Raw genomic sequence first — 70,265 nt, 5'->3', positions numbered from 1 at the left:
GAGAGGGGTCTTCCTCCTCTGTTCAAAAGATCTTTGGTCCCAAGAAGGTAGGGCGAGCCTCATGTCTTTTTTCTCCCTATCACCCTGCCACTAGCCCCACAGAGAGGGTAACTCAAGTCCCCATTTTCCCACTGGAGAACAAAAACCCCCAGGGAATCAAAAAGCAGGAAAAGAGGAGTTCCCGTCGTGGCTCAGTGGAAAGGAACCCGACTAGTATCCATGAGGATACAGGTTCGATTCCTGGCCCCACTCAGTGGGTTAAGGATCCGGCATTGCCGTGAGCTGTGGTGTAGGCCAGCAGCTACCGCTCTAATTGGACCCCTAGCCTGGGAACCTCCATGTGCCGCAGGTGCAGCCCTAAAAAGCAAAAAATAAAATAAAAAAATAAAGTGTTCAAAGGGGTAGGGGCAAATACCCTTTACAGTAATGAAAGGGGAGAAAGTCTCAGATATTAAATAAAGGATTATTAAAAAGAAACAGTTGGGAAGTTCCTGCTGTGGGACAATGAGATTGGCAGCATCTTGGGAGCACTGGGTTGCAGGTTCAATCCCTGGTCCAGCAGGTGGGTTAAGGATCTGGCATTGCCACAGCTATGGCTTAGGTCGAAACTACAGCTTGGATCTGATCTCTGGCTCAGGAATTCCATATGTCTCGGGGTGGCCAACAATGAAAAAAAGAAAAAAAAAGGAAAGAAATGGAAATTTTAGAACTGAAAAGAGAAAATAACCAAAATGAAAATTCACTAGCTGGGCTCAAATAGCAGAATGGCGATAACAGAGGAAATAATCAGTGAACTTGAAGCTAGATCAGTAGGGATTACCCAGTATAAAGTCACGGAGAAAAAAATACTGAAGAAAAAAAAAAAAACGAACAGGGGCCTCAGGGATATGAAAAGATACCGAATGGTTTAAGAGTCGTGACATCAGAGTTCAGGATGGAAAGGAGAAAGGGTACAGTACAGAAAAAAACATATTTGAAGAAATAACAGCTGAAAATATCCCAACTTTGGCAAAAAGGCATCAATTTACAGTTTCAAAAATCTCAGCAAACCAGACAGGACACACTATGATCATGATCATGCTGCTGGAAAGCAACAACCAAAAAACCTAGGATGGGAGTTCCCGTCGTGGCGCAGTGGTTAACGAATCCGACTAGGAACCATGAGGTTGCGGGTTCGGTCCCTGCCCTTGCTCAGTGGGTTAACGATCCGGCCTTGCCACGAGCTGTGGTGTAGGTTGCAGACGCGGCTCAGATCCCGCGTTGCTGTGGCTCTGGCATAGGCCGGTGGCTACAGCTCCGATTCGACCCCTAGCCTGGGAACCTCCATATGCCGCGGGAGCGGCCCAAGAAATAGCAAAAAGGAAAAAAAAAAATACCAGTCAATGCAGATGCCTCTACCAGCGAAAATATCCCTCAAGTATGAAAGTGAAATAAAGAAATTCTCTGAGTTCCTGTCGAGGCGCAGTGGAAACGAATCCAACTAGGAACCATGAGGTTGCTGGTTCGATCCCTGGCCTTGCTCAGTGGGTTAAGGATCCGCCATTGCCGTGAGCTGTGGTGTAGGTTGCAGATGCAGCTCAGATCTGGTGTTGCTGTGGCTCTGGGCTAGGCCGGCAGCAACAGCTCCGATTAGACCCCTAGCCTGGGAACCTCCATATGTTGCAGGTGCGGCGCTAAAAAGACAGAAAAGAGAAAAAAAAAAAAGAAAAAAAGAAATTCTCCAAGTTCCCTGGTGTTGCCTGGGCTAAAGATCTGGTGCTGTCACCAAAGTGGCTCAGGTCGCTCTGTGGCACAGGTTCAATCCCTGGCCTGGGAACTCCCCCAAGCAGTGGGTGCCACCAAAAAAAGGGGGGATTCTCAGTGAGGGAAAACTATGAGGATTTGTTGCCAGCAGATCTGCACTAAGAAAATTGTTAAAGGAAGCTCTTCAGACAAATGTCTGGAGATGTTGCAGTTTCTTCTTCTTTTTGGGGGGTGGGCCTGCTTAGAGCTTCGCTGCAGCACATGGAATTTCCCAGGCTAGGGGACAAATCGGAGCTACAGCTGCCAGCCTACACCACAGCCACAGCAACCCAGGACCCAAACTGCATCTGCAACCTACACCACAGCTCACGGCAATGGCGGATCCTTAACCCACTGATCGAGGCCAGGGATCGAACCTGCATCCCCATGGATACCACCTGGGTTCATTACTGCTGAGCTACAACAGGAACTCCACAGTTTCTCCTGAAGTTAAACGTACAATTGTGTGGGACCCAGAAATCCTAGAGAAATGAATACGCATATCCACTCAAAAACCCTATACACCAATGTTTACAGCAGCTCTATTGGTAATTGCCCCAAACTAGAACCACCTCCAGCACCCTTCAGTGGAAGACTGAGTAAACGATGGTATATCTGTAAATGGAGATATTTACTACTTGGTAATTAAAAGGAATGGACTATTGATACATGGAACAAATTGGACTAATGTCAAAGGCATTAGACTCAGTGAACAAAGCCAGTCTCCAAAGGTTACATACTGGGAGTTCCTGTTGTGGCCGAGTGGTTACCCAACCCAACTGGTATCCATGAGGACGCAGGTTCAATCCCTGGCCTCAGCGGGTTAAGGATCTGGCATTGCCATGAGCTGTGGTGTAGGTCGAAGGCACGGCTCAGATCTGGCGTTGCTGTGGCTGTTGTGTAGGCCGGCGGCTGCAGGTCCGATTCGACCCTTAGCCTGGGAACTTCCATATGCTGTGGGTGCGGCCCTAAAAAAATAAATTAAAAATAAAAGCAAAGATTACATACTATATACTTCCATTTCTGTGACATCCTTAAAAAGATAAAACTATGCCCGTTGTGGCAAAGTGCCCTTTGTGGCAAAGTGGAAAAGAATCTGACTTGAACCATGAGGTTGCAAGTTCGATCCCTGGCCTCGCTCAGTGGGTTAAGGTTCTGGCATTGCTGTGAGCTGTGGTGTAGGCCAGCAGCTATAGCTCCGATTCAACCGCTAGCCTGGGAACCTCCATATGGTGCATGTGCGGCCCTAAAAAGCAAAATAAGTAAATAAATAAAACCATGGCGATGGTGAGCAGATCAGTGGCTGCCAAAATTAGAGCTCAGAGGAGTGACTCCAAATGGAGAGCCTTAGGGAGTCCTTCGGAGTCATGTAACTCTCCTGCATCCTGATTCCAGGAATCCACACACGAGAGAAAACTCAGAACCGTATACCAATCCACAAAGTCAATTTTACTGGATGTTAATTTTTAAATCTTTTTTTTAAAGTTACTATCTCTAAAGTGCTTAAAACAGAGCCTGGCAAATAGTAAGCTTTCAAAAAGTGTTTGTTGCTTCCAAAGAAAACAAATTCCGTCCTACTGTACAGCACAGGGAACTATATCCAATCTCTTGTGATAGAACATGATGGAAGATAATAGGAGAAAAAGGATGCATGTGTGTATATATGCACATAAGTGGGTCACTTTGCTGTAAAACAGAAATTGACACAACATTGTAAATCAACTATACTTTAGCAAAAAAAAAAAAATTTTAAGAAGGAAAATAAATTCCTGGCTTTTCCAAGCCGAGGTACCCGCCTGTACAAGGAACATGTGAGAACCGCTCCCTGGGGGCTGCTTCAAGACCAGGAGAATGCCCAGCTTTACTGAGTCTGTGTCTTGTGCAGGGCCACATCCTAAGTGGCGTCCTCTGAGGACACTGCAGGTGTAAGCTAAAGGGAACCAACAGGAAGATTCATATCATCATCCTGCACAAGCAGCCCCCTGAGGGGGCGAGGTGGGAGGGGCAGACTGCTGGGGGATGGAGGGGGGTCCTGGTGCGTGTTTGGAGGGAGTGGAGCGTGGGGTCCCATAGAAGCTTAGAGTTCGGCTCCAGGGTCTGACAAATCCTGGTTCCAACTCTGCTCCAGCCATTCCCCAGCCTCTGTGGCCAGAGTAAGTTATTTCATCTCTGAGCCTCGGCTTTGTCATCTGTGCAAAGCAGCTCATAAAAGTGCCCGAAAAAGGTTATGAGGACTTAATGATAGACAGGAGCCCTTAAGATCCTCCATATGGTTGTCAACCTTTTGTAAGTGCCAATAAAATGTGACATTTTATGGCTGTTATTTGCATAGAGACTGGCAGGATGCCCCCTAAATGTGAAGGGCGGAGGATAAGCCTTTGTTGTGGGTTTTTGACCCCCTACATTCTATTCGGAAAACTTTCGCAGTTACAGCAGGTTGAAATGACTGTTCACTGACTGCATTCAGTGGGAGCCAGGGTGCTTTTCCTTTCTTTTTGCTCACCTGTAGCTTATATTTTTCTAGAGTAGACATAAATTACTTAGATTACATACATGCATACATACATACAGGAAAGAGGGAAAGGAAAAAAAGCATTAAGCAGGACAGGACCAAGGACAGAGCCCCACAGTCCAAAGTCACCACCTTCCACTGATAGAACTCAGCTCTGCTGGCAACTGTCTTTTGAATCAGCCCACGTCTAATTACAGCTTTTTCCAGCCATTGATCGATTTCGCCCACACGTCACCCTTGTGTCCACAGGATGTCAGGAGAGATGCTGCCGGACGCCTTGCTGAAGTCCAGACACCTAGAGCCCACAGCGCCCACACCCCCAAGTAATTCCATCAGTGGAGCAAATCAGATCAAGCTGGAGTAACCTGTTCCTGGGGGTGTCCGATGGTGTCTTTCCCTTCCACGCCCTTGGCCATCAGGGGTAGTGGAAAGGGCCTGGACTTTGGGGTCAGATGGCTCTGGACTTAAATCTCACTGGTGATTCTCAACTGTGTGACTTTGGGGAAGTCGCCTGACCTCTCTGAGCCTCACTGTAAGACGGGAATAATAATAAAGCCAGTGTCACAGGCTTTTTGACAACTAAAATAATGAATGTATCTGTCTCCCTTCCCATCCCAAGTGTGGTCTCCTCAAGGCCAAGGCCCAGGCCTTCCCATCTTTGCTCCCTAGTGCCTGGCAGGAAGGGGGACTCCATCTACCTGGCATATCCCTTCCACAGCCCCCTGTGCATCCCTGCCCCCTGCCTCTCCCCATCTGGCCCCACAATTCTCACCAACTCCCTTTTTGCGTATCTTCCTCTCCTCCTTCACCCAGCGCCCCCCGCTTCTCTCCCCTTCCTATACCAGCGCCACCTTCTTGTCTGGCCCAAGTGACAGCTTTCACCTCCCACCCCATGCCACGTTCCCAGTGTACTGTGCAGCCTGTGGCCTGCTCCACGGCCCCCGGTGGGAAGGGCTGCAGGGTGGAGGGATGATAAAGCGACAGCGACTCATTTACCCAGTCACTTGTGAGCAGCTTCATTCGTTCTGAGGGCTCCATGGAAAGCCATTAGTTGTGACTCAGTCTGGGCCATCCGTCAACAGGGCTGGGGGTGGGGGGTGACAGCAGAGAGGAAAAAAAGAAAACAGCCACCACCTGCCCTCCCAGTGCCTCCCAGGAAGTTGGAGACCCGGACAGCTGCATGAAAACTAGGGTTCTGGGGGCCTCTCCTTAACACCCCCTCGGCCAGGACTTTTCACTTCTCTTGTAGGATGCAGAGGGATACCGCCCCAGCCAGAGGGCAATTCTGATGCCCACGTCCCTGCAGCACATGCCCATGTCCTCTGCTTCTGTCCTCCTCCATCCTCTGTCCACTTTCTCCCGCTCCCCTCCGCCCAACTCTGGGAGCCCTTGAAAGTGCCGTCGAGTCTCCGAGCCACCTGTGCCACTGCCGCAGATATCTTCCTGCTTAAAGTCTCAGATCTACAACTGGAGATGTTTGGGAAAACCTCTTGAAGCTGCTGTCTCTGAGCCTGGGGCTCCTAAAAACCACCACTACAATTTTTAAAAAGTCAAAAAAAAAAAAAAAGCAAACCACCACTAGCCAAGATGGAGAGATTTTTTTCCTCTACGACTGGAGCTCTTGAATGCGGTCCTTCATTGAGCTTCAGGGCTCTGTGGCTATCTTTGTGTGTGATGTGTGGTTAAGGACCTCTTTGTGGGGAAGGGCATACGTGATTTCCACCAATACTTCCACCACCCGTTCTCCAGATCACCTCTCCTGAGGGCGAGGCTTGGCAGCGCCTGGGAATCACATCCCATATGCCCAGTTTGGGTCTGTGCCTCAGAGAGAAAAGCAACAAATGTCTCCATGGTACTTTGTTCTTTGTACGTCACCTCACGTCCAGTATTTTTATTTGATCCTCCAACATTTAAGGTAGCAGGAAACGCGATTTGCAGGTGCCACCCCCCCCACCTCCCTGTGCCTCCCAAGTATTTGCTCATCTGCCCCCTTGACCGAGGGCATCTCACATACAATGCCCTTGACTCATTCCTCTCCAGCCTGGCCCCCAGCCCCGTGCCAGGCCAGGGAAGTGCCTCAATAAATGTGTGTCAGATGAAGGCATGAATGAGTCCCCACCTCACAGACAAAGCTATGAGCCACATGGGGGTAATGTGCCCTGCCTTACCTACCTGATCTTAACCTGCTGGGCCTGGGCCCCTGGCACAGGCTTGATTCCCAGGCTCTGGGCAGAGGGGGTAGGGTGTGTTCTCTGGCTCTTCCTGGCTGCCCTCTTCTTCATCAGTCAGAGAACTCCTGATTTTGCTGGCACCTGGCCATTCAGAATAAGAAAGCACAGACTCAGTTTCCCTTGCAATTAGTTTTGTACTGGTGACCGAGTTCTGGCTAATCAACTGAAAATGAAAGTGATGTTTATAATTTCCAGAAAGTGTCCTTAAAGGCACTTTAAGGCCCTGTAATGGTATGGAGGGTCTTTTCCTGCATCTTCCACCTTCCTGTTTGCTGGCGGAAGATCTAATGGCTGGAGCTCAAGCAGCCATATTGGACCATGAGGCAAGTGACACAGGAGGCAGCCAGAATGAAAAACTTGAAAGACCCTGGGTCCCTGACAATTCACTGCCACAGCAGCCCTGGGCTACCAAACTCTGGGCTTTTTTCTTTGTTGGCCATCCCCACCCCAGACACACACATACACACACACACACACACACACACACACACACACACACACACACACACCCCCATATGGAAGTTCCTTGCTGCCAAAAAAAAAAAAAAATACTACGCAGTCTCAAGCCCCATTCGAGACTTACTGAAACAGAATCTGGGGATGTGGGGCCCAGAAATCTGAGGCGGGGGAATTAAGTTCATGCTGTTTATTTTATTGCTATAGCAGTTTATTTATTTACTTTTGGCCGCCCACGCGCCCACTCCCCACCCCCTCACCCCACCCTGCGCCACTCTGGCCACTGTCTCACCGGCTCCGCCCGCCCAGGGGTCATGAGCGTCCGGAGCATGTTTGCGCAGCTAAGTGGCGTCTGTGTACCGAGCAGCGCGCTTATCTCCCGCAAACAGGGCGCCAGCCGCCCGCCTGCATTAGCCCCGGCCCGGAACCCCGGGCCCCGAGCGCTCATCCGGCATCGCTGATAAGGAGCGGAGGGAGAGGAGGGGACCGCCACTCCCCGGCACCCCACCCGCCTCCGATCGCCCTGCGGAGCCTGGAAAAGTGACGGGCTTGCTGTCTGGGTCGCTGTCAGTGTGGCTCCAACCCAGGGGAGGCTGGAGCCCCAACAGTCCCCTCCCTGCCTGCTGCCCACTCCTGCTGGGTCAGCCCTTCTTGCTTTCTCTCCCCAGCGCCCCGACTATGGCCACCAGCCTGATGTTCCAGGTACACCTGGCTGTGCCAGCCTCCTTTCCTTGGTGGCCAAGCACATGGCCAAGGGCCCACATCTTGACCTGGATTCCCGATGGATTCCATGGAAGGCTCCTCAGGAATCCCTAAATATTACCACTATCCCCACCAGCTGCTACTGCTAATAATCAAAATAATATCTAACTTGGGAGTTCCCGTCATGGCTCAGTGGTTAACGAATCCGATTAGGAACCATGAGGCTGCAGGTTCGATCCCTGGCCTCACTCAGTGGGTTAAGGATCTGGCATTGCCATGAGCTGTGGTATAGGTCACAGATGTGGCTCGGGTCTGATGTTGCTTTGGCTGTGGCATAGGCTGGTGGCTGCAGCTCCAGTTAGACCCCTAGCCTGGGAACCTCCATATGCCGTGGGTGTGGCCCTAAAAATACAAAAAAAAAAAAATCTAATTTGACTGAGCCTTACCTGGGGCACAGGGCTGCCTGAGAAGCATCACCATCATCCAAATGCTTTCCCAACAATTTCCCAACAATTGAGTGAGGGAGGCACTGGTATATGCCCCATTTATAGAGGTAGAAACTGCTGACTTAGAGAAGTTGAAAACCTGAGCGCATGGATTTGAACTTGCTGTTGCCAGAGCCCAGAGTGGGCAGTGGCCTTCTCCTAGGAGACCAGTCTGTAAGTCCAGCCTCCTCGGTTAACCAGTGGAGAAACTGAGACACAGCCGGGAAGGCAGTTCCCAGACAGGCCTGGCGCTGCCACGTCTGTGCCCTGCCCACTGCCTCCAGGGGTCAGGCACCCAGTCGGCTGTGACGTTAGTGACATTGATTATCTAAGTCTAGACCAGGACCTGGAGATCATTAAATCTCAATTTTGCTCTAATTAAATCCAGCCTGGTTACACGAGTCAGTGGTACAGGCATGACTTTCTCTTTCAAAGTTGTTTCAAGTTGTTATCTGACTTTTGTCATGAAAAAGAAAAGGCCCTTCTAAATACAAAAACAAATGTAAGAAACATAAATTTTTCTAAATCAGACTATGTTAACATTTTGTGCTTCTCTATAAAATAAAAAACTAAATTAAAAGGTGCACCTTAAAATTAAGAAAATAGGAGTTCCTATTGTGGCTCAATAGTAACAAACCTGACTAGTATCCACGAGGACACGGGTTCAATCCCTGGCCCCACTCAGTGGGTTAAGTATCCTGAGCTGTGGTGTAGGTTGCAGACTTGGCTCAGCTCTGGCAATGCTGTGGCTGTGGTGTAGGCTGGCAGCTGTAGCTCCAATTCGACCCCTAGCCTGGGAACTTCCATATGTCGCAGGTGCAGCCCTAAAAAGCAAAAAAAAAAAAAAAAAATTAAGAAAACATATTTACAACATATACAAAGAAGCATTAAGATCTGAACACAAGAAAAGTGCTGGGAGGCAGGTTACATCCCCGGCCTGGCACAGCAGGTTAAGGATCCGCATTGCCACAACTGGGGTGTAGGTGGTAACGGCAGCTCAGATCTGAACTCTGGCCCCTCCTCTGGGCAGCACCCCCCCCCCCCCGCAAAAACACTTATCCATCGGTAAGAAAATCACAGAGACCCTCTTTGTTTATCAGCCTCGCCTGCAGCATGCAGAAGCTCCAGGGATCAGGGATCAAACCTGCACCACAGCAGCAACCCCGGCCACAGCAGTGACAACACCAGATCCTTAACTACTAGGCTGCCAGGGAGCTCTGAGGCCCCTGTTTTAAGAACTGAGGAAGGACAACGCACAGATGACTTACAAGTATGAAAAATATGCCTTCAATCCCACCATGAATCAAAGAAACGTAAATTCAAACAAAGCGATCTTTTATTAAAAAATTTTTGGTGAAGCCTTTTTTTAAAATGATAATGCCCAGTGCTGCCCAGGCCTCCGAGAGCCCCTTGGCAAATACTAGAGATAAGACTTTGAGAGAACTCTCAGAAGGCTGGTTTACGGTAACGTGTGTACACCTGTTCATCCAGAATTTCCATCTCTGTGGATGTAACCAGTGGACACAGAGAGAGAGAAGCACCAGGGAGACTCAGCGCGGCCGCAGTTAACAAGAGCACACACACAACAAGGGAAATGACACAAACCCCCAAGAGGTCCAACAAGAGGTAAATCACAGTATGTGGGAAAGATGGATTATTATTTTTTTTGTCTTTTGTCTTTTTAGGGCTGCACCCACTACCTAGCCTGGGAGGTTCCCAGGCTAGGGGTCCAATCGGAGCTACAGCAGCCAGCCTACGCCACAGCCACAGCAACGCCAGATCCGAGCCACGTCTTTGACCAACACCACTGCTCACGGCAACACCGGATCCTCAACCCACTGAGAAAGGCCAGGGATCAAACCCAAAACCCCATGGTCCCTAGTTGGAGTCGTTTCTGCTGCGCCACGACAGGAACTCCAAGATGAACTATTTTAATGGAGCCACTATAAATCACATTTTAGAAAAATGTTAAATGATAAGGAAATGGTTATGAAATAGGCTTAAATAAGGGCAAAGCAGAATATAAGAAGAATTCATATAGAATGATTCCAAGTCCACAGACACACAGACACACACACATATATTTAAAGGAAGTATTTCCAGGAAGAAATCCAGTAGGGAAACTCTATACATAAAAGTGCTGAGTAGTTATCTCTTGGGATGGGATTACAGCTGATTTTTTCCTTTATACTTCTCTGTAATCTCTGTAATTCCTTTTTTTTTTTTTTTTTTTTTGTCTTTTAGGGCCAAACCTATGACATTTGGAATTTCCCAGGCTAGGGGTGGAATCAGAGCTGCAGCTACCAGCCTACACCACAGCCATAGCAACACCGGATCCTTAACCCAATGAGCAAGGCCAGGGATTAAACCCACATCCTTGTACTAGTCAGGTTCTTAACCCACTGAGCCACAATGGGAACTCCCACACACTCCTTTTTATTTGTTTACTTATTTATTTTTAGTAATTTTTTTCCCGTCTTTTTAAGGGCCACACCTGTGGCATATGGAGGTTCCCAGGCTAGGGGTCGAATCAGAGCTGTAGCTGCCGGCTTACACCACAGCCACAGCAACACCAGATCTGAGCTGCCTCTGTGACCTACACCACAGCTCACGGCAATGCCGGATCCTTTAACCCACTAATCGAGGCCAGGGATTGAACCTGCATCCTCATGGATGCTGGTCAGATTCATTTTCACTGAGCCACAAGGGGAACTCCTACACACTCCCTTTTAAATCCCAGCTCTCCATGGGTTTGCTGCAGGAGAGGTGCACTGCTAAGCATTTTACATTTAATCCCTGAGCAATCCTGTGAGGTCCATGTCATCAGCTCCATCCCACCTAAGAAAACTGAGGCTCCATGACCCACAGCAGATAAATGGCACTGCCAGGGCTGAAGCTCAGGCCTGAGCTCTTTCCTGTCTCAGGCTGCCTCATAGAGCCAGAGGCCAGCACATTTCTCGGGTCCCTGTGTGCCCTGCTCCTCTGGTGGTCAGCACAGATGAGGTGACCAAGGCCAGGAAGCCTTGTGTCTATTACAGAGAGTCCCAGACTGGGCAGAGCTGTCTCTGCCCTGATTAATTACCCCAGGAGGCTTCTGAGAAAATCAGGCCTTTCTCCCCGCCACCCCGGCTGCTCTCTGGCTTAATTACTTCTCCTCTTGGCTGTAATGAATGTCTCTGAGCCCCTGAGACAGGAACTGACACCAGGACTCAGGCCCGCCTCCCCCAGCCCGGAACCTTGGGGCCCAAACACAGGCCCAGCATCTACCCTTGTCTCTGACCCTTGCCCCCCACCCCCTTCAGCTACAAAGCATCTGTGGGAGGAAGACCCCAGCCCCTCAGCCTCCCTCTCCCCGATGGAACGCAGACTTGAAAACCAAATGCAGCAGGTAGGCCCCACAGTGGGGGCTCCAGATCCTCAGTGCCCCCTCCATCTGGAAACCTGTCCACGGGCTTTGGAGCAGAAGCTCAGAATAGCATCTCCTCCTTGCTTCCTACCTTCCCACACCTCTGCAGGTGCAACAAGAAGAGGCCATTCCAGAGTTCCCGTCGTGGTGCAGTGGTTGACGTATTCAACTGGGAACCATGAGGTTTCGGGTTCCATCCCTGGCCTTGCTCAGTGGGTTAAGGATCCCGCGTTGCCATGAGCTGTGGTGTAGGTCACAGATGTGGCTTGGATCCCGCGTTGCTGTGGCTCTGGCGTAGGCCAGTGGCTACAGCTCCGATTAGACCCCTAGCCTGGGAACCTCCATATGCTGTGGGAGCGGCTCAAGAAAAGGCAAAAGGACAAAAAAGAAAATAAGAGACCATTCTTTCCTTTCCTTCATTCACCTACTGTTTCCTGAACACCTACTCTGTGCCAGGCCCTGTTCTCAGCAGTGAGTCTACAACGGGGAGGCAGGCAGACCAAGCACGCATCCTCTAGGAGCTTAGGGTCCCTCAGGAACGCAGCCCCAAACAAGCAAACAAACAGATAAATAAAAATTTTTTTTCATCTTTTTAGGGCCGTGCTTACAACATATGGAGGTTCCCAGGCTAGGGGTCTAATTGGAGCTTCAGATGCCAGCCTACACCACAGCCACAGCAACACGGCATCTGAGCCGCATCTGTGACACACACCACAGCCCCCAATGCTGGATCCTTAACCCACTGAGCGAGGCCAGGGATCCAACCCGAAATCTCATGGTTCCTAGTGGGATTCAGTCCCACTGTGCCATGATGGGAACTCCCAAATAAAATTATTTATAAGGAGGTGGAGGGTGGGAGCAGAAAGAGAGTGATGGCCCGGGTATCCGGGGATGGGTGGGGAGAGACGGCACATCCATCCATCCCATCCCGTTGAATGCCTGTGCTGGAAGTCCTGCCACCAGTCTGCTCTCCATCCCTCAGGCCCGTGTGGTCTTACTGCATCATCACCACCAATGAGCAGGGCTTCGGTCACACGCCCACCCCAGCCATACCCCGAAACAACCACAGGGAGGAGAGGGGCTGAGCTCCGGGGACACCATGCCAGCAAGGATGACAGCGGAATGAAGACAGAGGTCCCTGCAGCCGCCCAACCTCCTCGACTGCCTCTTCGTGCTTCCACTAGGGCTCTCCACCCCCCCTCCAATCGCCCACATCATTTCAGGGCAGATCAAAGAGTTAAATGTGAAAATAGACTGAAGCATAGAAAACCAGGAAGAAAGAGACCCATCAGACCTCTTGAGGGAAGAGCTCTTTATGAGCATAAAAGCCCTGGAAGAAATGACAGAGAAAAGTCAACAACAGCCTTGCCCACGGAAGCATTAAGCGTGTGTGAGCGTCATGAAAGCAGAGCTGAAATCACGACTCGGACCCCCTCCCTCCGCCAGGCTACTTCCTAGTTTGTTCTAGATTCAGTTCCGTGCAGAACTCTCCGTCCTCCACCCCAGCCCTCATCCTCTCCGGCTCGGCTGTTACCCCTGACGTCTCTGCCCCCCGGCTGCTCAACCCCCTATCAAAGCGGAAATGAACTCGTGTTGGGGGCAAGTGGTTTCTACGTCCATCCTCGAGGTCCATGGGCACTTTGACATCTTGTTTTTGTAAACTCCATGCCCAGCGCACAGAAATATTCTACACGGAACAAAACCCAATAACTTTTTTTAGTGTTACATTTGGCTGCTTCGCTAAGGTTTTGAAAGTTGTAGTAAAATACACATAATGTAAAATTTTCCATCGTAACATTTCTTTTAGGAACTGCCATGCTGTCTCCATGGCAGCTCTATGCTTTCGTATTCCCATCGATAACACACAAGGATTCCAATTTCTCCACATCGTCACTCAGACTTGTTACTCTCGGGGTTTTGATAAGTGTGAGGCGGCATCTCACTGGCGTTCTGTTTTGCATTTCCCAGTAACTATTTTTTAAATGAAAGAGTCAACAGAATAAAAAAAATAATAATAATCCAGGAGTTCTTGTTGTTGCTTAGTGGGTTAAGACCCTGACCAGTATCCATGAGGATGCAGGTTCGATCTGACGTGGCTGTGCATGTAGCATAGGGCAGCAGGTGCAGCTCCAATTCAACCCCTAGCCTGGGAACTTCCATTTGCCTTGGATGTGGCTGTGAAAAGAAAAAATAATTATAACAAAATAATCCATGTGACAGTTATTATAAAGGGTTAATATCTTTTATATGTAAAATCAATATACACATGTCTAAGTAAAACAGTAGAATTCCCCCAAAGATAAATGGACATGAACAGACAACTCCAAAAGAGGAAAAACAAAATAAGAACAAATAGTTAGCATCACTGGTAACCAAGAAAGACAAAACAGGATACCATGTTTCACCTGGTAAGATTTCAAAACTTAAAAAAAAAAGATAAAACTCACAGCTGGCAAGAGTGATGGCAAATGGGAGTTTCCTGGTGGCTCAGCAGGTTAAGGATCGGGCACTGTAACTGCTATGGCTCTGGTCCCTGTGGCATGGGTTGAGTCCCTGGCCCAGAAACTTCCACACACCCCAGGCATAGCCCCCCCTCCCAAAAAAAGGAGTGCTGGCAAATAGACACTCATTCATGGTCGATGAGAGTGTATATTTCCAAAAGCAGCTTCTAAGGACTCTGGAGTATTAAAATTACTTATGTGCTTTAACACAGAAATTCAGTTTCTGGGTACTTAACTGAAACAAACTCAATTTAGAAACCTGAGCACAAAAATGTGTACCACAGTTTATTTATTTTGTCTTTTTAGAGCTGCACCCTAGGCATATGGAGGTTCCCAGGCTCGGGGTCAAATCAGAGCTGCAGTTACTGGCCTTCGCCACAGCCACAGCAATACTAGATCTGAGCTGAGCTGTGACCTACACCACAGCTGACAGCAACTTCAAATCCTTAACCCATCGAGCAAGGCCAGGGATCAAACCTGCATCTTCATGGATACTAGTCGGGTTCTTTACTGCTGAGCCACAATGGGAACTCCCACAGCCATGGTTTTTAAATGTATAAAAAGAGCCTGGAAGAGACAGACCAAATCCAAACAGGAGCTATATTAGTAGACTAGGTAGGGTATTGTTTATCCAGTTTTCGGTTATTTGTCTAAATTTTCTAGGAAAAAAATACTGGTTGTTGGTATTTTCTTAAGTATGTCCTAACTGTTACCTGCAGCTTCTCCTTCCATTCCCTTTGTCCCATCCTGTGCTTTCTGGCTGGGGCTCCCCGCACCCCCACCCCATTCAGATCCATTCCCTCTTCCAAGAGCCCGACTTCGATCTGGCCATTCTCTGCCTTAAAATCCGTCACTGGCTCCCCAGGTCCCTTTAATCTGCACCCACAGCACTGGCCTCAACCCACCCTGAACTGTGCACCCTGGACTGTGCCCTGGATCTCTTGACCTGCCCCACCACACTTCAAGTCTGCCAACATTGGTACCTCCCCTGGGGTTTCTCGGTCGGAGCAGAAACCACCGGTAAGGTAGTGAGGGAAGCGAGTTTTCTCCCTAGTGGGAAGACAAACGGAGGATCGTTGCGGTGGGAGCGAAAGCCCTGCTGAAATCGGCCCGAGGCCAGTTTGTGAGTCTGGCACTGAACCCACGTGTTGTGAGCCCATATCAAGGCAAGGTCGGTGCCCATCCCATCCCGGCGTCCAATCGCCCGGCACCCTGCCCGGGACACGCTGGGATCTCCGTCCATGCGTCCCGCCTGAGGATCCCTGAGACTCCCCTCCCCCCCATCTTTGTCCCCAATAAAATCCCCACTCCTCCAAAGCCTGGGCCCCTGACCCCCCACTTCGGCCGCACTCTCACCCCCCGACCCGCGCGCTGGTTTTTCCCGGTAGAGATTTGGAGATTTGGAGTAACGAGATCCCGAAGCCGGGGCGCGTGAAGCGGGATGGGGTGGCTACGGCGCGTGCCTTGGCTGGGCTGGGGATGGCCAGAGCTGAGGGGTGTAAGCCGGGGCACGAGACCCCCCAGGCCCACCACCCGGGGTGAGTTCCCACCAACCCCTCACGCGGATCGCTTTACTTGGTTGGAGGACGTCGGCCCTGCCTGCCGGCGGGCAGGACACTCCAAGGAGTCACCAGACTCTCACACCGCGTGGCCGGGCCGGCGTCGCCCTCTCGTGGCAATGGTGTGTAATTACAGTCTGCGGGCGCACAGGGACGTCGCGACGCTTAATTTGGGCTGTGGACTTACTGCCTGAGTTCTGGAAGGCTGACTATTCATCCTTAGGACATTTCGCGGAGCCCTGATACCCTGCGATCCCCTACCTACACTTGAAGCTCACCTTTGGACATGCGCATATTGGGATGAACGGCATGAAATTTCCATTAGTTGACCTTTGTAATATAAAGGACACACAAACTGACAAAAGACACATACGAACTCTACCCCACACCTCACTCTCACACATCCCAACACACACACACACACACACACTCTCTCTTCTCTCCTTGAAGAACACAGAGCTTTCAGCAGAAGTACCATCTAGCGACTGCACTCCCTTAGCGCTGGGTCCCGCGGAACGCCCTATCCCGGCCCAGCCACAAGCTCACAACCGCCCTCAGTCTGGCTTCCTCAGCCCCAGCCTCTGCCCCTCTCCACCTTTTCAAACTCACTAGGGATATCCCCTTATGGAAAGCCACCTCTCCTGATCTCTAGAGACCAAGCCACACCTCTGCTCCCCTAATTTTCAGACTTTTATGCCCATAGAATCCCCTGGGGATCTTGTTAAAATGCAGATTTTCACTCAGTAGGCCTAAGGTGAGCCCCAGATTCAGTATTTCGAACCATCGACCCATGATGCCAGGGACCACACTTTGAGAAACAGGACCCTGCTTCTTTCTCCAGGCTCAGCCTCCCCAGGACTGCCACTCTGGTCGTACCCCCAGCCCTCTGCCGCCCGGCTTCCCCACCCTTCGTCTTCACCACCTCGCTGAAACTGGGAAGTCACTGATGAGTGAAGGCAGTCACCTTTTCTCAGGTTTTGGGACATCCACACTGTGGGCTGTCCCTTCCTTCTTGAAACATCTGCACCTGTGGATTCTGGGTGACTCCTGATAGGCCTTCTGCTCTGAGCCCCCTCCAACCTCTCCCCAACCTCTCCCCTTTCCTTTTTTTTTTGTCTTTTTAGAGCCAAACCCGCAGCATATGGGCACATGGAGGTTCCCAGGCTAGGGGTTGAATGGGAGCTACAGCTGCTGGCCTACACCACAGCCACAGCAACGCTGGATCCTAGCCGCATCGGTGACCTACACCACGGTTCACAGCAAAGCTGGATCTTTAACCCACTGAGTGAGGCTAGGGATCTAACCTGTGTCCTCATGGATACTAGTCAGATAGCTTTCCACTGAGCCATGACAGGAACTCCCCAACCACTCCCGTTTCTACAGCCCTGCCCGAAGCTCATGCCCAGGCTCAGAGGCCTCACCATCCCCCTCTCCATGCCTCTCCAGCCCTGGCCACTCTCCTGAGCTCCAGGCCCCTTTGCCAGCTTTCTGCCAGTTTTCTGCTAGGAAGCCCCCCCTGTACCCTGAAAGTACTTTACCTCCACTTGTCTAAAACCAGTCTTCTAGCATCTCTGTAATAATGGTAACATCTAATTTCATGGCATTACATGAGAGTTCATTATTAATACATATCACATGCTTGGAACAGGACCTGAGGGAGAGTTTGCTGTATTACAGTAGCCCTTCCGAAATACCGTCTATACCTAGAGCTAATAAACCGAAGGGAAGTCCTTCCTGTCACTGGGTTATGGACAAGGTCTTCTTTTTCTCTCCCTCTGTCTCCTTCTATCGTTTCAGGAAGGTCTCCATCAGATGCTGGCATGTTTTTCATCATCTTTTTTCCATTGCTGCTACATCTATTCCAGAGAGGCAGGGAGTAGGAAGCCCCCTACTGAACAAGGGGTGCGTGGTATACTTGGAACTGAACATCTTTTTTTTTTTTTTGGTCTTTTTAGGGCCGCGTTTGCGGCATCTGGAGGTTCCCAGGCTAGGGGTCGAATCGGAGCTGTAGCCCTGGGCCTATGCCACAGCCACAGCACTGCAAGACCCAAGTGTCGTCTGCGACCTACCCCACAGCTCACGGCAATGCCGGATCCTTAACCCACTGAGCAAGACCAGGGATCAAACCTGCGTCCTCATGGATGCTGGTCAGATTCGTTTCCACTGAGCCACGATGGAACCGAAACTCCAGGAACTGAAAATCTTAGATCCTAAATCTGTGGGTTTCACATTAACACACAATCATAACACACTTAAGAAAATAATATAGCAAATATCCTTTGTGCTCAAATTTCCCTGATTGTCTGATTTTTATGGTTTGTTGAATCAGAATCCAAATAAGGATTAAAAGAGATTTAAAAACACATCAGATTTAAAAACAAATCTGACTAGTATCTGTGAGGATGCAGGTTCTATCCCTGGCCTCACTCAGTGGGTTAAGGATCCGGCATTGCCGGGAGCCGTGGTGTAGGTCGCAGATGCAGTTCGGATCTGGCGTTGCTGTGGCTGTGGCGTAGGCCAGCAGCTGTAGCTCCTGTTCGACCCCTAGCCTGGGAACTTCCATATGTCACAAATGCGTCCCTAAAAAAAAAAAAAATCTTTTGATCTATATCTTCTCCCTCACTCTTTTCCTTGCAATTTATTTGTTGAAGCCACCAGGTTGACTGTCCTATAAAATCTGTCAGAGTGTGAATTTTGCCGACTGCCTGCCCACAGAGAATTTTATACTTTCACCACAATGCAGTAAGGTGTATTCTCTCCCCCCCCCCCATTTTACAGGTGAGAACACTGAGGCCCAGAGACATTAAATGCCTTGCTCAAACCTCTGCCGCCTAGGAAGTGGCAGAGGCCAGGCCTCCTGGCTTCCGGTCTGGGAAAAAATGGGACTGTGGCCTCCAAGCACCTAGTTCAGGATGAGGCTAAATACTCGTACTGAGTACTCTGTGCTCCCCGCAGGTGGAGAGGGCGGCCTTGGGGCTGCCTGGGGGATCCGAGAGCCAACCCCACTAACACAGGTTCCACAGACCCCACAAACCATGAAGCCAGACTTCCCCTTCCACAGGCTCTGCTTCTCTCTCCGTGTCCTCTCGTCCTTAATTCATCCAATAAGTAGTTATGGACCCCTCCTCCCACAGGGCAGACCTCACCACGGCGTGTGAATGAGTATGGCTGGGCGCTTCTGTACGTGGGTAGACGGGTATGGTCCCGGGGAGACGTGGGTTCTGCTTCTAACTCTGTCCGTCGTGTGTGTGTGTGTGTGTGTGTGTGTGTGTGTGTGTGTGTGTGTGTGTTCACAATCTGCGTGCATGTGTATCTCCAGATCTAAATGTCCCTGTCGTTGTCCATGCCCACAGCCAAGTGTATATTCGTGCGTTGTTCTCAGTATCTCTCCATGTGTGTGTGCGTGTGTTCTTATATACGACACAGTCACAGTCACCGTCCACAAAGGCACACAATTCTGTATGCAGGAGTTCCCTTCATGGCTCAGTGGAAACGAATCTGATTAGAATCCATCAGAGTTCCCGTAGTGGCGCAGGGGTTAACGAATCCCACTAGGAACCATGAGGTTGCGGGTTCGGTCCCTGCCCTTGCTCAGTGGGTTAACGATCCGGCGCGGCCATGAGCTGTGGTGTAGGTTGCAGACGCGGCTCGGATCCCACATTGCTATGGCTGTGGTGTAGGCCGGCAGCTGTCACTCCAATTGGACCCCTAGCCTGGGAACCTCCATATGCCACGGGAGCGGACCTAAAAAAGGCAAAAAAAAACCAAAAAACGACTAGCATCCATGAGGACACAGGTTCGATCCCTGGCCTCGCTCTGGTGTTGCCGTGCGCTGTGGTGGAGGCAGCGGACACGTTTTGGATCTGGCGATGCTGTGGCTGTGGCATAGGCCAGCGGCTATAGCTCCAATTCGACCCCTAGCCTGGGAACCTCCATATGCTGTGGGCGTGACCCTAAAAAGACAAAAAAAAATTCTGTATACAAATATGTGTCTGAGTGAACTGCATCTCTCTGTACACCTGCGTGTCCACACACATGTGTCTCTCTGTGTGCGTGTGTGTCTGTGTGACTGTGGGTGCTGTGGGTCTCCACGGTGTCTATTCTGTGTGGCTCTGTACACCGTGTGTCTACACACCTATGTATCTGTGTGCAGCTCAATGGAGGGTGTGGGTCTCTGCTTTTGTGCCCTCTGCGTATCTGTGCGGCCCCTTTGGTGCTGTAATTGAGAGGGTCAGCCACCAACCCTGGCCCCTCACCTGCCCAGATTCCTGCCACCTCCAGGCCCGCCTACACTGAGTGGCATTCAAGGAGGGCACGAGGGGAGGGAAAGCCTCGGCCCTTCAAAGCCGCCGGGGGCTCAGGGCTGAGGCCCCTGCTGAGAGAGGCATCTGGAGGGGCTGGAAGGTTGTGTCTGCTGCCAGCGTCTCCATGACCCAAGGCCTAAGGAGAAGATGGGAGCCCCACTCTGGGCCCATTGACAGCAGACTTTGCTCCGAAAAATGAAACATCAGCCAGCTTCCAAGGAGAAAATATAAAATTCATGCTGGGACTACAGGCCAGCAATGATCCCGCAGGCCTTCAGCTCAGAGGCCTGGGTCAGTGGGGGTGTTGACCCCGTACGGGCCTCTCATCCGAAAGTAGGGTCAGTTCCCAACCGCAGGCTGGCCTTCCCCGGGGAGAGTGGCCCCAGGGTCACCTGGCCTGGAGTTAATCATCTACACGGGGTATCCCTGGGCCCCATTGGCTGTCTGGGGACACGGCCCTCTGGGCTGAAGCCCAAAGAAGAGGGAAGGAGTTCCCCACTCAGCGTCTGCCTCATTGGCCCAGGGTAAATGGGACGGGTGCTCTTGGCCACTGGACCCCATGGGGCCCTCGGGCAGCCCCCAGTCTGAGGAAGGAGACATAAGCCCTGCCCTCAGGGTGCCCCAGTCTGAAGGGAGAGGCCGTCCTTGCAGGAGGCAGGACTCAGCCACAGCTGAGGGGAACGGCCCCAGAAGGGGTGTTCCTGGGGGTTGGAAGAAGTGAAGAGGGGCCAGAGCAGGGGCAGAGCCCAGAGCAGCAAAGGCAGGAGAGACCCAGAGGGAGGAAATCTAATTTTTTTTTTGTCTTTTCAGGGCCCCACCCACGCCATTTGGAGGTTCCCAGGCTAGGGGTCAAATTGAAGCTGCCTACACCACAGCCACAGTAACACCAGATTCAAGCCTCATCTGTGACCACACCACAGCTCATGGCAACACCAGATCCTTAACCCACTGAGCAGGGCCAGAGATCGAACCTGTGCGTCCTCATGGATGCTAGTCAGATTCCTTTCCCCTGTGCCACATGGGGACTCGAGAGGGAGGAAATCTGAGTAGAGAGGGGCCAGGGAGGGTGGATGCTCTGAGGGGCTGGGAGGGATAGGTGGGGGAAGGGCGCACATTTGAGATCGGGGCTCTCCAACCTGAGAGCAGAAAGAAGGAAAATGACTACAGCTCCTCACCCCCGCCCCAGGAGCTAGGACCAGCCCCTCTGGTGGATTCTGGGAAGTGTGAGCGTGGGAGGGGCAGCAGCAAAGAAGAAAGAGAAAGAAGGCCCTGGAGGTTGCCCCCCAGGGCAAGGGGTCCAGACCCCTTGTGCCATAGCTTTCTTCTCTGTCAGAACCCAGGATTTTTAAGTAGGAAAATGGAAATATCGGTGGAGGAGATCACAGAGTTCAGTTCCCGTGTCCCCTTGCCAGGGACCTCCTGCCCAGGACAGTGCCAGCCCATGCTGCCCTGTGTGTGCGCATGCCTGCTTGAGTACGTGTGCGCATGCTCATGGGAACGTGTGTTTTGCTGAGGGATCCCTGGAAGGGTGGGCGCACTCAACCCGGCAGCCTCTAGCTTTCTCAAAAGAAAAGAACCCAGGCCTCTGCACCCCATTCAAGCAGAGCCCCAGGAATCCTGACTCCCTGCGCAGGGAACACAGAGCTGTGCACAAGGAAGAAAACTCAGGGACGGGATGGGAACTCAGGATGCCAAGGGTCTGACCGTGACACTAACAAGCTGTGTGACCTCCGCCAAGTCACAGCCCCCTGCAGTTAGAGAGCGTTTTGCTCTCTATTATGACGGGGTGGGATCCCATCTGGGTAGAGTGTGCTGGAGTGCAGGATGTGTGCAGCTGATCACACACCACCAGGCGCCTTTAGGCAGCACGTGGATACAATATTAGGCAACAATGAATCACATCCTGTGAAAGATTTCAAGTCCTTTTCAAATCTTGCTCAAGAGCATGGATCAGGAGCAAAAATTGCTTTGCTTCAAAGACCAGTTCCACTGCTTATGAACTGAATGCCTTGGCCTTCACATATTTCTGTGCCTCCATTTCATCATCTATAAAATGGATCTAATCATGATACCTACTCTGGAGTTATTGTAAGGCTTCATTGAGTTTCTATTTGTGGAAGTTTTCCACAGTGCCTGGCATTCTGCATGGCTCAGCAGCCATTATTTTACATAGGAGAAAGCTGGAATTTATGACATTCTGTTCTCGCTTTATTGTAAGGCTTTCTTCTGTTTATTGCAAGTGATACTAGCCTTCCAGTTAAAATCCTGATATGGATAAATTTATTTTATTTTTTTTTTTTTTTTGCTTTTTAGGGCCACACGGGCGGCACATGGAGGTTCCCAGGCTAGGGGTCAAATTAGAGCTGTAGCTGCTGGCCTACACCACAGCCACAGCAACACAGGATCCAAGCTGTGTGTGCGACCTACACCACAGCTCACAGTAATGCTGGATCCTTAACCCAGTGAACAGGGCCAGGGATTGAACCTTCATCCTCATGGATGCTAGTCAGATTCGTTAACCACTGAGCCACAACGGGAACTCGATATGAATAAATATTAAATTTAAGAAGTTTGAAGAAAAGGAGTCCTCATTGTGGCTCAGCAGGTTAAGAACCTGACTAGCATCCATGAGGATGCATGTTCGACACCTGGCCCCACTCAGTGTTAAGGACCCAGCACTGCTGTGGCTGTGGCCAGCAGCTGCAGCTCCCATTTGACCCCTAGCCTGGGAACTTCCATATGCCACAGGTGCCGCCCTAAAAAGACAAAAGAAAAAAAAGTTTAATAAAAACGTTAATACTAAGAAGGGGTGATTTGAGCATATGCCAAAATTCTTCAAGGTGGTACCCAGTGGCTAGAGTTTGGCAAACGCTGGTAACCTCATGATTCCATCTTCTTTGAGCTCAGAGAGGACAGAGGCTGGCGGCCCTCCAGCGAGGCTGGCACTCCTCCAGGCTTCCACTCTTCCCCACCTCTCCCTCCAGTCTCTGCCCTCAGCCAGGCGATACCTGCCACCTGCTCTCCCCTCTTGCCCACGTCAGACTCCCTCCTAATCATTCAAGACCCCGCAGAGCGCTGAGGCCACCTTTAGGTCCTGTGAGCCCCCCCCCAGGAACCGGCTCTGGCAACAGATTAAAGACACCTAGCCACCCCTTATCAAGGCCTCGTGACTCTTACTAGTGGGTTACTAGGGGCGGGGGATCCTGTTAGGCGCCGCCCTCTGACCCGCCGCCTGACCCTCTTCAAAGGCACCCAGAAGCGACTCGGCGCCCCCGTCCGCGCCCCGCCCCGGCCGGCCCGGCCCCGCCCCGCTGAAGGTTAAGAGGCCCGCAGAGCCGGGAGCTCCCGACAGACGGTCACTCTTTGGGGGGGCGAGCGGGTTTGGTTGTCATGGCGACGGCACGGCTGGCCTGGGCCCTGCGGGCGGCCCCTGTGAGCCGAAGGCTGCGCGGCCCTCGAGGCACTGGGGGCGCCCGGGGGCTGAGTGGCAGCGCGCGGCGGCGGGCGGCCAGGGGCACCAGCCCCGGGCGCCGGCTCAGCACGGCCTGGGCGCCTGCCCGAGAGGATGCCGACGAGGGCGCTGGGGATGGCGCCCCCTCGCCTGCAGTGGAGGAGCCGTCGTGGAAGCCACCCCCCACGTCCCCCGTGCCCCCCGACCCTCCGGGGCCCCCGGCCGGCCGCTCGCTGGTGCAGCGGGACATCCAGGTCTTCCTGAACCAGTGTGGGGCCAGCCCAGGAGAGGCGCGCCACTGGCTCTCGGAGTTCCAGACCTGCCACCACTCCACAGACAGGCCCTTCGCCGTCATCGAGGTGAGCGGAGCCCGGCGTCCGCCAAGTCACAGAGAGGGAGTGGGAGATGGGTGGCGACCTGTCTGTCACTAGACGTGGCAGGACAGTCTGCAGACTCTAGGCAGCAGAACCAGGAAGCGGCTGGACAGAACCCTGACTAGCGCGGGCGACTGGGCGAGACTGGGTGCTCCTCCCCAAGTCTCACGCGGAGCCTGAGTGAGGAGCCTGGGCTTGTCAAGTATGATGCACGGGAGAAGTGCTGTCACCCTGAGCGCAGTTAGGGGTTCAGTCGGCAATTGGGGAGCCTGGACAGAAGCTGCCTGCGTCACCCCTCCCCCTCAGGTGTTCGTTCTAGGGTCCAAGGTCGCAGGGAGGAGCGGAGGGAGGAACACGAGTGTGAGATAAGAGGACGGCAAGACCCAAGGGGGCAAAGGGCAGAGCAGGTGGGCGCAGGTGGCCAGAAATGGGGCCTGACAACTCCTGGGCAGGGTTGGGGACTGAGAGGGCCAGGATGTAGGACAGGCAGGAGCAACAGGAGTCATGGCCAGGGTCTCAGCCATTTGAACACCTGCTCCTCCACAGGTGGAAGACGAGGTGCTCAAGTGCCAGCAGGCCATGTCCAGCCTGGCTTTTGCCCTGGCCTTCCTGCAACGCATGGACATGAAGCCTCTGGTGGTTCTGGGGCTGCCGGCTCCCACTGCGCCCTCAGGCTGTCTTTCCTTCTGGGAGGCCAAGGCACAGCTTGCCCAGAGATGCAAGGTGCTGGTGAACACGCTGCGGCACAATGCCGCCACCGCTGTGCCTTTTTTTGGTGGTGGGTCGGTACTGGGAGCTGCTGAGCCAGCCCCTCATGCCAGGTTAGTGCCAGCCCTGCCTGCCCCTGCACCCCAGATCTCGCGAAGCTGCCGGCCCCGCCCCAGCACCGCCCCAGTCCCGGGGGTCCTGGAGGCAAGTTCCTTGAGCACCAGCGTCTGGCCCGCAGCTACAGCGGCATCGTCTCGGTGGAGACGGACCTGCTACAGTGGTGCCTGGAGTCGGGTAGCATTCCCATCCTGTGCCCCATCGGGGAGACGGCTGCGCGCCGCTCCGTGCTCCTCGACTCGCTGGAGGTGACCGCGGCCCTGGCCAAGGCGCTGCAGCCCACCAAAATTATCTTCCTCAATACTACAGGCGGCATATGCGACAGCAGTCACAAGGTGTGTCTCCTCCTTTTGGGCCCTATACTGTCCGCGACTCCAGGCCTGGGTGAACCCCTCTCTTGCATCCCCTGCATGCCTCCCTGACGGGCCCCAGAGTCACTTTTCTCTCAAGCCGCATGGGTCGGGAATGGAGTGTCAGGGAGGCGCTCTATCCGTGGGGGCTCAGGTCTGAGCCCTCCCTGGCTGAGGACTCCGAGAGGAAGAAGGTCAGTGAGGACAGGTCCGTGGGGCGGGGGCGCAGTCCTTGGCCGGGGGCAGGCTGGGAGCTAACCCTCTCGTCCTGGGACACAGGTCCTGAGTAACGTGAACTTGCCCGCCGACCTGGACCTGGTGACCAATGCGGAGTGGGTGAGCACCAAAGAACGGCAGCAGATGCGGCTCATCGTGGACGTGCTCAGTCGCCTGCCCCACCACTCCTCGGCGGTCATCACCGCCGCCAGCACGCTGCTCACGGAGCTCTTCAGCAACAAGGGTGAGGGCCGGAACAGGGGGCGCGCGAGGTGGCGGGGGAGCAGGAGAGGCGGTGGAAGCCGTAGGGGCCGCCGCCAAAGCAAAGGTTTCCTCCTCTTGCCGAACCTGGGGGAAGTGACCAAGGAGGTGGACGGGCCCGGCCTGGACTTGGGTGAACCTAGACAGATGGGCGGGTCTTGGGTAGGTGGGAGGAACCACGGACCCGGCGGAACCAAGTGGGATGGACAGGACTAGGAGCGATGGGCGGGGTTTGGGTGGGTGGGCGGGACCAGGGGCGGAGAGAGCAAGGTTTCGGGAGGTAGGCGGGACTAGGGGAAGTAGGTGGGACTACAGGAGAGGCGCGGAACTTGAAGGACAAACTTTGCCTGGGAAAAGCATCTCCCTGAGTGAAAATCGCGTACAAACCATGCAGACCACCTAAAACGTCTCGTTGTGGAGAGCTCCCAAAGGGGATAATTGTCCCACCAGCCCTTGTCCTACCTGAAACCCCCACCAGGCTGAGCAAACGGAGGCGTGGAGGGGACTTGGCTCTCGGACTGAATTAACCTCTCCTCCTCCATCCCACCCCCAGGGTCCGGGACCCTGTTCAAGAACGCCGAACGGATGCTGCGAGTGCGCAGTCTGGACAGCCTGGACCAGGACCGCTTAGTGAACCTGGTCAACGCCAGCTTTGGCAAGAAGCTGCGGGACGACTATCTGGCCTCGCTACGCCCGCGACTGCACTCTGTCTACGTCTCTGAGGGGTGAGGCTGCGGGCCCCCGAGGGCAGGGACCGAGGGACAGAGCCGGGGATCTCCGGGCCAAGGAGAGGTCCCAGCCTGCCTCTCCCCCGCTGCGCCAGGTACAACGCGGCCGCCATTCTGACCACGGAGCCCGTACTGGGGGGCACCCCGTATCTAGACAAGTTTGTGGTGAGTTCCAGCCGCCAGGGCCAAGGCTCCGGCCAGATGCTGTGGGAGCGCCTGCGGCGGGACCTGCAGACGCTTTTCTGGCGCTCCCGGGTCACCAACCCCATCAACCCCTGGTAGGTCCCGCCCCTCCCGGCTCAGGGCTGGGCCCCGCCCCGACACCCGGGGTCCAGGCAGGCTGGGCTTCCCCTTCTTTCACTAGCCATCCGTCCCCACCGGAAATGGTCCACTCCGTGTGCCTGACGCTCCCCAGACAGTAGACCACACACAGAGCCTGAGATTTCCCTAGAAGCAGAGCACACTTATCCTGGCTCTGCCCTGCCACGGTGGATTCCTTGAAGACACTTCCCACCGCCACGCTGCCTGCCACTCCCAGGGTCCAGAGAGCCTTTGGGCTCTATTCCAGGCCCAGTTGCCAAGCTCTGGCCCAGGCCCATTGCATGTCCAGCGGAAAACTCCCTCCTCTCTTTCCCTCTGCAAATATCCCCTCATCCCCCACTACCCTGCTCTGTGGGCACCAAGAAGTGAACAAGAACCCCTCCCGGGGCTGTCAGCCAAGACAGCGTGGGAGAGGGCAAAAGAGGTCTTCACTCCAGACCTCCTAGCTCTGTGACTCTGGCAAGTTACCTAACTTCTCTGTGCAAAGAGCATAACAACCCTAGACTCTTGGCTGATATTATGAGAATAAAATCAGATTACAGACCACAGGTCCTAGCAGGATGTCTGGTGTGTAACAGGCATTCCCCAGAAATATTGTGGGTTTGGTTCCAGACCTCCACAATAAAGCGAATATTGCAATAAAGCAAATTACATGAATTTTTTGGTTTCCCACTACATATAAAAGTCATGTTTACAGTATACTATGGTCTATTAAGTGTGCGATTAGGTCAAAAAATAATGTACATATTTTAATTTTAAAATATTTTTATTGGGAGTTCCTGTTGTGGCCCAACGGGTTAAGTATCCATGAGGATGTGGGTTCAATCCCTGGCTTCGATCAATGGGTTAAGGATCCACTGTGGCCACTGGCTCTGGTGTAGGTCACAGATGTGGCTCGGATCTGGCGTGGCTGTCACTGTGGCTGTGGCCAGCAGGTGCAGCTCTGATTCGACCCCTAGCCTGGGAACTTCCATATGCTGCAGGTGTGGCCCTAAAATATATATATTAGCTAAAAAATGCTAACCATCATCTGAGCCTTCAGTGAGTAGTCATCTTTTTGCTGATGGAGCATCTGAAATATTGCAAGAATTACCACAGTGTGACACGGAGACACAAAGTGACCAAATGCTCTTGGAAAAATGGCACTGATAGACTAGGCTCTACACGGGGTTGCCACAAACCTTCAACTTGTAAAAAAAAAATTTTTTTAATGCAGTATCGGCCAAACACAATACAATGAAGCACAGTACAACGAGGTATGCCTGTAGTAGGTCCTCAATAAGCAAACCAGTGAGTGGCAAGCACCGGCCTTACCTAAAACCTTCTCCCCAACCCCCACCAGGTACTTCAAACACAGTGATGGCAGCTTCTCCAACAAGCAGTGGATCTTCTTCTGGTTTGGCCTGGCCGACATCCGGGACTCTTATGAGCTGGTCAACCATGCCAAGGGGCTGCCGGACTCCTTCTGCAAGCCGGCTTCTGACCCAGGCAGCTGACCTTCTCCACCAGCCCTGTAGGCCCTGGGACAGCCAGGGTGGACCAAAAGCCATGCCTGCTGGAGGTGTCCCCAGGCAGCCAGACCAGGCTTGCTGGCTGAGTGATCTGCAGAGGAGGTGGCCCCTACTCTGCCGCGCCCAGAGCGGGGCACCTGAGTGAGGACAAGTACAGGAAGAAGGGCCTGCCCAAGATCCCCAACTTGCTCCAAAGCCACAACCAGATGGCCTCCAATTTTCAGTCCAGGGATTTGGGGGGAGGAGGGCAGGGCTCTACTCAGGGCTTAAGGATGGGCCAGTCTGTGGCCTCTGTGCTCTTCGGAGGCTCCCTTGCCCAAATGCTCACCCACATCTGCCTGAGACTCCACCACTCATTTGAATTCCTTCAGGTCTTGCAACTTCTCAGGAGGCCTTGATTAAAATGCAAATTCTTGTCTGAGTCAGCTTGCACTTGAAGGGAAATTAGCAGTGACCCTCTGGGAGCAGATCTTGAGGGCTGGGGAACCAGGGGACTCCCAGAGGGAAGAGAGGAGCTAAAGGAGACCAAGGCCCCAGAATGAATGCTGCCACCATCTCCCCCACTCAGCTGTCAGCAGCCCCTGGAGGGGCTCCCCTGCCCCCTAGTCAGGAAACATCTTCCATTTCACAGGCCAGACTGGCAGCAGCCCCGGCTCCCTTCCAGGCGGGCTCAGAGCCAAGCCCAGACTTGGATGCGTTTCCCTGGCCCCCCCCCCTAGAGGTTACATCTCGTCTCTGCAGCAGCAGAACATCTCGGACGGGCAGCAGTCCCAAGGCCCAGGTTTCACTCGACCTTTCTGACCCCCACAGTGCCAAGCGCCAAACTGGCTTCGGGGTTACTTTCGGTCTGGCGGTGTGTGGACGAGAAGGGAGAGGGTCACTAAGGCACAGCAGGGGCTGTGACAGAACCAACCCCAAGAGCTGCCTGTTTTCCCTTAGGTGAGGGGAGAGTACACATCTGGGCATGGGCATTAGAGCTGCCCTGGAAGCCGGCTCTGTGGCACTTCCTCTGAGCCTCCATTTCCTCATCTGTGAAATGCAAAGTCCTAGGCTTCCCAGCAGGAAGCTTAACATTAGTTCCCTCCCTCTAGTGGCCCCACCGAAGATTTCTTTGAAAAGAGCTGGCACCGAATGGGGAGGAAAAGACAAGCCGCAGCAAGAGGGACTGACGTGAGAGAAAGCACACGCTACAGGGAGTATGTGGAGACTTTTGAGAGTCAGAGAACTGTGGGAACTTTCGGAACAGGGAAAGGTCATGGGCGGACCAAGGTGGGGCTGAACCAGATACAGGCTTTCAAGAAACCCAAGATCAATCCCAGCCAATGGCAAAGTGTCCTGTGGGGAGAACAGAGAAGCAAAGCCAAATGTCTATATAAAATGTTTATTTTTGGAGGACTGTGTGGTCTGGTGTTTGGGAGGGTGCCCACCCCCACCGGGCTGGAAACAGAAGGCCAGAGGCAGGAAGTTGGCTGCTGCCTGCCCCACAGCCCGGAGTGGACAGGGGGCCTGTTCTGCCCTCAAAGGGGGTGACAGCTAGTGCTGTTTCTGCCCCTGGAGTACCCTGAGAGCCCACGACTTCCGCGGTGCCTGGCCCCTCTGCTCCCCCGGGCCTGGTCCACGTGTCCACACCCGCACTCACTCTCAGTCCCCGAAAAGCACTGCAAAGCCTCCCTGCATCTGCAGCTTTCGAAAAGGAATTCTTCACATTGGCTCACTGCTGGTTCTCGGTCTCCCTTCCACTGGCTCCCACCCTGGGTACCCCCACCCTCGTCCAGCCTTACTCCCGTCCCTGGGACAGGAGACCCAGGCGCACAGCTGGCCCCAGCTCTCGTAACAAACAGGAAAAAGAAACCCGTAAAGCACAGTCACCAGGGCTCCCCCCGCCCCCAAACCAAGGCCCAAGCCCAGGAACTGGGGAAGAGACCTGCCTCCAACCAACACGCGCGCGTGCACACACACAACACACAGGGTCAAACGAACAGACCAAAAAGCATAAATAAACCTAACTGGGCCAGCAAGGAGGAAGCTAGGGTGGCCCTTGTGGCTCCGCATGCCCATTGCAGCCTCCCGCTCTGCTGTGCAACTCAGCCGTCAGTGGCCAGGATGATGGCGGTCCCGAAGATGCCCACACTCTCTCCAAGGAGCTTCATCTGGTTCCAGAACTCAACGCGCCGGGTGCTGTGCCAGTAGGCAACATTGCCATCAATGAGCAGCATGACCGGGGGCAGTAGTACAGCCAAGATCTGGGCAGCCAGGGTCACGTAGTAGCCTGACAGGAAGGCCAGTGCCAGGACGCCATACAGCACGAAGAAGAGCTGGATCATCAGCTCCCCTCCTGGGAGATGGTTCAGATACGCCAGCCGGTCCTCCTTGCTGTGCTGCAGGGAGTAGGCCTAGAGACACAGCGCCCTCTGAGGCTCTCCAACAGGCCAAGCAGCTTGTCCGGGGAAGGCCTCCCCGAGACACAAGCCAGCACCTACAGGGTGAGCTTCTAACTCCCTCCTCTGCCCAGGGGGCTTTCAGTGTCTCTCCCTCAGGCTAGGGAACACCATGAGGCTGGGGCCTCTGTGTCTCCCCACCCTGCGGGCTTGGAAAGGAAGAGGTTCCACAGTCAGACCGGGACTCTCACCTCTGAACACAGAACCCTGCACGTGGGAGATGGTGCCCAGGAACTAAGATGAAGCCAAGTGACCCAGGGCCTGTCCACGTCCCCATCCACCCCGGCCTCCCCTAGCACCCAGGATATAACCGGTTCTGCCAGGCAGCCCCATCGGCTCCAAACCTCCCCTCTGTCCCCTCTCCCAATCCGCTGGGGGCTGAAGCCGTGAGAGGACCAGGCCATCTTGCTATCCTGGCTCTCAGGCTTAGGACTGAATGGTCGATCCACCCTCTCCTCTCCTGGGTGGCCATCATGTTGGAAGAAGGGACTCTGAGCCAGCCCTCAGTCTCTTGAAGGTCCCCCAAGGCTCAGAAGCTGGTCAGGGCAACTGCCAGGAGCCAGGTCATCAGGAACTGCATGCGAGGCCTCATCCTGCCCACCTCCCTGCGTTCGGCCAGGCTCAGGCTCACAGCTCACTCCGTCAAGCATCTCCAGTCAACAGTTCCCCCAACCTACCACACAGATGAGGTAGATGCCCAGGAAGACCTGGCCGGTGGACTGAAGGGAACGGCTGCGGGGTTTCCGACGGTACAGCTCCCCGGCGCCGCTGGCCAGCACAAGAAAGCCGCCGATGATGGCAACTGTGCGCGAGTACATGCGGACCTAGGCCGAGGCGAGGGGACCCCAGTCAGGAACTGAAGCCACCACAGGTCTGCTGGCTGCCCGCAGCGCAGAACTGCCTGCCCATCTCGAAGCATCCCACTCCATGTGATGAACCCTCTTAGCATTTCCAAGTGTGGTGGGCAGGTAGAGCAGAGATAGGTGACTCTTTTTATCAGAAGTGAAAAGAGAGGCCCTGAAGGGTTAATAAAGTCGTCCAAGGTCCTACAGAAAGTAAGTGGCAGAACCCAGATGCCAAGCATTGCCCCCCCTCCCCACCCCAGTTCCGCTCCCTTGAATCCCAGTGTTCTTTCTGGTGTACAGTATAGTCTGTTCCACAAAGTAACCACTGATCTCACTGTCCTGCAGCTATTCACACATCTGCCTCCCCTACTGGACTGACAGTCCATTCCTTGAGGGTAGTGCCTTGGTCCAGGCTTTTCTCCAAGCATGTAGTGCCTGGCACAGGTTCTGGCATTTACAGGCTTAAATGCTGCCCTAGGATTAATTAAATTTCATAAAATCAGATGGTCAGATCAGATATTTCAAAGGTCCTTTTTGTCCTACGAGTCTGAGATAACAGACTACATCCTAAACCAAGGATTTAAATGTAAATGTAATGCCAACTGTGGTGTAACTTTGGGAAAGTCTGTTTCCCACCTCTGGACCTCAGTTTCCACACTTTGAAAGGCAGGCTTGTGTGGTCTCTAAATCCTTCTGTTCTGCGATCTGTGATAATCTCTACAAGCCTGGGGTTCCGCCTTCCCAGGCTTCACCCAGCTGTGCCGGACACTGGCTCCCCGTCATCCCAGCGAGGTCCCATCTAGGGCCGAGGCGCTCACCTTCAGCCAGTCCCCGTAGTGGACGTAGCCCCCGATGTAGGCGGCGTAGGTGCTAACGGCCAGCTGGAGTGCGGCTCCCAGCGCGAACCAGCGCCGCTTCACTCCAAAGGACATGAAGCTAGCGCACAGCACGGCCGCCCCCATGTCGAAGTACAGGTAGGGCACTGGGATGTCGGGCTTCCTGCGAGCCGGGCGGTGGGAAGGAACAAGGACAGAATGAAGCAAAGAATGAAGCGGGAAGAGCCTCGGGACCCCCTGAGCTCCCGCAAGCTCCACTGCTTCCCCAAACCAGAGCCCCCTCTCATGGCTAGGACCCCGCACTACCCTCGATACCCACCTTGCTCCAGACCAGAGTCCCTAACAAGTTTGAGGCCCCCAATCCCCCCCAGTACAAGCGTCCCAACTTTCTGGGCCCGGACTTCTTCCCCACCTCACCGCACCCCCGTTCCTGAGACGGGCCGGACAGCCCCCACCACGTTCAGCGACCGCGCGGAGCCGCTCACCGGCGCGCCTCGGCCCTCTCAGCGTACAGCATGAGCTGGCTGAAGCAGCCCCAGAAGGGGCAGCGTGTGAGCAACACGGAACCCAGCTGCATGATCAGCTGCAGCATCCACCGTCGCGAACCCATCTTCGACGCCATCTTGAAGAAGGGCAGTCCGCCGCGGCCTCACCCCGGCCAGGGAGGTGGGTGAGGGCAATGCAACGCGCAACTTCCGGGCCTCGCGAGGGTTTTCTTTCCCCTTCCGTCGGGAAACAAAGCTCTCTTTTTCTAGTTCTGGACCGAGGGAAGTGTTCTAGCTGCGGGGTTCAGCCTTAACTTCTGCCCACTGAGGCTTAAGGGCCCCTTCGTGTAGCTGTAAAATTGAAAATTAGAGTAGAAAAAGGAACAGTAAACGAACTAACTTTTGAATGCATCTAAACCTGGGCTCCAACCCTATCGCCTTACACTTCACAAGATATATCTGGGAAAGGGGGACAGTGCTGGTCCTAGCACATGGCGGGTTCAGTAGTGTACACACACACACACACAACCCCCACACCAGAGGAAACCCTCTGCTTCTGCTTAAGTTCAAAGTAGGAGGGTCTTCTAAGAGCCACTCCTGAGAAGTCTGGCCTTGGTCTGCCCTTCTGCTGTCCCCTGAGAGAAGAGAGTGTGCTGATGTGGACATGAGACATCTCAATCAGTGTGTTTTTCTCCAGCTCGGTGCTCCCACTCTAGCCCAAACCACCACCTTTTGTCAGTTTAACTGCAGCAGGCTTCCACCGGTCTTCCCCACTTCTTTGTTTTCAGCTCCTCGGTGTTTTTTCTTTTTTCCTCTTTCTAGGGCTGCACCCAGCAGCATACGGAATTTCCTGGGCCAGGGGTGCTGCGCCAGCTTTTGCAGAAACACCAGATCCTTAACCTACTAGGCCACAGGGGGAACTCCTTGGCTCCCCCATTTTATGTTCTCATAACCATCAGGCACCCTTCCTCTGATTCACTTGACATATTGGCGATTACATACTTGTGATTTTTTTGTTTGTTAATGACTAGATTAACACTAGATTGTGAGCTCCATGAGGGCAAGGATAACATCTCCTTTTTTTACTATTATATCCTCAGGGCCTAGGAAGATGCATTCATGAAATGTGTGCTGCATAGATAAACAAACAAAAGGTGTTACCGCTATGTTTTGTCTCAGTAATTATGTGTTGAATAAATAAGCAAAAGTTCTGGGCACTCTGGGATTGCCACCACAACGCTACCCCTACCTATCTTCCTGCACCCCCACCCTGCAACATACAAATTCATCTTCTAATACTGAAGTTAAGACTACAAGTACTTCCATTAGGCCTTTTAATTTGGGAAATCTGTTTCCATTTCCCTGGGGGTGGTGAAGGGAAGAGGTCTGGTGTCCAAATAACATTTCTGACAATGTGAATTTAAAATTCACCATCATGGGAGTTCCTGCTGTGGCACGGTGGGTTAAACTCAGGCATTGCCACAGCTGTGATGCAGGTCACAGCTTCGGCTTGGATTTGATCCCTGGCCCAAAAAACTTCCAAGGGTGCAGCCAAAAAAGAAAAAAAATATATATATATATATAATTTATATGTAACATATAAACTATTATATCATGAAACTATATATTTGCTTGTGTTCTAATTATATGATCATATTATGATTTTATTGTATGTTATATTTATATAATATATAAATATAATAAAATAAAGTTTCTAATCAGCCAGTGAAAGCTAGACAACAAAACACCTTTTCACATCTAGTTTTCTTACAGTCACTAGAATACGGGATTCCCTTGTGGCTCAGCAGGTTAAGGACCCAGTGTTGTCCTGCTGCAGTGACACAAGTTCGATCCCTGACTCAGAAACTTCCACATGCCACAGGTACTACCGAAACAAAACAAAACAAACTCACTAGGACGCCTGGGTATATTAGAAAGAATGCTGAGAAAGAGATCTATCCATGCAGAAAGCTAGGGAATGAGAGTGTGTGATCGCTGGGATTGGGGTCGGGATAGGAGTGGGAAATCTCCAGGAACTGGGAATGAAAAGACTGGGTTAAAAGTCGTTTTGCCTACTTCCTCCCTCCATCCCTGCCACCAGGGACAACCACATAAGGCAAATTTTTTCACCAAAATACAGGCACATAGTGCAGAATCAACTTTCCAGTTGGTTTTCTTTTTCCAATCTCCTCACCCATCCCCAATTCAAATGCAACAAGATACACAGCCCTCAAGAAGGCGCTAAGGTGCTGAGACCTGGGATAGTGCATGTCCACAAAATAGTTCCAGGAACAATACCCTTACCTGACCCCAGCCCCATCATAATTTTTCTGATCAAGTCCCCAGCAGCAGAGGCCAGGGACATATGAGAGGAGGGGGAAGGAGATTCAGATCAATGAAATCTTCCTTGTACCCATCCCACCCCAGCTCCCTCCAGTCTTCAGCCTCTGCCTCTTAGTGCTCTCTTCCCCAAAGCAGTGTTGAAGACTAGGGGCCAGATCCCTCTTCTAGGGCCGGGAAAGATGACGGCATTATGCTAGGTCAGAGGGATATAGGTGAGGGAGGGGTGGTGGGTCCTAAGCCCCGAGATGAACACAATCATCTCTCTCTCTCCTCCTGTCATTCCTCCCACCTGGTCTGGCAGACAACTGAGCCCCAAAGACACCGAAGGACCATCCCTCTTCCAGCTGCCTCTCTAGAGGGCTCCCCTGCCCTCCAGTTCCTCTGGGGCCCTGCTTGTACTTGCACTCAGCCATGTCCATGGCTAGAGCCAGTGACCGGCATGATGCCTATGATACCCAGCAGAGTAGTAGCTGTCTCGACCAGGCTCAGCCAGGGCTCCACACTGCTCGACACCACACCGCCAGCCGCCTGGGGCCAGCACCAGTCAAGTTGCCCGGGTTGGCCACACAAAAGTGGGTGGCCCAGCTTCCTGAAGGCTGGTGCGTCACAGTCATATACCCGGGGATTACTGGCCAGCAGCAGCTGCATGCCTGTCCAGATGGTCACGACATCTTGAACTTGAGGTGCTACAGCCAGTTGCCTCTGATAGAGGAGGCCCTGCACTTGCAGAGCTGCAAAGGCCTTGGCCTGCAGCTTGCTGCTGATGATGTTCCCAGCCAGAGAGCACCTCCAGGTTGGCCTGGTGGCCAGGACTGCACCCCTGACTCACTGCAGCTGGTTCCCAGCCAGTTCTGCCAGCATAGGTGGAAGAGGCCCCAGACCCCAGCAGTGCCCAGCTCTGTCTGGTTATGTCACTCGGGTCCAGCTGCCTCAGGTTCCCGAGTCCCCACAGGCTGCAGGGATCCTGGATGGCAAGCAGGTTGTGAGAGATCCAGGCAGAGCAAAGGATGACAGGAAAGTCTAGGCATAGGAAGGCAAGCTGGTGTGGCTGAGGTCCAGCTGCTCCGGAAACGCAGGCCCCCCAGGGCTCCACCAGCCAGATCCCATGGGACACTGTGAGAAAGCAGCGGCACCTGCAGTCCCCACAGGCCCTGGTAGGAACCACCTGTCACGTGGTTGAGACAACTGTGGCTCAGCTCCAAGCGCCAAACTGTCAGGGAGCCTAGGAGGGGGCTGAGCACGTGGAGGACCCCACAGTTTACACAGTGCCCAAGACTTGGCAGGTACATTGTGCTGGGCACACTGCCTCCAGACCCCCAAGCAAGGCTAAGGCCACCATTGTGGCCATGGTCACTGCGAGGAAGGAGTGGCCACATCTGCCCCATCCTCACCCCATGGGCTGGAGTGAGGATGGCACCCGGGCAGTCACAGATGCCGAGTGAGACCTCGTGCCTCGCTCCTCCACCCAGAAGCCTGGGGATGCTAGGGGAGAAAAATAAAAGCAAACATTATTCAGGGGTCTCACCATCTGCTGGGTCCCCCAACATGGTCTCAAGCTCACCTTCCCTCCATCACCCAAGATTTTACCTGCTACCTGGGCTTCTGGCAAAAGCCGTTTCAGCCTTCAACCCCAGCAGCCTGATCCCCGACCCAGCCACCCCTCATTCCATTATTCCTACTAGGAGGAAAGGCGATCAGGGAAGATGGTCTTTTTAACCCTCTAGACTTTTCACTTCTGTGCCACACCCCACCTCTCTTATCTCCCACAGGGGCCCAGGAGAAAGCTGGCCTTCTCCTGCAAGGAGAGCTTCAACTAGATCCTGGCCTAAGGCCACGGAGGTCAGGGCGGTGGAACCCCTATGCATTCACCTATATTCCTGGCACTGCCTGCCGAGTGCAGTCGTAGCCCAGGATGGCAGAGGAATCTCAGCTGTCTTGCTGGCCTCCTGTCCGGGTCCCACCCCCAAAAGCAGCAGCAATCAGCTCTGAGGGTGGAGAGGGACAGGGTGAAGAAATCTCCAAGGCCTTTTGGCCTTACATCCAGGGGAGCAGGCCCCTGCCCTACTTCTCTAAGAGCAGGTGTTCCCCCGCCACCTCTTTCTCCCTTCTGGAGCCCCAGCCCTGCTGTGTGCCTTCTCCTGCAAGGCGAGCAGCTTCAGGGCCCCTGGAGCCCCCCAGGAAGCAGCCAGGTGTCTTTCACTTCTACTTCCTGCATAGACATCTGGACACAAAGGAAGGGAAAGCTCTCTTGTTCTCACTAGGTCAAAGGGCAAAATACTCCCTCTGGCCTTCCAGGAGTGCCCAGGGTTTCCTTCTGAAACCGAGGCGTCTGGGGCGCGGTGTCTGTGCCCAGTGCTCCTGCCTTGCTCCAGGAAGCCAAACAAGTCACTTTCTTCCTAGGTTACCAAGTGTGCTCACAAGCCCCACCCCGCAAACTCTCAAGAGTAATAAAGGCCATTGGAAGAGATGATTACCAAGGGCCAGGAATCTCATTAAAGGCTTCCTTTAATCCTCAACTGACACACTCATCTCACAGAGGAGGGAACTGATGCTTGGCAAGGCTGGCTAAGTTGCCGAGTCATACTGCTAATTAGTGGCAGAGGTGAAATCAGACACATTTCAGGCGGGTCTGAATCCAGTCCATCTCCTAGCACTAAGCTATAATGCCCCAAAGGCTGGGCCACTGTCCCCTATTCCAGCCAAATATTCTTCTAAGGAAGTCAAGGTTACAGGTGAATAACACAGATGATGTCCAGAATGCTAAGAGCAGCTGAGCCATCACCAGCCTAGGATATTAATCTAATCCTGTGGTTGATCAGACTTGAGCCCCTTCAAATTAACTGAAGTGATCTGGGTCAAGTAAATTATACTGGAAAAACTGGAGGAATAAGTGTCAATAATCTCTGAGAAAATACTACAAGCAGAAGGTTGCCAGAGACTTGAACTCAGCATAAGTTCCAATTTTCAAAATTCAAAAAGGGATCATCACGGAGTTCCTGTCGTGGCTCAGTGATTAACAAATCCGACTAGGAACCATGAGGTTGCGGGTTCGATCCCTGGCCTCGCTCAGTGGGTTAAGGATCCGGTGTTGCTGTGAGTTGTGGTGTAGGTCACAGACGTGGCTTGGATCCAGGGTTGCTGTGCCCATGGCGCAGGTCGGTGGCCTGGGAACCTCCATATGCCATGGGTGCGGCCCTAAAAAAGAAAAAAAAAAAAAAAAAGGCAGGGGTGGGGGGGAATCATCAGACATTATTCTGACCACCTACCTAAAATATGATGGCAACTAGGTGCCCACTGAGTTCACTAAAGTAAGTTATATCCAAACAACTTTATTTCCCTTTTTTAGAGTTGTTAAATGACTATCATAGACAAACGTCTGGATCTTATTAAAGTCTCTCATGATATATGCCCCTTCGGATAATATAAAAACACAGTTTATAAAAATTGGAACACAACATTGAGATGGATAACTAGTATACTGGATTATAGCACCAAGATTATTATTATTTTTTTTTTTTGCTATACTTTCGGCATATGGAAGTTCCTGGGCCGGGGATTGAACCTGCACTGCCACAGAGACAACACTGGATCCTCAACCCACAGCACCACAGCAGGAACCCCACACCAAGATTTTTAAAAAGCCTTTAGAGGTTGGACTAGTTTGCTAAAAGGAAGCCCTTTCACTGGCAAAGACAAGACAGCTCCCTGTCATATCTGCTTGTTTAGCTACTTCAGTCCTCCTCACTCAAGGGCATAGAGCAAGGACTAGGGGGCAGGAGACCTGAGCCCTAGCCTCAGTTCTGGGAATAAGCTGCAGCTTAGAGGACAAAAGGGCATGATACAGCTACCACGTGCTGCTTCTCAAAGTAATGAGCTCCCCATCAAAAACAGCGTTTGAGCCGAGGCAGCCTGTCAAGGATGCTCTAAGAGAGGGTATTTAACTGGGAGGTGGGACTATCCCATATAAGCTCCAAGATCATTGGAATTTCTCAGTGCTAGGGTATCTGTGCTGAACTTCAGATGTCACACCTGGGCCACCCCTGGAACTAGAAGCAACCTGTCTGCACACTCTTCACACACTGCCTTCTGGTGTTCCACGGCTGCATATCCTTCCCCCAGCCAGTGCATACCAGGGACAGCGAGACACTTTCTTAAAGGCTCAACAAGAAGCAAGCTCTATTGGATGCCAGCATGCAACTAACTGTATGGGGTCAAGGGACCACTGCTATAACCACTTCCCCCTGTAAACATCCTCAGCTCAACCCCCTTCTCCCTCAATGGTACAGAACTGATAAACTTCCTGTCCTGCTTATACTCAACTATTCACCCCGGGTCTAACACCTAAGTCACTCAACACAACTAAAATAGTCACCAAGTGGATGGTGACACGCCAAACACAGGCAAACACCTCTAGAGGGCACTCAGCATCTCAGACTAGTTCCCTCGTGTGGCGCTGAACCACAGGCCATGTACTCTCTCATCCTCGGCTCCTTGACAAACCTTCGAGCTCACCTGCAACTGTACTGCCTTCTCCTTCCTCCCTCTTATTATGGAGGAAGGGTCCCCTCCTATGAGAGGCCAAAACTCCCACTGTGGCCATGGACCCCACTCATTTCTCAGCGGTCAGGACAAGATCACTGACTAAACTGATCAACTCCTAAAAGTCTTGCTCCGGCCCCGTCCTCACCTCCAAACACCAAGCTCATTACCCAGCTGCCCACTTGCCCTCTGCTCTTCAGTTTCATGGGTAAGACAAATAACAAACCAGAACGCCATTTCCCCGCAAACCTCGAACATTCCCTTTGGTCACCATCCACCCAGAAATCATTCTTAGTTCCTCTTTCCCTTGACCATCTTCCTCTCACGTCCAATCCATCAGCCCGTCCAAGCAGTCCGGCAATCACCCCATCCCTTGCCTCAATCACTGCAACAGCCTCTCAATGCCAAGAGTCTTTCCGCTGCCACTGTTGCCGCCTAACATCAGGCTAAATCCCTCGATACCTTAAACCCTCCAACAGCTCCCCGTTGTGTCAAGAACAGCTTCCAGCTCAGTGGGTTAAGGATCCGGCGTTGCCGTGAGCTGTGGTGTAGGTGGCAGTCGAGGCTCGGATCCCACATTGCTGTGGCTCTGGCGTAGGCCGGCAGCTACAGCTTTGATTAGACCCCTAGCCTGGGAACCTCCATGTGCCGTGGGTGTGGCCCTCAAAAGACAAAAAAAGAAAAACAAACAGATTCCAGTCCCTACAATGGTTACAAGGCCTTGCAGGATCTGGTCCTTGCTTATCTCTCCATCTTGCTCACTAGGCTTCAGCCACCTATCTGTTAACAGTTGCTAAACATCCCAAGCTCTAATCAACCTCGACTTCAGCCCCTGCTCGTCCCTCTATCCCAGCACTCAGGGCTGCCACCTTGCTCTTCAGATTTCAGCTTAAAGCACATCTCAGAGGCCATCCTAAAATACGCTCTTTATAGTACACATACTTCCCTACAGTAAACATAAGCAACTACTTTAAGCTGGGAGACACACCAGGAAGGGGGCCAGATGAGGTAAAGCAGCCACCTGCTTGCTAGTCCTTCCACGAGAGACTAACTGCTGGAGTTGGCATCAGGATTAGTCGGGGGAAAGGGAAGAGAGGTTGGTTGAGAGTCACTACAGAGAACTGCCTTGCCCTCGCCTTATCTTGCCAGGTCAGGAATTTAGTTTTCTGTCTTTTCGACAAAACTGGAAATTAGGGAGGTCACCATCTGACCTGTCTTGGTCCTCGCTGCCCAAGTCATGCTGGAGAACCCTGTGGTAAGGGGAAGGCCCTGCTGCTAGAACCAGGTCACCCTTCTCTCCAGCTCCTCTAGTGTTTTTTCACTGGTGCCTCATTCTTTTCCCAAATTTGACTTCACGCTGTCCTCAGAACCCAGTCAGCCTGGAGCTCAGGCGATTCATCCAGTTATTAGACTGATGGCTTTCAAAACTTTACCTTGACAGCTGGGTGCTAGAGAATAATACATGATCTTTGCCCTAGAGCCTCAAAACTCCCCGTTAGACCATTTAAGATAAACCTAAGCAACTATAAAGCAAATCATACACCACCACATGACAATAAACAAATTACTGGAATCACTTTCCATTTTCACTGCCAAGGACGGCTTCACAGGTGGCACTGAAGCGAGGTATTGTAGGAAAAGAGAGATTATAAAACAGAACAGCTTGAGATTGGGAATAGTCTTAGACATCATCTACCCCCATACCTTTTATATGTATCAATTTCAAGATGCCAACGGATTAGAGTACACTTTGTGGGCTGGGGATGAGGGAACTGGTTGGAGTTTCTTTTGACACGGTGAAGTGCACTGCATTTTTAGAAATGCAAAGGGCAATGAGAAGCACGTTAACATCTAAAGGATATGAAAGACGTCAATAATGGGGTTTTTTTGGGGGGGCGGGGTGGTAAATGGAAAATGTTCACCTTATTTTTTAGTTTTTTCTGTAATGAGCCGTATTAAAAAAAAAACAAAAAAACCCACCTCATTTCGAAACTTTAGCACCCAGCAGAAACCTATCACCAGTGGATGGCAGCCCAACAGCATCCCCTTTTCACCTGTACAGCACTTGGTCCTGTGATATTAAAGCTCTGGGGTTTAGGCGGTACATACTGATTTCAAGTTTTCTAAAGGGGAATTCTCTGGCACCAGCAGCCTCCAGCAGTAATGGGAAAGAGCAGATCCACCATGTGAACAGTGACCATCGTCCAACCCAGATGATCAATTCCAGTTCCCAAGCTCTTCTCCCACGGTCCCCTCCACGCATCCTGTGCAGTGCAGCTTCCAGCACTCACACCCTCTCAGTATCTTCCATGTCAACAGGAGAGTCTACCTCTGTGTATGACTGAAAGCCCTCTGCATCTTCCTTTACCAGGATGGCCAATAAGAGAACAGCTTCTGACACACGCATTCTTGGCTTTAAAAATGTCAAGGAGCCCTTACCCTGAATCAGCGGTTCCCAGGCTGCAGCCCGTTAACTAATACTGAAGTGTCTGAGCAAGTTTCAAAACATCAAAAATCAGCAATAAGCTCTTCAGACTTAGGCGCAGATTCAGTATTAACTCACTGGGCAAAGCTATTTATACCATCCTGACCAGGTGCCCTGAACAGCAGTAAACCCAAAGGCATGTATGTGGCAGTGGGGAGATGACCAGGGGCTGGGGTGTAAAGGCGTGCAGGAGTGCGAATGTGTGTACGTGCAGTTGTGTGTGAAGAGAAAGGAGGCCTCAAAACCAAGGAGACATTGCAAGACCTGTACACGTTCCACCATAGATGAAAGTCCTCTGTACCATACTCAACAGTTCAATGTTCTTTCGATTTAGGAGCAATTTCTGCCACTCTCCCCAGACTATTCTATGGCCCACTCCAAAGCTGGCTAACAAAGGTAAGCAATGCACATGCCACCAGTTTGTAAAGTCACAGGGCATTAGGCACCCACTTTAATCCCAGATAAGGCCTGGGATTTGTTCCCAGCTCTGCCACCATGGGCAGCGGGGGTATTCTCCACAAGTCACCTAGCCCTGGTGAAACCCACTCACCTTCTATAAAATGAGTGGTCTTCAAATTATAATTCAAGAAATTCCTCAGAGACTCCAGGAAGAGATAGGGATGAGATTTGTGAGAGAGCAGGCCTCTGAGGCCACCCACCCTTGACCAAATGTTTTCCATCTAAACAAAGACTTCTGAAACAGGAGTTCCCACTGTGGCACAACAGGATTGGTGGTGTCTTGGGAGCACTGGAACGCAGGTTTGATCCCTGGCCCAGCATAGCGGGTTAAGGATCTGGTGTTGCTAGAGCTGCGGCTTAGTTCACAATTATGGCTTGGATCTGATCCCTGGCCCAGGAATTCCATGTGCCACGGGGCAGCCAAAAAAAAAAAAAAAAAGACTTCTAAAACAAAATTGGAGCTTCTGAAAAGCAGCTATTCTAATCTCATCTCCAGATTTAACCACCTCAGGACCAAGCTAACATGTATATTCACATCTACAAAGTATCTTCTAAGCATTAAGCATGTTAAAGAACTTAATGAACCCTTCACACCGATTCTAGGAGCTGAGTATTAGTCTCATGTTTACAGCTGAGGACACTAAGGCTTTGACGGGTAAAATGATTCATCCACAGTTACAAAGTGAAGAAGTGCCAAGCGTGAGGATTTGAAGACAACCACGTCTCCAAAGCCCTTGTTCTCCTTGTACACTGCACGTCTTTCCCAACACACGAACTCCACATCTTGGACTACTCAGTGTTCCCCCACATGGTCTGATAAACTAAAAACTAAAGAGTCAAAAGTGCTTCCTACCAGACACAGCAGTTGGTACCCACTGTCCCCACTCACAGACCTAGACACAAATGGCGAGGAAGTGATGACATGAGGCACGTGACAGAGCTTCCTCCCGGTCTTGCTGTTTTCATCACGTCGTCTTGTTTTTTTAGGGCCGCACCTGTGGCACATGAGAGGTTCCCAGGCTAGGGGTCAAACTGGAGCTGTAGCTACTGGCCTACACCACAGCCACAGCAATGCCAGACCCCAGCCACATCGACCTACACAGCTCATGGCAACGATGCATCCTTAACCCACTGAGAGAGGCCAGGGATCAAACCCATGTCCTCATGGATACTTGTCGGGTTCTTATCCCACTGAACCACAACGGGAACTCCTTATGTTCACTTCTTTAATTGCATCTCTCAGGTTTTCTGGATCTTGTAAGGTCTCTTCTCTTCTCCCTCTTTTAACTTCTCAAGGAGTCTACATCTCCATGCAGACTAAATCAAAAGCCTGGTACTTTAAACCAAGTTCTGGCCAACGGCAGGTGGATATGAAAGTATATTCTCAGTCTTCTCTCATTCTTCCTTCAAACAGTCCTGTAAAAATGGTCTTAAGTATGTACCCACCCCTCTTATTCTCTACTCCACTTATACACAAGCCCCAACCCGGGATTCCCCTCCTTAAATTACACACTTGGCACTGTTATTTCTGCATGAGTTCTCAGGGCCAGAAGGAAGGAGGGTAAAGAGTAGGAAGCAGAGTCTAAAGGGAAAGGTCCAACCAAACACACACATCCTTAGATGCCCTCTCTCTCCAGGGCCTCTAAAAGCACACACGAACCCAAGACATGAGTGATGGTTAAAAAAATTGGGGTTTTATTGTTTTTTCTAAACAATACTAAAAAAAAAAAAAAAAATTTCATTTTGAAGGCAGGGCTTGAATTATTTAATTTTGATCCATTTATTTAATTAAAAAAAAAAAGGAAGGGGAAAGAGATCATGGCCAAAAAAATAGTAGTTAATCCCCGCCCCACCCCTGAAGCTCTAGCCAGTCACATGAGCATCACGCACGTCCCATGTGCTGCCTGAGATTCAGGTGGCGGCACACTCTACCCCACCGGCCCACCGTGAAGGCACAGGGGCAATGAGTCCAGTTTTAGCTCTCAGCAGGTTAGTCAAACCAGACAAACTGGTAGGCTAAAGTCCAGAAATTCTTCCTAGGTTTTCTGCCCATTGGCTGAGCACATACAAACTTGTCATAAGCTTGTAAAATTTATGGGGGGTGGGGAAGGGCATAAGAACAGGAGGTCGGCAGAACAGAAACAATAGGTCACCCAAGCTTTCTCCTGGGCTAGTGGCTCTGGATACAGACTTATAGGTGGGGATAGGTGCACCCCAAGTTTCTTACAAAAGAAAACCATCCCTCAAAGAGGAGCTGAGATATGCCATGCAAAATAGTTTTTCCTGCAGAGGGCACAGGAGAAAGGGCAGCTGACGCTCCCGTCTAGGAGACAGGAGAGTGGTGAGGAAGTTCTAGTACCATGAAGTAAGACAAAGGCAGAGGGAGAATCCTGAGGTTTTTGCCAATGTGAGCACTGGTACACACACAGCTAAAGACCAAAAAGCCACCAAGAACCCTCAGAGCCAGATCCCATCCACATACACTGGCTCTACAAAGTGCTGCAGGAGATTCTTGCTGTGAACTAAGTCGGGTTAGTTGCCTGGCTACGGGTGGTGGGGAGGGCAATACATTTATATTTTCAGAGGGATGAGGTGGGAAGAACAGCCATGATCTAGTAAAAAGAGACCTGCAAGAAGCAGAAAATATTTAGAGAACATTTTAATATATATTTTCATATATATATTTAAAGTTAAGAAAAATAAAACTAATTCAAGCCATGCCCTGTGCAAAAAAAAAAAAAAAAAGAAAAAAAAAGAAAAAATATAGGAAAAATTTAAAGTGAGACCTCTGTCTGTTGCTCTAGTCTCAGCTTAAGTATCACAGTCAGCTTGTTACTTTTATTTTGGAAGAGAAGATGTAAAAGTTTCTTTCAATCACTCAGAAGGCAAGTGTAGCCACTTATAAAACCAGAATGGCAGAGTCAGACTGGGAAAGGAAAGTCAGAGGAGAAAGGGAAAAGCAGGAAAGGAATTTTCAAAAATAAAATTAACAAGGTGACTGTTCCAGAAGTGGGCTGTGAAAAGGACATGGTGGACCAAAGTCTGTTAGTCAAGTAATGATTCAACTTTTAAATTATTCTCTTGTTCTTTTTTGTTGGGTGTTTTCTTTGTTCAAGTCTAAGGTTTGGAAATGCCGACCCTTTGTTAACAAGAGCCAACAGGAAATATAGAATCCCTTCCCTCCCCCGGCCTGCCTCCGCTGAAGCCACCACCATCGCCTCCTTGGCTGGATGCTGGAAGAGTCCTCCGTATGTGTGGACTCAGGATGACAGGGCAGCCTCCTTCTGTGGTTGCTGGGCTTGTGAACGCTGCAGTATCTTTTGGCTTTCCACGTCTCTAAAATGTTTTTCAACCTGAAAGAGACCAGTCAGCCTAGATCAGAAAAAGAGATGGGCACTCAAGGCCTCCCAAACAGTTCACTCCAGACTTCGACAGGCCCGTCCCGGCTGTCCAGCTCATGGATTATTCAGCACTTTTGCCCTTGCTGTCTGGTGGCCTTCCCAACAAGGTAGGTGGGGATCCTCTTGTTTCAGCCACATTTTTTGCAGCTTCACCTAAGATTGGCTAAAAGAAGGTGAATCTATAAACTGAAGCAGAAGGTGAAGGGAGATGATTATGACCCAAACTCCTCTCCCCTCTTTACACAAGTGCAGAATAAAGAGATGGTGGGGAATTGCAGTCCTAAACTTTTCACATCCACGATATTGGTCTCTCAGTGCTCAGTTAATGTTTACAATGCTGCAACTCAATCTAGAAAGTCAGATGACACATGCAGGATTCCAACCAGCCCTTCCTGAGAAGAACCCCGCCTGGGATAAGAGGCCCAATACCGTGGAACGGTCTGGCTAATTCCAAAAAGCCACACTGCAAAGGACACAGGGTTGACCACTCGCTTTATTGCACACTGCCCAGTGGCTCCATCCCCCAAGAGTGTCCCAGCCATGGCTGCAGAGCACCACAGTGCAGAGAGGCAGGGTGATCAGGCAGGGCTGCTCGTGGGCTGGCTGTGGCAGAAGGGGCAGAGACTGCGGCGCAATGTCCTGCCCTGATGCTGGAGGGCTGAAGGCCGAGGAATCATCCTCTCCCTAAGGTTTCATGGCTCCTTTACTTACTATTTTGCGTACATGGCTCAGTGCACTCCCCTCTTTGCCTTTACAGTTTTCCACTTGATATGGGGGTGTAATAACAACTTCTTCCATGACTACGATGTTTTTTTCTTGCCATTTACAGTCTTTAATGCTGGAAGGAGAAGAGAGCAGGTCAAAGTTAGCTCCTGTGGGGCATCCCATACCTTCTGCCTGATGAATAAATAACTCCAGAAAGCTAACCCCAAGTTCCTAGCTCATTAGTAGATGCCAGCAGCCCACAAGGAAAAGAAGCCAAGAAACATTTCCTGGGTGCCAGCAGCTAGGAACAGCAATGAAATTGATGAACACTAATTCCAAGGAGGAATTAGAGTAACAAGAGTTACTCTGAAGCATTAAGGACCTGAAAAAACACTGAAAACTTGGTGGCAGCCTCAGAAGCCCAAACTAATTTGAATTAGAAAGAAACAGCTAGTGTCCCGTTGTGACACAGCGGAAACGAGTGCGACTAGGAACCATGAGGTTGTGTGTTCCATCCCTGGCCTCGCTCAGTGCATTGAGGATTTGGCACTGCTGTGAGCTGTGGGGTCGCAGATGCAGCTCGGAATCTGTGTTGCTGTGGCTGTGGCTTAGGCCAGCAGCTATAGCTCAGATTAGACCCCTAGCCTGGGAACCTCCATATGCCATGGGTGTGGCCCTAAGAAGCAAAGAAAGAAAAGAAATAAACAGCTAGGGAGCTCCCGTTGTGGCTCAGTGCTAACAAACCCAACTAGTATCCATGAGGACTCGTGTTCTGTCCTCAGCCCTGCTCACTGGGTTAAAGATCCAGCGTTGCCTTGAGCTGTGGTGTAGGTCACAGACACGGCTCGGATCCCTCATTGCTGTGGCTGTGGCACAGGCCGGCGGCTGCAGCTCCAATTCGACCTCTAGCCTGAGAACTTCTATATGCACAGGTGTGGCCCTAAAATGCAGAAATAAAAAGAAAGAAACAGCTAGGCTCAGGCCACTAGATTCAACTTAAATAGCAGCCGAGGGCGGGGGTTGGCAAATTTTTTCTATAAAGGGTCAGACAGCAAATATTTCAGGCTTTGCAGGCCACACAATCTCTGTCACAATTACTGAATTCCACTGTTACACCATGAAAGCAGCCACAGATGATACCCAAACAAATGAGTAGATTTGGCCTGTTGGCTGCAGTCTGCCAACCCCTGGCCTAGGAGGAAATGTCTTTAAAAAGACAGAACTCTCATCTTTTTTCTTTTTTTTGGCCACCCTGCAGCATATGGATCTCCCTGGCCACGGATCGAACCTGCTCAACTGAACAACTGAACAACTCAGTGCTCCTAAGACACCACGGATCCTGTTGTGCCACAGTGGGAACTCCAACAAACTCTCATCTCGTTACAATCTTCACTCTGCTCCCCAGCACTCAAAATGGAAACTGCTCCTCAAACTGGCCCCTCTCAATTATCAGACAGCTGGGTATTTGCCAGCCTGGGAAAACCCATCCCAGTTTACACTTGGGGGAACTCAGGGCCACTGATCTCCTAAGAGAGTCCCTTGACATACCTGTAAATGTTCAGATACTCACATTATGGCCTCAAGCAGCTCTGATGCCAGCTGCCATCTGTGCACCAGACCCAGGTGGTTAAATAGGGTAACAGAAGGCAGCAGGGGGAGGAGGAGTGTCAAATGTTTCAGTTTTTCAGCAGCTAAGGAAGCTACTGGAGAGTCAAATGACTTCTGCTGTGACAAAATGTCTTTTATGCGGTGGTAATAAGGTGGCCTTCTGCTCTCCCTAACTCCCAACATTCACCCCAATGTACAACTGGCACGAGTGAGACAGATATAACTTTCCCTTAATAAAACTGCATCAGCTTTTAGAGAAAGGTACAAGATCAAAATAATAAAAGAGAAAGAAATCACTAGTTCTAAATAATTCAATACTAGGCCTGGGAGAGACCCTTAGGGATAATCTAATCCAAAACCAAGCTCCAGGGATGAAAAAATTAAAGCCCTGAGCAGACAACGTGTGGTCGAGTACACCATTCTTTCACAGGGAAAGCCAACAAGGATCGCATCCCTGAAATCGAGGTATTACAACATAATACCCGGCTACCCTGGTGACTTTCAAGGACACAACTACCAGAAGATCGGCCAACAGACGGCATAGCCAGGCAGCATGAACCCCAGGCAAGGGACCCCTATGCTCCCCTCCCCGACTCACGTCTTGTGTATGGTCTGGAAGAGCTGCTGGCCCTCTAGGGAGACACCAGCGCTGATTGCATAGGCCTGGCTCAGCTTCTCCTCCTTCTCTGTCCGTGCTTTGCTGGCAAGCTAGGTAGGGGAAAGGAAAGAGACTCAGAAAAGCATTCACCTTCATCATTCCCAACAATCAGGACCTAAGTGAGGAAAAGATGCTGGTAAAGACTGGTTTGGGTAGATTCAGTTTCCTCAGAGACCAGAAGTAAACAAACAAAAACACACACAATATACCTGAACGGTTACTACTATTCCTGGCAAACGTCCTTTCCTTCCAATACTTACTGAATGCCTACCATGTGCCAGAAATTCATTGAAACAAGTTAGAGATATAGCACTGAAGAGGGGAGAAGAGACTGATAATAACAAAAATACACACAAGATAACTTGAGACAAGGCTAAGTACTAAGAAGAAAATAGAGCAGGGCGAGGTTCTAGATATGATTGGGAGACTACCTGATGGAAAAGTGATGGTCAGAGACAAAAGATAATGTATACAATCCTGTGAAAGGAGAGGATTGAGAATTTTTAAGTTACTGTGGTAGAGCCTCAGGTTTAGAAATTAACGTCTACCACACCTTCAAAGACCAGAATTTGAGTTTCCAAAGACTCTATTGTTCTAGTACCAGTATCTGTGCTCCCATAGGGAGCCAAGACCCAAGAAAATCTTAGCATGGATATGGTCCACCTTCAACTTGGACTATAGCTACCACGCTCTTTAAAAAAAAAAAGGAATGGTCTGCTTTCTACCTCAAGTTTGTTCCTTTACTGCCCTCTAGTGGAACAATCACAGACTGATCAGAAATTCCAGTAAAATCTGGTAGTCTACTCAAATCTAGTAAATCTCTTAGTAGGAGTGGGTACTCTGGTCAATCCCTACTGCCCCTTTAATACATTTTTGGTCCCCACCCCCATGGTATTGGTTGCTAGACTCAAATACAAAGTGTATTTGAGTGAGTGTATTTGAGTGAGTGTAAGACAAAACAGACACACTGTGGATAAACAAAGTCAAACAAATGATTTGGAAATTTCCAGATCCATGAACAAAAACATATACTTAGTACCCTGACGTTGCAGCATACTCAAGACATGTGCACAAACATACACACAGAACACACAATCTGAGGCCAAATACCAGCTCTTTAAATGCAGAGAAATCATATCTCCAGCACATTCCCAAACTATCTAGACACTTAGTTTTGTGGTTCTGTTTGGTTTTTTTTTTTTGGTTTTTTGTTTTTTTTTTTTTTTGCTTTTAGGGCTGCACTCGTGGCATATGGAAGTTCCCAGGCTAGGGGTCTAACAGGAGCTGCAGCTGCCAGCCTACACCACAGCCACAACAACACAGGATCCAAACTGCATCTGTGACCTACACCTGCAGCTCATGGCAACGCCGGATCCTTAACCCACTGAGCGAGGCCAGGGATCAAACCCACATCCTCGTGGATCCTTCGAAGGGAACTCATGTTAGATGCTTAGAATTCTTAAACACTGATGTTCTTTAACAGTGACCCTTCAAACCAATGGCAGATATAGTTCTACAGGGAGAAAAGCAAGCACAGTGCCTAAGCGTTGGTAAAGCGAAGCACTTTATTACATGTGGGTTTGATGATGACAAGGAGGCATTCCATCAGGTTATTGGGAATGGGGGAGTCTCAAAGGATTCTGGGTTTCAAAGACTGCCTGAGGGAGGAGGGGCTGTGAGCTCAGAAGAGCTGGCTCATACATGCGGTCATTCCAGTCTCCCTGGGTAAAAGAGGGAAGAAAGGCCAAAATTCTGCAGTGATTTAAATTAAAGCCAGAGCTCCCTTTTTACTTGGTCCCCAGGACATGGAGACAGACAGAGCAGCAGTAAATAAATAATCTTTTATGCCAGGTCCTAGCATTCTGGCCCCACAAGGCTATACAACCTTGTAGAGAAGGAAATGCACAGGGCTGACAGCATTCCCAGAACAAACCCAACTGCAGCAAGAAAGCCTCATGGCTTGAAAGCACTCAGTTGGTATGGAAAGAGAATTGATGGTAGTATATTTTAAGCTACAACAAGCAAAGCTTACTCAGTCACCAAGAAAACCCTGGTAACAAGGAGTTTCCTTGAGTCTCACTTTCCAAACAACCCTTCAGAAAATCTGAAGTCTCCAAGGAAAGAAGGGACAACTGGAGGGAAGCAGAGCTCTCTTGGGTTAACCAAGCTCCTGCAGAGCTCCTGGGAAATGGCTCGTGGTCAGGCAGATGTTTACCCCATGAGCAAGCAGCTGGGGGTGGGGGTGGGGGGGTGTCTCACTTTGAGGTCTTTTAAAAAAATATTTATTCCTGAAGACCAAAAACATCTCCCAATGTTGGGCCAGACAAAGCTGCTTCTATAAAGTTTGTGTTGACTAGACAGATAGCACTCAGAGTCCAATATCCGTGTCACCTACACAGTAGGCTTAAAAACACAGCATCACCCATTCTGGAAGACAGGAGTTGGTTTACGAAAACCAAGCATCTGTGCAGACTGGAACCAACAAATTAAGCTAGAAGAGGGAAGGAAAAGACTAGAAAAAGAACCTCTTTTAAATTTTTGTCAGAGGCAGAATAAAAAGGATATAAATTTCAGCCAAAAGTGATCCATTTGGACAGCCTGAGTAACAGCAACACAGTGGTTATACAACAGTGATTTCAACCCCCCCCCCCAAATACCTGTTGTATGATCTCTTCTAAAGACTCTGAAAGCAAAGGAGAATGGACTAGATGATTCTCCATTTCAACCCATATCGTAGATAGATCCTAAATGCTAAATGATACAAAGGAGAGCCTTGGAAAGTCAGCAGAGATCAGTGTAAACTGACTGCATTTCAATTTGCCCCAGTGTCTTCAACTGAGACTCCACCTGTGCCTACAATCATGCTTTGGGGATCTGGATTTACCGCTATGGATTATTTTTCATGGCAATCTGAAAAATGCTTAAATCTAATATTCAACTACAGAGATCAGCTTTCACTAAGAAGTTGTACAAATGGGGTAAATTTCTCCCACAGAGGACTGCATCAATCAGGCATAAGGAAGATTACCTTCACAAAAAAAGAATTTAGAAATGTTTCCTCTCAAAACTGTGGTTAAGAGGGGGATTTCCCTGGAAGCGCAGCAGGTTAAGGATCCGGTGTTGTCACTGTTGTGGTGCAGGTTCGATCCCTAGCCCAGGAACTTCTGCATGCCATGGTGTGGCCAAAAAGAAAAAAAAAGGGGGGGGGGGCTAAGAGGGGAAGGGAGATTACCTTGCTCTTTTCAGATATGTTCCTGAAAACCCATGAAAAATGTAGATAACCCCCCTTTTTAAAGCAAGTAACTAACTCTACCCTAAGTTAGCTGTAGCTCTACATTTCCCTACATCATATTTTTGTATCTATAAATGGTCCAGGTACTCCAAGTTACTAAGTTTATGGATACTGTCAAATCGCCGGAGAGAACTGGTAAAAGCTGTCCCCCAGAGTTCCCGCTGTGGCTCAGCGGAAATGAAATCTGACTAGCATCCATGAGACGCAGGTTCAATCCCTGGCCTCGCTCAGTGGGTTAAGGATCTGGCATCGCTTTGAGCTGTGGTGTAGGTCGCAGATGTGGCTCAGATCTGGCATTGCTGTGGCTATGGTGTAGGCCAGCAGCTACAGTTCTGATTTGACCCCAAGCCTGGGAACCTCCATACGCCATGGGTGCGGCCCTAAAAAGACAACAACAAAAAAAGCTGCCCCCCAACAGTGAAGACGTAGGGTGTGCCCTTTAAGCTTGGGAGGTCATTAGAATTGCAATATTTATTTGTTTGTTTGTTTTGGCCTAGGCCCAAGACAAACTTGCCCCACAGCAGCAACCTGAGCCACTGTAGTGACAACACTGGATCCTTAACCTGCTGCGTCATAAGAGAACTCCAGGACTGCAATTTCTATATTCACTAACTATCACCATACTACATTCATTTCCAATACAAGCATGCCAGCTCTGCTGGCCTCTCTTCTAATCAAAACAGAAGCACTAACTGGTTAGAACATTAAAGAATGTCAAAGAATACACTGGGTTCAGACAAACTGAAAAGCAAAAACCTACAAATATATGTTACTTATGTGCATGTAGCCTAATTGAAATAACTGCACAAACCCTGCATTTACCTGCCTCTCCTCTGAGTCTGTACATTCCCAGTGAAAACACTCATACCTGTCTACTAACCAGTGCTTCCTCCTGTGGCCATTTATAGATAGCAACAGAGAAAAGTGTATGAACTCGATACCAAAGCACATCAATATTAAAAGGCTTTTAGTCATGCCTGCTGCTGGGTAACCCTTGAGTGAGTGAATTAATGAACACCAACAACACACATCTCTTCCTGCACTCAATGACATGGAGAAGAGGAAGCAGCCACAACAACATAATCCAAGCATCTTGTTATAACCTCATCTTGTCATTTAGTCACCAGCTGGGCCATCTTACTTCCACATACCCAGACCAGGAAGGCACAGGTGCTGTGCGAAATCCAGAGGGATTCCTACTCCAAGTATTTAACAGGCTGTGACAGCTGATCCAACAAGGGAAGCAAAGTCCACAGAGGAACCTGCTGAATGTGACCTACTGACTCCACTTGGTTTGTCTCCCCTGTATGTTCAGGCCTTCCAACCAGCTGCCCTCATAGAGGAATTAGGAAGCACTGCAGCTGCTGCCCTGGAACTGCCAGTGCTGCCTGCAAGGCCTGCCTGATGGAGGCTGAAGATAGCAGACCAAAGCAGCCAAGAACAACTGTCACCCTAAGAGCCCATGCTTGCTCCTGCTGTTTCATTTCTGAGGCACACTCCTAGAAAGCCCTCATTCTTAGCTAGCAACAAGCAGGCTCAGAAATATCTCTTCCAACTATCAATACCCTCAAGTCCTCCTGCTCCCTCACTGAAAGCTCCTATCTGAGAGTTTCTAATGAAATACTGTTCTTTCCAACCACAGACAGCTGAGAACTCAAAAAAAGGTAACTCTACTTGAAGTCATGTCCCAGAATACATAAAAATGAATCAAAACATTAAATCAAACAGGACAACAGTAGAGCCAAAGACACCTGGCAGTAAACAGGAAAATCCCAAGAGCTTACTTGCTGAGTGAGAACTTACGCCATGCTAGGCACCAATCTAGACACTTTACATATATTCAACATTTAGTCTGCACAACAATTCTGTAAAATAGGGACTAAAAATTATTCTTACTTAATAAATCTCCGGAGAAACTAAGGCACATCTGTCAAGAAACCTGCCCAAGTTCACCAAGTCACAAGTGGGAGAGTCTGGATTTGAACCCAGAGGGTCAAGCTCAGGGTTTGTGTTCTGAACTCTGCACTATATTCAGATAGTTCCACCTAAAAGAAGTCTAAATTGTTATTGAATATATAATTATAAATCTGAATGTGAAAGAAAATGTTTGTTAAAAGGGAAAACAGGAGTTCCTTTCGTGGCTCAACGGTTAATGAACCCAACTAGCATCCATGAGGACGCAGATCCCGTCCCTGGCATCACTCAGTGGGTTAAGGATCCAGCAATGTCGTGAGCTGGGATCCCGAGTTGCTGTGGCTGTGGCTGTGGCCAGCAGCTGTAGCTCCAATTCGACCTCTAGCCTGGGAACTTCCATATGCTGTGAGTGCAGCCCTAAAAAGCAAAAAAAAAAAAAAATTTAAGACTCAGCTGCCGCCTTCTCTTTATGTTCAATTTTATTATCTTTCTTTAGGGCTGTACCGCAGCATATGGTGGAGGTTCCCAGGCTGGGGATCGAACCAGAGCTGTAGCTGCCAGGCTACATCACAGCCATAGCAACTCGGGATCTGAGCCACATCTGCGACCTACACCACAGCCCAGGATGCTGGATCTGTAACCCATTGAGCAAGGCCAGGAATTGAACCCGCATCCCCATGGATATTAGTCGGGTTCGTTAACCACTAAGCCACAACGGGAACTCCTGCCATCTTCTCTTTCAACAGTGAATTCTGACATTTCCATCAATGCTCCCTGTGTAGAACACAATTGTCTGCCCTTTAGTGAAGGGTTTCTCTTTTCTGAAAAAAGTCCCAATCCCATCCTAAAAGTCAAGGACATTCCTTACTTCTTTTGCTAAAGGTAATTCACAGGAATACTTTTAAGAAAATAGATCCTGGGAGTTAAGAATCTGGCACTATCTGGAGTTCCCGTCGTGGTGCAGTGGTTAACGAATCCGACTAGGAACCATGAGGTTGCAGGTTCGGTCCCTGCCCTTGCTCAGTGGGTTAAGGATCCGGCGTTGCCGTGAGCTGTGGTGTAGGTTGCAGACTTGGCTCGGATCCCGCGTTGCTGTGGCTCTGGCATAGGCCAGCGGCTACAGCTCTGATTCGACCCCTAGCCTGGGAACCTCCATATGCTGCGGGAGCGGCCCAAAGAAATAGCAAAAAGCCAAAAAAAAAAAAAAAGAAAAAGAAAAAAAAAAGAAAATAGATCCTGTCTGAGAAAGCGTTTCAGGCCAAAACTGATGGGTATTCCCTGGACCCATCATTTTCTAATACTAGAGAAGCTAAGTTAAGCAAGTCTCCTGCACTTGAAAGTTAAGGTATGATGAGTGCTTTGAGCTATGATGAAAAAATCCAAGAGCCACAGCACAACCTTAATCTCCAAGCTTTGACCATCATTTTGCTGTTGTACAATACAGGCCAGCCTCAGGTCAGTCAGTACACGCTGTAAGCAAAGTTTAATCTGTCACCTGGCTTAAAATGCAAGCTAATTGGAGTTCCCTTGTGGTGCAGCCAGTTAAGGATCAGGTGTTATCTCTGCGGCAGCTTGGGTTGCTATGGTGGTGCAGGTTCAACCCCCACCTGGTAACTTCCACATGCTGTGCGAGTGCCAAAAAAAAAAAAAAAAAAAGTTACCAGCAAAGTCAATAGTTTTTCTTATTATTTGTAATTTTGTCACCAAACACTACTTAACAGCTACAACAGACAACTAAACCTCCTGGACATCCACAGAATAATTTCCTAGTCCTGAGTCCCTGCTAACAGCCCTGCTGTGGAACTTCCACCGAGCTCTGCCAGAGAAAAAACTGGCTGGGGTGTAGGCTGAAATTTGACCTCAAAGACCTATCTGTGAGAGTATACACTCGAATAAGCCATCTCGAACACGGCCACGAGGATTAAGAGATAACATGCATGAAGGCACTGGGTGAGCTACAAAGCACTGTACAAACATTAGCTGTTGACATTATTTTTTTTTCTTTTCTGCCCACACCCGCAGCATATAGAAGTTCTAAGGCCAGGGATGAAATCCAAGCTGCAGCTGTGATTTACACCACAGCTGTGGCAACACTGTATCCTTAACCCACTGCACCAGGTTGGGGATGGAACCAGGGCCACCAGAGAGACAACGCTGGATCATTAACCCACTGTGCTACAGTGGTAACTCCTAATATTATTATTACTGTAATATAATCATGAACACAAAGAAGGTGGCTTGTTGGTTATTTCACGAAAATCCATATAATCCAACCTTCCTTTAACCAGCAAGCTCAGGGCTCTCTCTCTCTCCTGCTTTCTGTAAGAGCTGCCAGAGGCAATAAATCCTAAATAGAATATCTTACAAAATATAACTGGAATAGTAAGTTGGAAAATGCCTTTAATTTTATGTGCCAATAGGGGCTTTGCTTATAGAATAAAGAGTTGATTTTTTCTTTTTAGGGCTGCATCTATGGCATATGGAAGTTTCCAGACTAGGGGCTGAATTGGAGCTGCAGCTGCAGGCCTATGGCACAGCAAAGCCAGATCCCAGCCAAATCTGTGACCCACACCACAGCTCACGGCAACGTCAGATCCTTAACCCCACCGAGCAAGGCCGAGGATCGAACCCTCATCCTCACAGATACTAGTCTGGTTCATTACCACTGAACCACAACGGGAACTCCAAAACAGCTGATTTTATTCAGAGATAGTGAAAGAGCCCTGTACTGTCATTTCCTGGGCTCTGAGGGCAGAGAAAGTGAAAAAGAACAGCCATCCCATACCCACCATCAAAAGAAATTCCAGCCCAAACTCCTACCTACCACTCACTAGCTACATGAATCTGAGCAAGATGCATAACCTCTTCCTGAGCCTTAGTCCACTCGTGGGGAGCCCATCCAAAAGGGTCGTTATGGGAATTCGGTAAGATACACATCTAACCCATTACTGGCACTTAACTAGTCCTTCCCTTCCTTCTGCAAAAAAACACCAATTTAGCTCACTGACAGAACAGCAATGTTGTTTGTGGGGTTTTTTGGGGGGTGTGTCTTTTTGCCTTTTCTAGGGCTGCTCCCTCGGCATATGGAGGTTCCCAGGCTAGGGGTCTAATCGGAGCTGTAGCTGCCAGCCTACGCCAGAGCCACAGCAACACGGGATCTGAGCCGCGTCTGCAACCTACACCACAGCTCACGGCAATGCCGGATCTTTAACCCACTGAGCAAGGCCAGGGATCGAACCTGCAACCTCATGGTTCCTAGTCGGATTCGTTAACCACTGCGCCACAACGAGAACTCCAGCAATGTTTTTAAATGGCAGAGATGGACACACTGAAACCAATCCAAATCAGCTTGATTGCATTTAATTTCCTTCCTTTTATCTAACTGTTATTTATTCTTTAAGATCCTACTCCACTGCTACATCTGAGAAGCTTTCCCTGAAATGTTCACTACTTTATGCCAGGGACTGGCAAACCAGCCTGAGGGCTGAAGTCAGCCAATCTCCTGTTTTAGTTAAGTTTTATTGGAAAGACCATGCCCATTGGTTTACACATCATCCATGGCTGCTTTTGCTACAAAGTTGATAGTGCCAGAAAACGTATAGCCCGCAAACGGAAAACATCTGCTATTGAGTTCTTCATAGAAAGTTTGCTGGAGTTCCCGTCGTCATGGCTCAGCAGAAATGAATCTGACAAGCATCCATGAGGACGCAGATTCGATCCCTGGCCTCACTCAGTGGGTTAAGGATCTGGCATTGCAGGTTGCAGATGTGGCTCGGATCTTGAGTTGCTGTGGCTGTGGCGTAGGCCAGCAGCTATAGCTCCAATTCAACCCTTAGCCTGGGAACCTCCATATGCCGCAGGTGGGACCCTAAAAAAAAAAAGACAAAAAAAGTTTGCTGCCCCCTGCAAAGTGAAATGCTGCTGTCCCTCACCTCTCCCAAACATGAGATTCTTGAGGGCAAAAGCAGTGTCTTAATCATCCTGACACTCCCAGCACCAAGAAGGGAGGGGGAGAGAGGGAAGGTAGATCAAAGGAAAAAAAAATCTTGACTATTAAGAGATTCATAGAACTAACAGTTCCCAATGGTTAAGCAAATAACTTATGGTCACACAACAATTCATTAGCACCCCAGGTGTAAAAAGAACCCAGTTCCTCCAACTCCCCACATTCTACCACACCCTGTTAGCTTCTGGCATGGTATACAGATCGTTTAATTTTGTAGTTCATGTACAATTTGCTTCACTCTCCAGGGTAGTTTCTGGTATTTACCTAAGCTAGTCTTAAATTCCGATGCTAGAACCTGACTGCACCACTTGTTTTTTTTCTGTCCCTCAAGCCTGATCTCTGCCAGGAAAATCAAACCAGTTAGAATACTTCTTTCTTAACACTGTAAGAGATACCACCACTGACCTCTCAGTAAAGTGCTTATTTTGAATCGTCTCGGTGTCAGAGGTAGAATGAAGAGGTGGCTGCAACAACACACCCTGTGGCACGACTCCAGACACTTGGGATAAGCAATTTGTCTTTATGGGTGGACAGCGATCCTCCCCACACCCTCAGTGATGTCAAGAAAGCCCTCTTTAGGAGTTCCCAAGTGGCTCGGCAGGTTAAGGATCTGGCATTGTCACTGCTGTGGCTCAGGTCATTGCTGTGGTCCAAGTTCGATCCCTGGCCCAGGAACTTCCACATGCCTCAGGTGCAGCCCCCCCCCCCCCCAAAAAAGAAAGCCCCCTTCAAAATCAAACTCTTGACCTAAGGAGGGCCCCACTGAGTCAGCTGGCTGCCATGCACTATAGCCTGAACTGAGTCATGAGCCTTAGCCTGGAGCTCTACACCCCCTACTATGGCTGTCAGTCTGACCCCAAAGTTTGAATGCCACTGAACGTGACTTCCTTCAAAGGTTAGTGGTTTTGCAAATGGCAGTCAATCACTCCACCTCTGTGACTTCATCTGACACCACTTACTACTTACTGTGGCCCTGTTACTCCGCAGTGATGAGCTCTTACTCTTCCCCCACACTGGCATTTTTATGACACTTCTGTGAGGAGGAAGCTAGCTGTCTACTCACAGCCAGTTGCAAAACTTACCCGTGGACTCTAACTTGGGACTGTGGCCTTGACAACATGGTTTTTTTTTTTTTTGGTCTTTTTGCCATTTCTTGGGCCGCTCCCGCAGCATATGGAGATTCCCAGGCTAGGGGTCCAATCGGAGCTGTAGCCACCGGCCCACGCCAGAGCCACAGCAACTCGGGATCCGAGCTGCGTCTGCAACCTACACCACAGCTCACGGCAACGCCGGATCCTTAACCCATTGAGCAAGGTCAGGGATCAAACTCTCATCCTCATCAATGATAGGTTCATTAACCACTGAGCCACGACGGGAACTCCGACAACATATTTTAATCGAGTGAACAAGCAGGGGAGTTCCTACTGTGGCACAGTGAGATAAAAATCCGACTGTAGGAGTTCTCGCTGTGGCTCAGTGGTAACAAACCCAACTACTATCCATGTGGATTCGGGTTCAATCCCTGGCCCAGTGGGTTAAGGATCCTGCGTTGCTGTAAACTGAGGTGTAGGTCAAAGACATGGCTCAGATCTTGAGTTGCTGTGATTGCGGTGTAGGACAGCAGCTAGCCTGGGAACTTCCTTACGTCTCGGGTGTGGCCCTAAACTAAAAAGAAAAGAAAAAAATAATAATAATCTGACTGCAGCAGCTCAGGTTGCTGCAGAGGTGTGCTGGGCCAGGGACTGGATTCAAGGATCCCTGGCCCAGCACAGTAGATTCGAGGATCCAGCACTGCCACAGCTGCAGGGTAGGTTGCAGCTGCAGCTTGGATTCAATCCCTGGCCCAAAAACTTCCATCTGCTTTGGGTACAGCCATAAAAAAATTGATCCAATAGGTTATATGTAGCTTCTAAAAGCCCGAAAAATTTTATCTGACAAAAAAGTCTTGCCTTCCCCAGACAAGGAGTTATTTCCCTTCCCACTTTTACACATAATATGAACACATTCTATCTACCTCCTACCAATATATACCTACCTCGACATAGGGCAGCTAAGTGAACTGGTTCTATGTGGTGCTAACTCCATACCTCACCACATTAGGGTCAAGATATGGTCACAGGCCCAGCTAAGAGGATAGGTCCATGAACACAGGCCACAATGCAACAGCTACCAAAACCACAGGAATTTACTCATATTTGAGGATTATACCTCATATCAACTGAAAGCCATAAGGTTTTGCTAAATCTTAGCTTTCAAATTGGTTGGAACTGAAAACAAAAACCACGTCAATCTTGCCCTATGTGACATCACACCTAAAGGTAAAGCAATCAGTTCCTTATTTAAAAAAAAAATTTTTTTTTTTTTACAGCCACACCTGCAGCATATGGAAGTTCCCAGGCTGGGAGTCAAATCAGAGCTGTAGCTGCAGGCCTACCCCATAGCTTGCAGCCTTGAGGGATCTTTAACCCACTGAGAAAGGCCAGGGATCAAACTAAAAAGACATCCTTAGGGGAGTTCCCATCGTGGCTCAGTGGTTAACAAATCCGACTAGGAACCATGAGGTGGCAGGTTCGATCCCTGGCTCTGCTCAGTGGGTTAAGGATCCGGCGTTGCCATGAGCTGTGGTGTAGGTTGCAGACTCGGCTTGGATCCCAAGTTGCTGGACCAGCAACTGCAGCTCCCTAGCCTGGGAACCTCCATATGCCACAGGAGCGGCCCAAGAAAATGGCAAAAAGACGGAAGGAAAAAAAAAAAAAAAAGGCATCCTCAGGGACACCATGTCAGGTAATTAACCCAATGAGCGACAACGGGGACTCTTGTCCATTCCTTTTAAAAGTGAACTTTGTGACTCATTTTCTCATCCTTTCCAGGCCCCTCCACCTCCAGACCAATCGCCAAGTATCATTTTTATCCAAAGGCAGCCTAACAATTCTTATCAGGTGCCAATGATAAGCTCTTTGAATCCCTTCTTCCATTTGATCACTCACTACTGGTTAGTAAGGTATGAACGAGTAATAAATACTCATAACAGGAGTTCCCACTGTGGTGCAATGGGATTGGCGGTGTCTTGCGAACACTGGGACACAGGTTCAACCCCAGCCTGGCACAGTGGGCACAGTGGGTTAAGGATCCAGCGATGCTGCAGCTTAGGTCCCAACTGTGGCTCGGATTTGATCCCTGGGCCAGGAACTCCATACGCGATGGAGTGGCCAAAAAGGAAAAAGAGAAAAAAACAAACCTCAAAACAGGCTGAAAGATCTGTCAATGGTTTGGCAAGGGAGGTGGATGCCTCCTCTGTGGAGTGCAACATTCCACGCTTTGTCCCTTTTCCTGCTCCCCTACCAAAACATACAAACATCTTTCAGGAAGTCTTCTCCAAATCAGCAAAGTGATAACATGCACATCTCATTTGATGCACAGGAGGCATTTATCTAAACAAATGATTACACACACTTGCCTTCGCTTTCTCAGTGAGTTTTTCCCTGTAAGTCTCAAAGGATGAAAGCACAACTTCCTAGGTCCTGTGACTGCTCACTGTAACCTCTAGTACTCAGGCAAGTGTTGACTTACTTATGTCACTTGATAATATTGCTCTGGAAATTCAAGTTAATTCTGGTCATCAACAAGAGGTTTCCAATACAATTTTGATTTTCCCCAGTCTTGGGTTGGTAAGTTCTGATACATAAATTAATGTCAGATATGGAGTTCCCATTGTGGCACAGAGGGTTAAGGATCCGTGTCGTCTCTGTGGTGGTGAGGGTTCAATCCCCTGCCTGGCACAGTGGGTTAAGGAACCAGCATTGTCACAGCTGTGGCATAGGTCACAGCTGCAGCTCGGATTCAATCCCTGGCCCTGAAACTTCCATATCAATGTCAGACCAGTATCAGGAAAGACTTACATAGTAACAGTGTCAATGTTCTGGCTGCTTCCCTTTGTCATACTGCCCCTCTTCCTCCATCCTGCTCCTATACTATAATTCAAGGAATAGCAACTGGCGACACAAAGCTAAGGCAGAATAGGACTAACATCTGCCAACTGTGGTCAACTTGACATTAGCCTCCTAACACTATGAGATAGGTACTAACACTATCCCATTCCTACAGTGAGAAAACTGATGCTTAGCAAGGTTAAGAGGCAGAGAAGTGATTTAAAGACGTATCCACTTGGTTCCCATGTTCTTTCTACTAGACCATACTGCTCCTGACCGCACACCAAAAAAGTTTCTCTCTACTCAGAAATATTACTTAGTATTACAGATATTCACGTACTCGTTTCATTTCACCAAACCACTCTACAACTAGGGCTAAGCACACCGAAGTAGAAAAATCATGGGACTTTGCCACCAAAACATCAGACCTGAGTTCGAATCCCAGCTCTATCACTTACTTGTTGAATGACCTTGAGCTACTGACTCATCCTCTCTGAAACTCAGTTTACTCTTCTGTAAGACGGTGATGGTACCTACACCATAAGAACTATTGTTAGGATTAAATGAGATGTCTATAAACTGCCAGTTCAGAGGGTGGCATGCGAAAATATTAGTTCCCAGACTACTAGCCATATAACTTGGAACAAGTCACAAACCCATAAGTCTGTTTTCTCAACTCTTAAGCTAAAAGGAAAAGAATATACTCTTATAGAACAGAAAGCATTGGAGTTCCCTTCATGGCTCGGCTCAGTGGTTAACGAATCCGACTAGGAACCATGAGGTTGCGGGTTCGATCCCTGGCCTTGCTCAGTGGGTTAAGGATCCGGTGTGGCCGTGAGCTGTGGTGTAGGTTGCAGACTCGGCTCGGATCCCGTGTTGCTGTGGCTCTGGTGTAGGCCGGCGGCTAGAGTTCCGATTGGACCCCTAGCCTGGGAATCTCCATATGCCGTGGGAGCAGCCCTAGAAAAGGCAAAAAGACAAAAAAACCCAGAAAGCATAGTTGTAAGGATGAAATGAGATGTGCCAAAGCTCTTTGTAAACTGTAAAGCACAAAAAAAATTTAAGGTATGGTCTCCAACAGTGCTTACCACAATGCCTTGCACAAAATAATTTTCAGTAAACATTTGATAAATGCTACATAAAAAAGAACTTTGTTAATGTTGACATGTTCCAAATCATCTGAGAACACTACATGGGCAATCTTTATGCCCAGAGAACAAGATGTGGAGTCAATTCAAAGGAACTTGTTAAGAAACACTTTACTTCACCCTACCATGTGGACCCTGGGCTCTCATCCTCATGCAATATTTAAACTTTCCACAAGAGCGGAAACTAATAAGCCACATGGTGAATAACCTGAATCTCACTTATGATTGGTTTTGGTGTACTTCTGTACTTGTATAGTCAGTAAATTTGAAACACTTTTACTGGGTACAATGTTACCTCGGAGAAGATAAAATTAACATTCAAAGCTTCCGCCTTCTGAAGTTCCCTTGCAGCACAGCACGTTAAGGATCTGGCACTGTCACAGCTGCAGCTGAGATCACCACTGTGGCATAGGTTCAATCCCTTGCCTGGGAAGTTCCTCACGCTGCAGGCACAGCCAAAAAAAAAAAACCAAAAAACACTTCTAGGAGTTCCTGGTGTGGCTCATCGGTAACAAACCCAACGAGGAACCAGAAGGACACAGGTTCGATCCCTGGCCTTGCTCAGTGGGTTAGGGATCCAGCACTGCCATGAGCTGTGGTGAAGATCGCAGATGTGGCTCAGCTCTGGCATTGCTGTGGCTGTGGCACAGGCCAGCAGCTGCAGCTCCCATTTGACCCGTAGCCTAGGAACCTCCATATGCCACAGGTGTGGCCCTCAGAAGACCAATAAATAAATAAGTAACACTTCTATCTTCTGGACCCCACTGTTCTCTCACAAGCTTCCTCTTACATCTCACTGCTGTGGACAGATGTGTCTTAGCCTGCAGTGAAAGTGCCAACTGAAAGCAAAACAAGGAGTTCCTGCCAGGTGCAGTGGGTTAAGAATCTGACTGCAGCAGCTTGGGTCACTGTGGAGGTGCGGGTTCAATCCCCAGCCCTGCACAGTAGGTTAAAGGATCCAGCATTGCCCCAAGTGCAACATAGGTCATAGCTATGACCTATGCCACAGCAACTAGGGATCCAAGCTGAGTCTTCAACCTACACCACTACACCACAACTCACGGCTACGCCAGATCCTTAACCCACTGAGTGAGGCCAGGGATCGAACCTGCATCTTCATGGATCCTAGTGGGGTTTGCTAACCCCTTAGCCACAACAGGAACTCCATAAGTCTATATTTTTAAATGAGATGAATTTTCCAGGTCATTCAAGCAACATGTGGCTGCACAGATTAGCTGTTTTCAGTAGCAGCCCAACAGCTCTTCCAATTCCAACTGAATCTCAGAAAGAATCAAAGCATCCTCAAAGATTGGTTTCAAAGGAAAACCAATATAGCTTAGTCGTAAACTTCTACAAATGGAAGAATGAATACATGAAACCCAAAGACAGCCCTCCAACCTAATTTTAGTCTTTAGGTTCTGACTCCTCTTCCCAGCAAACCTTTTTCAAAACTTGGCAAGCAGGCCACAAGTTAGAAAAGTAAAGACTTCTAGTATTCCCTAACATAATACTTCCTGCTGCTTTCCCGAAAGAGTAAATAACTAGTTTATAACAATGCTAGTAGACAACTAACCAGCAGAAAGCAAAACCCTAAAGGCAAAGATAATCCACAAACTAATAACCAAGAACTACATATATCTGAGGTCAAGTGTAAGAAGAAAACTGCTTTTTCTTTTTCTTTCCCTCTTTTCTAGGGCCGCACCCACGGCATATGGAGGTTCCCAAGCTGGGGGTCTAATTGGAGCTGTTGCCGTCAGCCTATGCCACAGCCACAGCAACATCAGATCCGAGCCACATCTGCAACCTACACCACAGCGCACAGCAACGCCGGATCCTTAACCCATTGAGCAAGGCCAGGGATCGAACCCGAAGCCTCATGGTTCCTAGCCACATTCGTTTACCGCTGCGCCATGATGGGAACTCCCAGAATTGCTTCTTAACAGCTCCCACTTAACAGTCCCACCCACACTACTCCAGCCCTTCCCTCAGATAAACGATGGTACTCGGTGGTCACGAGAGCAGATCTAGATCTTTTAAATTTGAGAAAACCATCCCTCTCTCAGATAATCTTCCCTCAACTACTCACTAAAGGTTCAGTTATTTAGTGACAACCTTCTCATACCCCACAAACGCTAAAGGATAACTTAGAGCCTACTTTTACCCTCAACATACCAGGCATAAACTATTTTACCTGAACCTTTGAAAATTTCTTCTGCTAATAGAAGACTGTTAAAAGATCTCTTACTTTAGGGAGTTCCTGTTGTAGCTCAGCAGATTAAGACCCCAACTAGTATCCATAAGGGCGTGGGTTCAATCCCTGGCCTTGCCCTGTGTGCTAAGGATCGGACGTTGCCGTGAGCTGTGGTGTAGGTCACAGACTGGGCTCAGATCCTGCACTGCTGTGGCTGTGGTGTAGGCCAGCAGCTGTAGCTCCGATTCGACCCCTATGTTGCAGGTGTGGCCCTAAAAAAAGCAAAATCTCCTATACTTTAACAGGGGGATCAGGCCAGGATTTCAAAACAATCTACAGTTCTAAGAATGGGATACTCTCTATGCAACAGCCTTTAATATGAAACCCAAGACCCTTCCTTCTTTTTCTTTTTTTTTTTTCCGGGCCGCACTGGCGGCCCATGGACGTTCCCAGGTTAGGGGTCAAATCAGAGCTGCAGCTGCTGGCCTACCCCACAGCAACGCAGGATCCAAGCCTCTTCTGAGACCTACACCACAGTTCATGGCAACGACAGATCCTGAACCCACTGAGCAAGGGCAGGGATGGAACTTTCGTCTGCATGGATACTAGTCAGATTCATTTCCACTGAGCCACGATGGGCACTCCCCCAAGACCCTTCTAAATCTATCTTCAAACATCACTGAAAAACACTGGTGTTTCCCTGGAATTTAGAAAAAAGGGTGCTCCAGATCTGAGGTAACTACATACTGCCAGCCTCAGTCACCCTCTGTTTTTCCAGCTGTCTGTTTCCTCGATTTGCTGAATTGTCGCAAACATACCAAATTCCCAAGAGAAGCAAGAGATTATACATTATTACAAAACTCACAGAGGGAAAAACTTCCACCACACTAAATTTAAAATACTTAAGAAAAGGTAGCTGCTACAAAAGATGAATGTCTAAATCAGTCATTCAACAAATATTTATGAAGCACCTACTCTGTGCAAGGCTCTGTATATTCAGTGATGAACAAAGCAAGAATATTCCCATCCCTACAAAACAAAGTTTAGTGAGATAGAAAAGTAAACAAATGGGAGCTCCCATCGCGCAGTGGTTAATGAATCCGACTGGGGAACCATGAGGTTGTGGGTTCAATCCCTGGCCTTGTTCAGCAGGTTAATGATCTGGTGTTGCTGTGAGCTATGGTGTAGGCCGATGGCTACAGCGCCAATTAGATCCCTAACCTGGGAATTCCATATGCCAAGAGAGTGGCCCTAGAAAAGGCAAAAAGACCAAAAAAGAAAAGAAAACAAATAATATACAATTATGATTACAAAAAGGCTATGAATAGGATAACCTTAAGTCCCAATTTTCCCAGGACACACCAATTCATGCTTGTCTCAGTGTACAACAAAAGCACCCCTCACCCTTTACTCTCAAAAATGTCCCAGATTAGACTATAAACATGTCACCTTATCTTTCAAGGATAAGATACTATAAGAGAGAATAATGGAGGCAAATCACGTTAGCCTGGCTGATCAGAAAAGACTTCTTGGAAGAGGTGACATTAAACTGAGTCCTTGATAGATACAGCTCCAGTTATTCTGAAAGGGTATTCCAAGTACTCCCCCATACTTGGCTAACAGAAATGAAGAATGAGAAAAGTTATTTGAGGGCTCCCCAAAATCAATCTGGATTTCCAAGATTAGAATATCCTAAACCTCTAAATTTTTTTTTTGGCAGTGCCTGCAGCACGTGGACGGTCCCAGACCAGGGATGGGAACCACAGAAGTGAACCCAAGCCACAGCAGTGACAATGCTGGATCCTTAATCCTTTCCACACAAGAGAACTCCCTAAACCTCTAACTTTGTTAGACCTCAAAGTTCAAACATAAAAACAAAAATGAAGCTCTAGTGCAGTGGTTTTCAAATCTTTGTAGGTCATGAATTCCTGAGAACCTGAAAAATACTTCAGATCTTCACCCAGGAAACACATAAACTCACTTGTGCACAAACACACAAATTTCAGGAGGTTGAGAAGCAACACCCCACCAACATCAAGTTCATGCATATGGACTCCAGGTTAAGAAGTAAAAACAAGCCCTCTCCCAAAGGACAAAAGCCAGCTCTCAACTCTATTTCCCCATTTGGGCATTAAGACATTTCTTAAAATCTGAAGATATCCAGGAATAAACAGAAAAACTAAACTGCTATATTTTTCCGAAAATACAAGCAATTGTAAATTAGTGAAAAAAATGAAAAAACAATGGACAATGTATGTGCCACCAAGACTCAAAGAGACTCAAATTTCCCATCATTTTGGAGAGCCAGAACTGCCCTCAAGTCCTTACCTTACTAACATTGAGTGAAGCTAGGGGAGGAGGGGTTTCTGTTCGGTCATTAATTATTTCCACTTCTGAAACATACTGTAAGTTTATGAGCAAGATGTCTGCGTGGTTGGGCTTTCCACTGGAAGAGGGACATTCTGGTGAGAAAATAAAGTTAAGGAAAATTGGGGGAAGCAGAGCACTAACACATTCCAAAGGGACATGGAAAACACAATTCACACATGACTTGTGTAAAAGGTATGCCACAAGCAAGAGGGTGGCCTCAGGAGAATCAGCTCTCCTCAGGAAATCTCTGCCTGTCACCTTCCTCCCGATCAACCAACCCCACGACCAAGGGATCTCAAGCTTTTCAAAGGAAAACACAATCCAAAACTGGAAGCCTCAACAGGGTTTCTGTCACCTTCTCTCTGCTGGTTTTATGAAGAGGCTTGACGTGGTTTTAATGCTGTAGGTATACTGTTTGCCTTGAACCTAATGAACCACACAGGAGAGCAAGTACTTTCTGTTCTTGGTATCCTTCCTATATCCGAACAGTGCTCTTTTCACTTCTTCAGATTTGAGATTTCCCATTTTGCAGGAAAAAACTACAGCACTAGAAAGGAAGCTCACTCAAGGTGACCCAGCTAGTTAACCCATCCATTCATTCATTCACTCACTCATTCTCTGACCATTTAAGAGCATACTGTATATCAGTTAAAAGCAGAGTAATTTCTCATTCCAAAACCCCTCCAATTAAACCACTAATGTAAATGGTCTTTAATCCAGGTATGTATTCTTGTATTTAAAAAACACAACCAAGTAGTTCCCATTGTGGTGCAGAAGAAATAATCCAACTAGTATCCATGAGGATATGGGTTTGATCACTGGTCTCGCTCAGTGCGTTAGGGGTCTGGCAATGCCATGAACTGTGGTGTAGGTCGCAGACACCACTTGGATCCCACGTTGCTGTGGCTGTGAAGAAGGCCAGCTGCTGTAGCTCCAATTAGACCCCTAGACTGAGAACTTTCATATGCTGTTGGGTACAGCCCTAAAAAAAAAGCAAAAACAAAAACAAAACTATTCTTGCTGTAATTAGTTTCAAAGGACATCTTCCTAAGCTAGAAATCTAGGACTAGTGGTTAAATAAATTAAAACACTTGCCACTCAAAGGCAACTGACTCAGAAAGAAACTTCCTTTTGAAAGGTGCCATTAAAAAATTACTCCAAGAAAAAAAAAAAAAAACAAATAAACCCACCTGTGGCTCAAATAAGAGGGGAAGGGGTGGCACATTTATTACAACCAGGAAGTATTTTGTTTCCAAGAATGACTTTCCTGGAGTAATTCAGAAATCATTTCCACCCCGAAGACGCTACTTTTTCCATTCTAACACTGCCACTTTCCAAAGGGAAGGCTACTACTATGGAAAATCAGGATTCCATGCGCTGGGCTGAGCAAGAGAATATAACTTACTCTTTCACCTGTAACCCATAAGCCCCCGAAAAACGTGGTCCTCTCTCTGCACCAGGTTTCCAACACAAACATCCCCAAAATAGCAATTTCCATATGACTGAGAAGCCCAAAATTCAGCACTCCCCGCCCCCACTGGCACCACGCGCACCCACACAAGCACCAGGAAAACAAGCCCCATCCCCAGTTCAGATACAAACTCCTATCCTGCAGTTATTCTCCCCCCAAAAAGGAGAGACCCATTTGGTCACTACCCCACCGCCCTTTCTTGGACCAAATCCCATCGGCAGACAAACCACCTAAACTCCATACCCTTGTCCCACTAGCAGTTCCTTACTCTACACACCCCGTGCCCACAGAATTTTACCCTCCCCGCCTCCATCCGGGCTCCATTCCCCAGCCCCCTCCCACGACCACCCCTCTTCTAATCACTGTGTCCTCTCTCCTAGCGTTCGTCCCGAAAAGCCACCCGCGTGTCAAGCCCCCTCCACCCACCCACCCTCGTACGGGGCCCAGCTCCCACAATGCGTGGGGGACAGGGTCCCCACCGCGGACCGAGGGACCCGCGAGAGGGGGAGGGGAGCTCAGGGCCGTGCGCATGCGCTCCGAGCGCCGCGGTAGCCGGTCGCCCCTAGGCCCGGAGAGGCCCCAGCCACCGCTGTCGTCCCCCGCCCCCCCCCCCCCCACCACCACCGCACATACACGCCGGCCCGGCCTTGGGCTCCGCGCAGGGAAGGATACTTAAAGCCAGCATTTTGGACTGGTAGTCGAAGGCTACCACCTCGCCCTGCAGCCGCTGCTCCTGGCACGTCCGGCACGACACCTGGCTCCCAACGCTGAAGTACTCGCCCGGAGGAGCCGCCATCTTGGGAGAGCAGCCGCGGCCGGCGGCAGCGGCGGCAGCAGCGGGCGAAAGCCGGGCCCCCAGTGAGCGCCGCGCCGCGACGCACGAGGCGTGCTGACGTCACACGCCAGGGCGTGGCCTGGGTTGGGTGGGGCGGGATCCTAGGTGGAAGAGGGTAGACGAGGAAATAAAGAGGAATCTAAATAATTATGTTTGTGCAGCTGCGCCCACTTGGTGAAGTGTTTGCAGGGTCCATTTTAGAAATTAAAGATAAATGGCCTATGTAGAATAAAAAAAGGAAGGAGGAGGGAACTGCAATCTCCATTACGTTCACGCCTAGACTCAAGAGTTTAATGAATGAACTCTGTATTTTACATATGAGGAATCGAAGT

The 70,265-nt window shown here is 49.8% G+C and overlaps 3 protein-coding genes across 3 annotated transcripts; 1 reads left to right on the top strand and 2 right to left on the bottom strand.

The window, feature by feature from the left end:
• Nucleotides 1-23,209: 23,209 nt before the first annotated feature.
• On the top strand, nt 23,210-28,396 carry NAGS (N-acetylglutamate synthase). Its single transcript, XM_047757869.1, has 7 exons — nt 23,210-23,748; nt 24,310-24,584; nt 24,710-24,923; nt 25,218-25,398; nt 25,969-26,140; nt 26,239-26,421; nt 27,807-28,396. The coding sequence occupies exons 1-7, from the start codon at nt 23,329-23,331 to the stop codon at nt 27,958-27,960; spliced, it is 1,599 nt and encodes a 532-aa protein (XP_047613825.1). The 5' UTR covers nt 23,210-23,328; the 3' UTR covers nt 27,961-28,396.
• Nucleotides 28,397-29,342: 946 nt separating this feature from the next.
• Nucleotides 29,343-32,957, bottom strand: TMEM101 (transmembrane protein 101). The gene is made up of 4 exons (XM_047757870.1): nt 32,580-32,957; nt 32,077-32,257; nt 31,091-31,237; nt 29,343-30,368 (listed from the first exon to the last, which is right to left on the bottom strand). Exons 1-4 carry the CDS (start codon nt 32,714-32,716, stop codon nt 30,060-30,062), a joined length of 774 nt encoding a protein of 257 aa, XP_047613826.1. The 5' UTR covers nt 32,717-32,957; the 3' UTR covers nt 29,343-30,059.
• Nucleotides 32,958-45,454: 12,497 nt separating this feature from the next.
• On the bottom strand, nt 45,455-70,034 carry LSM12 (LSM12 homolog). Its single transcript, XM_047757747.1, has 5 exons — nt 69,771-70,034; nt 67,586-67,719; nt 48,718-48,827; nt 46,518-46,644; nt 45,455-45,758 (listed from the first exon to the last, which is right to left on the bottom strand). Exons 1-5 carry the CDS (start codon nt 69,892-69,894, stop codon nt 45,666-45,668), a joined length of 588 nt encoding a protein of 195 aa, XP_047613703.1. The 5' UTR covers nt 69,895-70,034; the 3' UTR covers nt 45,455-45,665.
• Between the last annotated feature and the right edge of the window lie 231 nt (nt 70,035-70,265).

Source organism: Phacochoerus africanus, chromosome 14, assembly GCF_016906955.1.
Source record: "Phacochoerus africanus isolate WHEZ1 chromosome 14, ROS_Pafr_v1, whole genome shotgun sequence".
Lineage (NCBI taxonomy): Eukaryota > Metazoa > Chordata > Mammalia > Artiodactyla > Suidae > Phacochoerus > Phacochoerus africanus.
Note: the sequence above shows the minus strand (reverse complement) of the source record. Positions and strands in the feature narration are given on the sequence as shown.

Coding starts and splice junctions, on each gene's coding strand:
- NAGS (XM_047757869.1), top strand. CDS start 23,329: ATGGCGACGGCACGGCTGGCCTGGGCCCTGCGGGCGGCCCCTGTGAGC. Junction 24,585..24,709: donor GAGCCAGCCCCTCATGCCAG/GTTAGTGCCAGC, acceptor TCTGGCCCGCAG/CTACAGCGGCATCGTCTCGG. Junction 24,924..25,217: donor TATGCGACAGCAGTCACAAG/GTGTGTCTCCTC, acceptor CCTGGGACACAG/GTCCTGAGTAACGTGAACTT.
- TMEM101 (XM_047757870.1), bottom strand. CDS start 32,716: ATGGCGTCGAAGATGGGTTCGCGACGGTGGATGCTGCAGCTGATCATG. Junction 31,238..32,076: donor ACTACGGGGACTGGCTGAAG/GTGAGCGCCTCG, acceptor GCCTCGGCCTAG/GTCCGCATGTACTCGCGCAC. Junction 30,369..31,090: donor GCATCTACCTCATCTGTGTG/GTAGGTTGGGGG, acceptor CTGTGTCTCTAG/GCCTACTCCCTGCAGCACAG.
- LSM12 (XM_047757747.1), bottom strand. CDS start 69,894: ATGGCGGCTCCTCCGGGCGAGTACTTCAGCGTTGGGAGCCAGGTGTCG. Junction 67,720..69,770: donor GTCCAAAATGCTGGCTTTAA/GTATCCTTCCCT, acceptor TTTTCTCACCAG/AATGTCCCTCTTCCAGTGGA. Junction 45,759..46,517: donor TGAGCCATGTACGCAAAATA/GTAAGTAAAGGA, acceptor GGTCTCTTTCAG/GTTGAAAAACATTTTAGAGA.